Below are 70,828 nucleotides of genomic sequence, written 5' to 3'. Positions count from 1 at the left end.
GTGTCGGGCTGCAGTAGGGGCGGGGCCCGGGAGTGGCGCTGTCCCGAGTGTCGGGGTGTAGTACCGGTGGGGTCCGGGAGTGGCGCTGACCCGGGTGTCGTGCTGCAGTACTGGTGGGGGCCGGGAGTGGTGCTGTCCCAGGTGTTTGCCTGCAGTGCTGGCGGGGCCCGTGAGTGGCGCTGTACTGGGTGTGATGCTGCAGTTCCGGCGAGGGCCGGGAGTGGCGCTGTCCTGGGTGGGATGCTGCAGTGCAGGCGGTGCCCAGGAGTGGTGCTGTCCTGAGTCTCAGCCAGCAGTGCTGCATGGGCCCGGGAGTAGCACTGACCTGGGTGTTGGGCTGCAGTGCCAGTGGGGGCTGGGAATGACGCTGTCCGGGGTGTCAGGCTGCAGTGCCGGCAGGGGCTGGGAGTGGTGCTGTCCTGGGCGTCTGTCTGCAGTGCCGGCGGTGCCCGGGAGTGGCGCTGTCCTGGGTGTCTGTCTGCAGTGCAGACGGGGGCCGGGAGTGGCGCTGTCCCAGATGTCGGACTGCAGTGCCTGCGGGGGCCGGGCGTGGCGCTGTCCCGGGTGCCGGGCTGCAGTAGGGGCGGGGCCCGGGAGTGGCGCTGTCCCTGGTGTCTGGCTGCAGTGCCGGCGGGGTCTTGGAGTGACGCTTTCCCTGGTGTCCTGCTGCAGTACTGGCGGGGCCCGGGAGTGGCGCTGTCCTGAGTGTTGGACTGCGGTACTGGTGGGTCAGGTACTGGTGCAGTCCCGGATGTTGTGCTGCAGTACAGGTGAGGTCCGGCAGTATTGCTATGCTGGGTGTCGGGCTGCAGTACTGGTGGGGCCCGGGAGTGGCGCTCTCCCGGGTGTTGGGCTGCAGTGCCGGCGGGTCCCGGGAGTGGCGCTGTCCCGGGTGTCTGGCTCAGGACCGGTGGGGCCCGGGAGTGGCACTGTCCGGATGTCCTGCTGCAGTACCGACGGGGCCTGGGAGTGGCGCTGCCCTGTGTGTCTGGCTGCAGTGCCGGTCGGGGCCGGCAATGGCGCAGTCCGGGGTGTCGGGCTGCAGTGCCGGCGGGGCCCGAGAGTGAGGCTGTCCCGGGTGTTGGGCTGCAGTACTGGCGGGGACTGGGAGTGGCGCTGGCCCAGGTGTCGTGCTGCAGTGCCTGCAGGTCCCGGGAGTGGTGGTGTCCCGGATGTCGGGCTGCAGTGCCTGCAGGGGCCGGGAGTGGCGCTGTCCCGGGTGTCGGGCTGCAGTACCGGTGGGGCCAGGGAGTGGCGCTGACCCAGGTGTCGTGCTGCAGTACTGGTGGGGGCTGGGTGTGGTGCTGTCCCGGGTGTCAGGCGGCAGTACTAGCGGGGCCTGGGAGTGGCGCTGTCCTGGGTGGGATGCTGCAGTGCAGGCGGGGTCCAGGAGTGGTGCTGTCCCGGGTGTCGGGCTGCAGTACTGGCGGGGACTGGGAGTGGCGCTGTCCTGGGTGTTGGGCTGTAGTGCCAGTGGGGGCCAGGAATGACGCTGTCCGGGGTGTCAGGCTGCAGTGCCGGCAGGGGCTGGGAGTGGCGCTGTCCTGGGTGTCTGTCTGCAGTGCAGGCGGGGCCCAGGAGTGGCGCTGTCCCGGGTGTCGGGCTGCAGTACTGGCGGGGACTGGGAGTGGTGCTGTTCTGGGTATGTTGCTGCAGTGCCGGCGGGACCCGGGAGTGGCGCTGTACCGGGTGTCTGGCTGCAGTGCTGGCGGGGCCCAGGAGTGGTGCTGTCCCGGGTGTCGGGCTGCAGTACTGGCGGGGACTGGTAGTGGCGCTGTTCCGGGTATGATGAAGCAGTGCCGGCGGGACCCGGGAGTGGTGCCGTCCCGGGTGTCGGGCTGCAGTACTGGCGGGGACTGGGAGTGGCGCTGTTCTGGGTATGATGCTGCAGTGCCGGCGGGACCCGGGAGTGGCGCTGTACCGGGTGTCTGGCTGCAGTGCTGGCGGGGGCAGGGAGTGGCGCTGTCCCGGGCATCTGGCTGCCATGCCGGCAGGGGCCGGGAGCGGAGCTGGCCCAGGTATCGTGCTGCAGTGCCTGCAGGTCCCGGGAGTGGCGCTGTCCCGGGTGTCGGGCTGCAGTAGGGGCGGGGCCCAGGAGTGGCGCTGACCCGGGTGTCGTGCTGCAGTACTGGTGGGGGCCGGGTGTGGTGCTGTCCCAGGTGTTTGCCTGCAGTGCCGGCGGGGGCCGTGAGTGGCGCTGTACCGGGTGTGATGCTGCAGTGCAGGCGCGGTCCAGGAGTGGTGCTTTCCCGAGTCTCGGCCAGCAGTGCTGCCGGGGCCCGGGAGTGGCGCTGTTCTGGGTGTTGGGCTGCAGTGCCAGTGGGGGCCAGGAATGACGCTGTCCGGGGTGTCAGGCTGCAGTGCCGGCAGGGGCTGGGAGTGGTGCTGTCCTGGGTGTCTGTCTGCAGTGCCGGCGGTGCCCGGGAGTGGCGCTGTCCTGGGTGTCTGTCTGCAGTGCAGGCGGGGCCCAGGAGTGGTGCTGTCCCAGGTGTCGGGCTGCAGTACTGGCGGGGACTGGTAGTGGCGCTGTTCCGGGTATGATGAAGCAGTGCCGGCAGGACCCGGGAGTGGCGCTATACCGGGTGTCTGGCTGTAGTGCTGGCGGGGGCCGGGAGTGGCGCTGTCCTGGATATCGGGCTGCAGTACTGGTGGGGCCTGGGAGTGGTGCTGTTCCGGGTGTCTCGTTTCAGTGTCGGCACGGGCCAGGAGTGGCGCTGACCCAGGCGTCGTGCTGCAGTACTGGTGGGGGCCGGGAGTGGTGCTGTCCCGGTGTCTGGCTGCAGTGCCGGTGGGGCCAGGGAGTGATGCTGTACCGGGTGTGATGCTGAGTGCTGGCGGGGCCCGGGAGTGGCGCACTCCATGGTGTCTGGCTGCAGTACCGGCAGGGCCCGGGAGTGGCCTTGTCCCCGGTGTCTGGCTGCAGTGCCAGCGGGGACCCGGAGTAGCGCTGTCCCGGGAGTGGGGCTGCAGTACTGGCGGGGACTGGGAGTGGCGCTGTCACGGGTGTCTGGCTGCAGTGCCGGCGGGGCACGGAAGTGGCGCTGTCCCGGGTGTCGGGCTGCACTGCCGGCGGGCACCGGGAGTGGCGCTGTCCCGGGTGTCTGGCTGCAGTGCCGGCGGGGGCCGTGAATGGCGCTGATCCAGGTGTCTGGCTGCAGTGCCGGCAGGGCTCGGGAGTGTCGCTGTCCCGGGTGTTGGGCTGCAGTGCCGGCTGGCACTGGTAATGGCGCTGTCCTGGGTGTCTGGCTGCAGTGCCGGTGGGGCCTGGGAGTGGCGCTTTCCCTGGTGTCGGGCTGCAGTACTGGCGGGGCCCGGGAGTGACGCTGTCCTGAGTGTTGGACTGCAGTACCGGTGGGTCAGGTAGTGGTGCAGTCCCGGATGTTGGGCTGCAGTACAGCTGGGGCCCGGCAGTATTGCTATCCCGGGTGTCAGGCTGCAGTACCGTCGGGGCCCGGGAGTGGCGCTGTCCCTGGAGTTGGGCTGCATTTCCGGCGGGGCCCGGGAGTGGCGCTGTCCTGGTTGTCGGGCTGCAGTACCGGCAGGGGGCGTGCGTGGCACTGTCCCAGGTGCCTGGCTGCAGTGCTGGCCGGGCCCGGGAGTGGCGCTGTCCCGGGTGTCTGGCTGCAGTGCCGGCAGGGGCCGGGAGTGGCCTTGTCCCCGGTGTCTGGCTGCAGTGCCAGCGGGGACCCGGAGTAGCGCTGTCCCGGGAGTGGGGCTGCAGTACTGGCGGGGACTGGGAGTGGCGCTGTCACGGGTGTCTGGCTGCAGTGCCGGCGGGGCACGGAAGTGGCGCTGTCCTGGGTGTCGGGCTGCAGTGCCGGCGGGCACCGGGAGTGGCGCTGTCCCGGGTGTCTGGCTGCAGTGCCGGCGGGGGCCGTGAATGGCGCTGATCCAGGTGTCTGGCTGCAGTGCCAGCAGGGCTCGGGAGTGTCGCTGTCCCGGGTGTTGGGCTGCAGTGCCGGCTGGCACTGGTAATGGCGCTGTCCTGGGTGTCTGGCTGCAGTGCCGGTGGGGCCTTGGAGTGGCGCTTTCCCTGGTGTCGGGCTGCAGTACTGGCGGGGCCCGGGAGTGGCGCTGTCCTGAGTGTTGGACTGCAGTACCGGTGGGTCAGGTAGTGGTGCAGTCCCGGATGTTGGGCTGCAGTACAGCTGGGGCCCGGCAGTATTGCTATCCCGGGTGTCAGGCTGCAGTACCGTCGGGGCCCGGGAGTGGCGCTGTCCCTGGAGTTGGGCTGCATTTCCGGCGGGGCCCGGGTGTGGCGCTGTCCTGGTTGTCGGGCTGCAGTACCGGCAGGGGGCGTGCGTGGCACTGTCCCAGGTGCCTGGCTGCAGTGCTGGCCGGGCCCGGGAGTGGCGCTGTCCCGGGTGTCTGGCTGCAGTGCCGGCAGGGGCCGGGAGTGACGCTGACCCAGGTGTCGTGCTGCAGTACTGGTGGGGGCCGGGAGTGGTGCTGTCCCGGTGTCTGGCTGCAGTGCCGGTTGAGCCAGCGAGTGATGCTGTACCGGGTGTGATGCTGCTGTGCCGGCGGGGCCCTGGAGTGGTGCTGTTCCGGGTGTGATGCTGCAGTACCGGTGGGGGCCGTGAGTAGCGCTGTACCGGGTGTGATGCTGCAGTTCCGGCGGGGGCCGGGAGTGGTGATATCCCGGGTGCCTGGCTGCAGTGCCGGTGGGTCAGGTATTGGAAATATCCCGGGTGTTGGGCTGCAGTACCGGCGGGGGCCAGTCGTGGCGCTGTCCCAGGTGCCTGGCTGCAGTACTGGCGGGGCCTGGGAGTGGCGCTGTCCTGGGTCTCGGGCTGCAGTGCCAGCAGGGGCCGGGAATGGCACTGTACCGGGTGTTGGGCTGCAGTACCGGCAGGGGCTGTGAGTGGCGCTGTCCCTGGTGTCAGGCTGCAGTGCCGGCGGCGGCTGGGAGTGGCGCTGTCCTGGGTCTCGGGCTTCAGTACCGGCTGGGCCAGGGAGTGGCATTGTCCCGGGTGTCGGGCTGCAGTACTGGCTGGGCCAGGGTGTGGCGCTGTCCCGGGTGTCCTGCTGCAGTACCGGTGGGGGCTGGGATTGGCGCTCTCCTGGGTGTTGGGCTGCAGTGCCGGCGGGTCCCGGGAGTGGCACTGTCATGGGTGTCTGGCTCAGGATCGGTGTGGCCCGGGAGTGGCACTGTCCGGGTGTCCTGCTGCAGTGCCGGCGGGGCCTGGGAGTGATGCTGTACCAGGTGTCTGGCTGCAATGTCGGTGGGGCCTGAGAGTGGCGCTGTCCCAGGTGTTGGGCTGCAGTACGAGCGGGGACTGGGAATGGCGCTGTCCTGGGTGGGAAGCTGCAGTGCAGGCGGGGCCCAGGAGTGGCACTGTCCCGAGTCTCAGCCAGCAGTGCCGCTGGGGCCCGGGAGTGGTGGTGTCCCGGGTGTTGGGCTGCAGTGCCAGTGGGGGCCGGGAATGACGCTATCCGGTATGTCTGTCTGCAGTGCCAGCGGTGCCCGGGAGTGGCGCTGTCCTGGGTGTCTGGCTGCAGTGCAGGCATGGCCCAGGAGTGGCGCTGTTCCGGGTGTCGGGCTGCAGTACTAATGGGGCCTGGGAGTGGCGCTGTCCTGGGTGGGATGCTGCCGTGCAGGCGGGGCCCAGGAGTGGCGCTGTCCCGGGTGTCGGGCTGCAGTACTGGCGGGGACTGGGAGTGGCGCTGTTCTGGGTATGATGCTGCAGTGCCGGCAGGACCCGGGAGTGGCGCTGTACCGGGTGTCTGGCTGCAGTGCCAGCAGATGCCAGGAGTGGCGCTGGCCCAGGTGTCGGGCTGCAGTAGGGGCGGGGCCCGGGAGTGACACTGTCCCGGATGTCTGGCTGCAGTACCGGTGGGGCCCGGGAGTGGCGCTGTCCCGGGTGTCGGGCTGCAGTACTGGCGGGGACTGGAAGTGGCGCTGTTCCGGGTGTCGGGCTGCAGTAGGGGCGGGGCCCGGGAGTGGCACTGTCCCGGATGTCTGGCTGCCATACCGGTGGGGCCCGGGAGTGGCGCTGTCCCGGATGTTGGGCTGCAGTACTAGTGGGGCCTGGGAATGGCGCTGTTCCGGGTGTCGGGCTGCAGTACTGGTGGGGACTGGAAGTGGCGCTGTCCTGGGTGGGATGCTGCAGTGCAGGCGTGGCCCAGGAGTGGCGCTGTCCCGGGTGTCGGGCTGCAGTGCCGGCGGAACCCGGGAGTGGTGGTGTACCGGGTGTCTGGCTGCAGTGCCGGCAGGGGCCAGGAGTGGCGCTGGCCCGGGTGTCGGGCTGCAGTAGGGGCGGGGCCCGGGAGTGGCGCTGTCCCGGATGTCTGGATGCCATACCGGTGGGGCCCGGGAGTGGCGCTGTCCCGGGTGTCTGGCTTCAGTGTCGGCGCGGGCCGGGAGTGGCACTGACCCGGGTGTCGTGCTGCATACTGGTGGGGCCAGGAGTGGTGCTGTCCCAGTGTCTGGCTGTAGTGCCGGTGGGTCCTGGGTGTGATGCTGAAGTGCCGGCGGGGCCCGGGAGTGGTGCTGTCCCGGGTGTCTGCGTGCAGTGCCGGCAGGGGCCGTGAGTGGCGCTGTACCGGATGTGATGCTGCAGTGCCGGCGAAGGCCGGGCGTGGCGCTGTCCCGGGTGTCGGGCTGCAGTGCCGGTGGTCCCTGGAATGGCGCTGTCCGGGGCGTCAGGCTGCAGTGCCGGCAGGGCCCGGGAGTGGCACTGTACCGGGTGTCTGGCCGCAGTACCGGCGTGGCGCTGTCCCCGATGTCTGGCTGCAGTGCCAGCGGGGGCCGGGAGTTGCGTTGTCGCAGGTGTCTGTCTGCAGTGACAGCATGGGCCGGTAGTGGTGCTGTCGCGGGTGTCTGGCTGCAGTACCGGCAGGGACCGGGAGTGGAGCTCCTCACGGAGTGGGGCTGCAGTACCAGCGGGGGCTGGGAGTGGCAATGTCACGGGTGTCTAGCTGCAGTGCCGGCGGGGATCGGGAGTGGCGCTGTCCTGGGTCTCGGGCTGCAGTGCCGGTCGGGGCCGGCAATGGCGCAGTCCAGGGTGTCGGGCTGCAGTGCCGGCGGGGCCCGGGAGTGACGCTGTACCGGGTGTCTGGCTGCAATGTCGGCGGGCCCTGAGAGTGGCGCTGTCCTGGGTCTCGGGCTGCAGTGCCAGCAGGGGTCGGGAGTGGCACTGTCCTGGATCTCGGGCTTCAGTACCAGCTGGGCCAGGGAGTGGCAATGTCTGACTGCAGTGCCGGCGGTGCCCGGGTTCGTGGCGCTGTCCCAGGTGTCGGGCTGCAGTACTGGTGGGGACTGGGTGTGGCGCTGTTCCGGGTGTCGGGCTGCAGTACCAGCTGGGCCAGGGTGTGGCGCTATCCCGGGTGTCCTGCTGCAGTACCGGCGGGGGCCGGGAGTGGCGCTGCCCTGTGTGTCTGGCTGCAGTGCCGGTCGGGGCCGGCAATGGCGCAGTCCAGGGTGTCGGGCTGCATTGCCGGCGGGGCCCGGGAGTGACGCTGTACCGGGTGTCTGGCTGCAATGTCGGCGGGGCCTGGGATTGGCGTTATCCCGGGTGTCGGGCTGCAGTACTAGCGGGGCCTGGGAGTGGCGCTGTCCTGGATGGGATGCTGCAGTGCAGGCGGGGCCCAGGAATGGCGCTGTCCCGAGTCTCGGCCAGCAGTGCCGCCGGGGCCCAGGAGTGGCGCGGTCCCGGGTGTTGGGCTGCAGTGCCAGTGGGGGCTGGGAATGACGCTGTCTGTCCGGCAGGGCTGGGAGTGGTGCTGTGCTGGGTGTCTGTTTGCAGTGGCGACGGGGCCCGGGAGTGGCGCTGTTCCGGGTGTCGGGCTGCAGTACTGGTGGGGACTGGGAGTGGCGCTGTTCCGGGTGTCGGGCTGCAGTACTAGCGGGGCCTGGGAGTGGCGCTGTCCTGTGTGGGATGTTGCAGTGCAGGCGGGGCCCAGGAGTGGCGCTGTCCTGGGTGGGATGTTGCAGTGCAGGCGGGGCCCAGGAGTGGCGCTGTCCCGCGTGTCGGGCTGCAGTACTGGCGGAGACTGGGAGTGGCGCTGTTCCGTGTATGATGCTGCAGTGCCGGCGGGACCCGGGAGTGGCGCTGTACCGGGTGTCTGGCTGCAGTGCTGGCGGGGGCCGGGAGTGGCGCTGTCCCGGGTGTCTGTCTGCAGTACTGGCTGGTCCCGGGTGTGGCACTGTCCCGGATGTCGGGCTGCAGTGCTGGCGGGGGCCGGGAGTGGCGCTGTCCCGGGTGTCTGTCTGCAGTACTGGCTGGTCCCGGTTGTGCCGCTGTCCCGGGTGTCGTGCTGCAGTACTGGCGGGTCCCGGGTGTGGCGCTGTCCCGGATGTCGGGCTGCAGTGCCTGTGGGGGCCGGGAGTGGCGCTGTCCCCGGTGTCTGGCTGCAGTGCAGGCGGTGGCCGGGAGTGGCGCTGTCCACGGTGTCTGGCTGCAGTGCCAGCGGGGGCCGGGAGTGGCGCTGTTCCGGGTGTCTGACTGCAGTGCCGGCGTGGCCCGGGAGTGGCGCTGTCCAGGGTGTCTGGCTGCAGTGACGGCGGGGGCCGGGAGTGGCGCTGTCCCGGGTGTCCTGCTGCAGTACCGGTGGGGGCTGGGATTGGCGCTCTCCTGGGTGTTGGGCTGCAGTGCCGGCGGGTCCCGGGAGTGGCACTGTCATGGGTGTCTGGCTCACGATCGGTGTGGCCCGGGAGTGGCGCTGACCGGGTGTCCTGCTGCAGTGCCGGCGGGGCCTGGGAGTGATGCTGTACCAGGTGTCTGGCTGCAATGTCGGTGGGGCCTGAGAGTGGCGCTGTCCCAGGTGTTGGGCTGCAGTACGAGCGGGGACTGGGAATGGCGCTGCCCTGGGTGGGATGCTGCAGTGCAGGTGGGGCCCAGGAGTGGCACTGTCCCGAGTCTCAGCCAGCAGTGCCGCTGGGGCCCGAGAGTGGTGGTGTCCCGGGTGTTGTGCTGCAGTGCCAGTGGGGGCCGGGAATGACGCTATCCGGTATGTCTGTCTGCAGTGCCAGCGGTGCCCAGGAGTGGCGCTGTCCTGGGTGTCTGTCTGCAGTGCAGGCATGGCCCAGGAGTGGCGCTGTTCCGGGTGTCGGGCTGCAGTACTAATGGGGCCTGGGAGTGGCGCTGTCCTGGGTGGGATGCTGCCGTGCAGGCGGGGCCCAGGAGTGGCGCTGTCCCGGGTGTCGGGCTGCAGTACTGGCGGGGACTGGGAGTGGCGCTGTTCTGGGTATGATGCTGCAGTGCCGGCAGGACCCGGGAGTGGCGCTGTACCGGGTGTCTGGCTGCAGTGCCAGCAGATGCCAGGAGTGGCGCTGGCCCAGGTGTCGGGCTGCAGTAGGGGCGGGGCCCGGGAGTGACACTGTCCCGGATGTCTGGCTGCAGTACCGGTGGGGCCCGGGAGTGGCGCTGTTCCGGGTGTCGGGCTGCAGTACTGGCGGGGACTGGAAGTGGCGCTGTTCCGGGTGTCGGGCTGCAGTAGGGGCGGGGCCCGGGAGTGGCACTGTCCCGGATGTCTGGCTGCCATACCGGTGGGGCCCGGGAGTGGCGCTGTCCCGGATGTCGGGCTGCAGTACTGGTGGGGACTGGAAGTGGCGCTGTCCTGGGTGGGATGCTGCAGTGCAGGCGTGGCCCAGGAGTGGCGCTGTCCCGGGTGTCGGGCTGCAGTGCCGGCGGAACCCGGGAGTGGTGCTGTACCGGGTGTCTGGCTGCAGTGCCGGCAGGGGCCAGGAGTGGCGCTGGCCCGGGTGTCGGGCTGCAGTAGGGGCGGGGCCCGGGAGTGGCGCTGTCCCGGATGTCTGGCTGCCATACCGGTGGGGCCCGGGAGTGGCGCTGTCCCGGGTGTCTGGCTTCAGTGTCGGCGCGGGCCGGGAGTGGCACTGACCCGGGTGTCGTGCTGCATACTGGTGGGGCCAGGAGTGGTGCTGTCCCAGTGTCTGGCTGCAGTGCCGGTGGGTCCTGGGTGTGATGCTGAAGTGCCGGCGGGGCCCGGGAGTGGTGCTGTCCCGGGTGTCTGCCTGCAGTGCCGGCAGGGGCCGTGAGTGGCGCTGTACCGGATGTGATGCTGCAGTGCCGGCGAAGGCCGGGCGTGGCGCTGTCCCGGGTGTCGGGCTGCAGTGCCGGTGGTGCCTGGAATGGCGCTGTCCGGGGTGTCAGTCTGCAGTGCCGGCAGGGCCCGGGAGTGGCACTGTACCGGGTGTCTGGCCGCAGTACCGGCGTGGCCCAGGAGTGGCGCTGTCCCCGATGTCTGGCTGCAGTGCCAGCGGGGGCCGGGAGTTGCGTTGTCGCAGGTGTCTGTCTGCAGTGACAGCATGGGCAGGTAGTGGTGCTGTCGCGGGTGTCTGGCTGCAGTACCGGCAGGGACCGGGAGTGGAGCTCCTCACGGAGTGGGGCTGCAGTACCAGCGGGGGCTGGGAGTGGCAATGTCACGGGTGTCTAGCTGCAGTGCCGGCGGGGCACGGGAGTGGCGCTGTCCTGGGTCTCGGGCTGCAGTGCAGGTCGGGGCCGGCAATGGCGCAGTCCAGGGTGTTGGGCTGCAGTGCCGGCGGGGCCCGGGAGTGACGCTGTACCGGGTGTCTGGCTGCAATGTCGGCGGGGCCCGAGAGTGGCGCTGTCCTGGGTCTCGGGCTGCAGTGCCAGCAGGGGTCGGGAGTGGCACTGTCCTGGATCTCGGGCTTCAGTACCAGCTGGGCCAGGGAGTGGCAATGTCTGACTGCAGTGCCGGCGGTGCCCGGGTTAGTGGCGCTGTCCCAGGTGTCGGGCTGCAGTACTGGTGGGGACTGGGTGTGGCGCTGTTCCGGGTGTCGGGCTGCAGTACCAGCTGGGCCAGGGTGTGGCGCTATCCCGGGTGTCCTGCTGCAGTACCGGCGGGGGCCGGGTGTGGCGCTGCCCTGTGTGTCTGGCTGCAGTGCCGGTCGGGGCCGGCAATGGCGCAGTCCAGGGTGTCGGGCTGCAGTGCCGGCGGGGCCCGGGAGTGACGCTGTACCGGGTGTCTGGCTGCAATGTCGGCGGGGCCTGGGATTGGCGTTATCCCGGGTGTCGGGCTGCAGTACTAGCGGGGCCTGGGAGTGGCGCTGTCCTGGATGGGATGCTGCAGTGCAGGCGGGGCCCAGGAATGGCGCTGTCCCGAGTCTCGGCCAGCAGTGCCGCCGGGGCCCAGGAGTGGCGCGGTCCCGGGTGTTGGGCTGCAGTGCCAGTGGGGGCTGGGAATGACGCTGTCTGTCCGGCAGGGGCTGGGAGTGGTGCTGTGCTGGGTGTCTGTCTGCAGTGCCGGCAGTGCCCGGGAGTGGCGCGGTCCCGGGTGTTGGGCTGCAGTGCCAGTGGGGGCTGGGAATGACGCTGTCTGTCCGGCAGGGCTGGGAGTGGTGCTGTGCTGGGTGTCTGTTTGCAGTGGCGACGGGGCCCGGGAGTGGCGCTGTTCCGGGTGTCGGGCTGCAGTACTGGTGGGGACTGGGAGTGGCGCTGTTCCGGGTGTCGGGCTGCAGTACTAGCGGGGCCTGGGAGTGGCGCTGTCCTGTGTGGGATGTTGCAGTGCAGGCGGGGCCCAGGAGTGGCGCTGTCCTGGGTGGGATGTTGCAGTGCAGGCGGGGCCCAGGAGTGGCGCTGTCCCGCGTGTCGGGCTGTAGTACTGGCGGAGACTGGGAGTGGCGCTGTTCCGGGTATGATGCTGCAGTGCCGGCGGGACCCGGGAGTGGCGCTGTACCGGGTGTCTGGCTGCAGTGCTGGCGGGGGCCGGCAGTGGCGCTGTCCCGGGTGTCTGTCTGCAGTACTGGCTGGTCCCGGGTGTGGCGCTGTCCCGGATGTCGGGCTGCAGTGCTGGCGGGGGCCGGGAGTGGCGCTGTCCCGGGTGTCTGTCTGCAGTACTGGCTGGTCCCGGTTGTGCCGCTGTCCCGGGTGTCGTGCTGCAGTACTGGCGGGTCCCGGGTGTGGCGCTGTCCCGGATGTCGGGCTGCAGTGCAGGCGGGGGCCGGGAGTGGCGCTGTCCACGGTGTCTGGCTGCAGTGCCGGCGGGGGCCGGGAGTGGCGCTGTCCCGGGTGTCTGACTGCAGTGCCGGCGTGGCCCGGGAGTGGCGCTGTCCAGGGTGTCAGGCTGCAGTGACGGCGGGGGCCGGGAGTGGCGCTGTCCAGGGTGTCTGACTGCAGTGCCGGCGTGGCCCGGGAGTGGCGCTGTCCAGGGTGTCTGGCTGCAGTGACGGCGGGGGCCGGGAGTGGCGCTGTCCCGGGAGGTGCCGCCTCCTCTTTCCGGTGGGCGCCGCGCTGCTCGGCTGCTTGGTGCCGCGTGTCCCGGTGTGAGTGCGAGAAATGCCGGCCAGACTCAGCTGCCAGCTCGTGGACCCTGAGCTTAGTATGGAGGCAGAGCCCGAGTGCAGAAAGGCGCACAAAAAAAGCAAGGTGAGGGCGGTGGGGCTCCAGAGTACAGGCCGCGGCTGGACCTGGGCCTAGTGCCTGGGTGTAGCTTCCGGCTCGGGGTAGCCCTCGGGATCCTGTCGCTGTGCCTGGGCGAGGGAACAGGCTCTTAATCCGGGCGGTGAGAGGCTGTGGACTCGGGGCCTGGGGGAGAGATGCGGCGGGCCCGGGTCCCGGGGGAGAGAGGCGGCGGGCCCGGGGCCTGGGGGAGAGAGGCGGCGGGCCCGAGGGAGAGAGGCGGCCGGCGGGCCCGGGGGAGAGAGGCGGCGGCGGCGGCGGCGGGCCCGGGGGAGAGAGGCGGCGGCGGCGGGCCCGCCCGGTACTCGCTCAGTTTTGTGTTGACAGTGAGAATGTTTGGGGCCACGTTGCTACATTTCAACCATTCCTGTTTTAATTGCAGAAAAGTAAAGATAAAAAGAGGAAACATTCCGAAGGAAGCGGCACCTCTTCTAAAAAGTCAAAACACAGGCGAAATGGCGAATTGGGAGAACATCACCAATCCTCAGATGAAAGTGACCTGAAGCCTCCAAAATCCAAAAAGCACAAGACCGAGACTAACGATGGTGACGAGAAGGCTGTAAGAAAAAGTAAAAAAGAAAAAAATGGATTGTTAAAAGAGTCAAAATATGAACCCACCCTACCTTCCAGTGATGACTCCAGCCAGTACTCGGAGGGTGAAATAGAGGAGGTAAGAATGTGAAATTGGGAGTATTTCAGAGAGTGCAATCATCCCTGCATTTGGAGGTGAACGTTTTGAGCAGTGCTGTCTCCCTCCCTGTGTAACACCATCGTTTTCCTCTTGCCCATTTCCTGTCAGTAACTGTTAACCTGTGAGCAGAGAATGCTTTCTATGTTGCAGGTGGCGATTGTCCCAACTCCCGGTTTACCTCGGGGTGATGGCTGTGCCAGAATGACCTGGGTGTGTGGAGAACGGCTTTGTTCAAACAGTCATAAGAACATAAGAAATAGAAACAGGAGTAGGCCATACGGCCCCTCGAGCCTGCTCCGCCATTCAATAAGATCATGGCTGATTTCCCCGCTTGCTCCCCATAACCCCTTATTCCCTTAGCGCTCAAGAAACTGAATAAATTTAAGACAGAAATAGACAATATCCCAGCTTCCACAGCTCTCCGAGGCAGCAAATTCCACAGATTTACAACCCTCGGAAGAAATTCCTCCTCATCTGTTTTAAATGGGCGGCCCCTTATTCTAAGATTATGCCCTCTAGATCTAGTCTCCCTCATTAGTGGAAACATCCTCTCTGCATCCACCTTGTCAAGCCCCCTCATAATCTTATACGTTTTGATAAGATCACCCCTCATTCTTCTGAACTCCAATGAGTAGAGGCTCAACCTACTCAAACTTTCCTCCTGTCAACCCTATCATCTCTGGAATCAACCTAGTGAACCTTCTCTGAACTGCCTCCAAAGCAAGTATATCCTTTCGTAAATATGGAAACCAAAACTGCACACAGTATTCCAGGTGTGGCCTCACCAATACCTTATATAGCTGTAGCAAGACTTCCCTGCTTTTATTCTCCATCCCCTTTGCAATTGATGATCTTTCTATACTGTATGTGCCTGTGTTAAGATGAAGCGGCAAAGTATGTTTTAATATTTTAAACAGCAATGGTGAAATACATCTAGTGCTTCTAATGTTTTATAGGAGCTAACCCCCGAACAGAAGGAAGGAGCTTTTTCAAACTTCAGAATCTCTCAAGAGACTATTGAACTGCTGAAGGGTATGTATGTAATGCATTGGTTGTAATTCACCAAAATTCCCTGGATTCTGCGCGCTCCCAACAGATTGGAAAACCGCAAATGTAACATCCCTATTTAAAAAAGGAGGCAGACAAAAAGCAGGATACTATAGACCAATTAGCCTAACATCTGTGGTTGGGAAAATGCTGGAGTCCATTTTTAAGGAAGTAGTAGCGGGACATTTGGAAAAGCATGATTCAATCAAGCAGAGTCAGCATGGTTTTATGAAAGGGAAATGATGTTTGACAAATTTGCTGGAGGTCTTTGAGGATGTAACAAGCAGGGTGGATAAGGGGGAACCAGTGGATGCGGTGTATTTGGATTTCCAGAAGGCATTCAATAAAGTGTCACATAAGAGGTTACTGCACAAGATAAAAGCTCACGGGGTTGAGGGTAATATATTAGCATGCATAGCGGATTGGCTAACTAACAGAAAACAAAGTTGGGATAAATGGGTCATTTTACGGTTGGCAAACAGTGGCTAGTGGGGTGCCGCAGGGATCGGTGCTGGGTCCTCAACTATTTATAATCTATATTAATGACTTGGATGAAGGGACCGAGTGTAATGTAGCCAAGTTGCTGATACAAAGATGGGTGGGAGAGCAAATTGTGAGGAGGACACACAAAATCTGCAAAGGAATATAGACAGGCTAAGTGAGTAGGCAAACATTTGGCAGATGGAGTATAATATGGGAAAATGTGAGGTTATCCACTTTGGCAGAAATAATAAAAAATAAAATTATAATTTAAATAAAGAAAAATTGCAAAGTGCAGCAGTGCAGAGATCTGGGGGTCCTTGTGCATGAAACACAAAAAGTGAGTATGCAGGTACAGCAAGTAATCAGGAAGGCAAATGGAATGTTGGCCTTTATTGCAAGGGGGATAGAGTATAAAAGCAGAGAAGTCCTGCTACAGTTGTACAGGGTATTAATAAGGCCATACCTGGAGTACTGTGTACAGTTTTTAAGGAAGGATATACTTGCATTGAAGGCTATTCAGAGAAGGTTCACTAGGTTGGTTCCGGAGATGAGGTGATTAAGATGAGGATAGGTTGAGCCTATACACATTGGAGTTCAGAAGAATGAGGTGATCTTATTGAAACTTATAAGATAATGAAGGGGCTTGACAAGGTGGATGCAAAGAGGATATTTCCACTCATAGGAGAAACTAAAACTAGGGGACATAGTCTTAGAATAAGGGGCCACCCATTTAAAACTGAGCTGAGGAGAAATTTCTTCTTTAAGCGTTGTAAATCAATGGAATTCTCTGCCCCAGAGAGCTATGGAGGCTGGGTCATTGAATATATTTAAGGCAGAGATAGACAGATATTTGAGGGATAAGAGAGTAAAGGGTTATGGGGAGCGGGCAGAAAAGTGGAGCTGAAGCCATGATCTTATTGAATGGCGGAGCAGGGTCGAGGGGTTAAATGGCCTACACCTGCTTCTATTTCTTACGTTTTCTGTTTGTGTTGACTTCCCTTGGAAATTGGTAGTTTGTGATGTCACTGAATGTTTTCATTATCTTGTGGTCTCTTGTCCAAGCCTTTCAATTTCATGGCCACGAACCAGTGGCTATTTATTTGATGCTGCTTATATGCATGTGATATGTTTATTTTGTGCTTTGCCATCACCTCCAGCTCCAGCAGTTTCTGCTGTGCTGTTTGAAATCCCTGTGCTTGGTGCCAGTGCCATAGACTGATTCTGAAACCTTGATGTACATTCGAAGCTCGGCCTCTTCTCCGGGGTCGGGTCTCTCTCCAACATTCAACAGTGAGTGTACGCAACCTATTCACTGATCGGGGTATGGTAGCTGAGCTCAGCCCTGTCTTTGCCCGATATCTGCCTTTTCCATCACCGATCACTGGCTGTCGGGACCAGGAACCCTGGTGGCAGCGTGACTGGGATCAGTTAACGGCACAGGTTGGGGAATGAGCATCGGGCCTTTTGGTCAGCTGGATGTGTTTTACACCAGGCATTGCCTTTAACCAATAGGCCAGTGGATAGCTTGTTCCCGATTCCTGATAATTCAGAACCGGGAAGGAACATTATGGTTGTAGCGTATGTAGTTTTTACAAAAGAGTAATTACCAATGTAAATTGGGTATTGTGCCGCAAATCCTCAAGTCCTATTTTTCTGACGGGTGATGCTATTTTTAAAGACTTGTCACTGAGATAAACTGTAGCAGGGCAGCGATGTAGGACAGGGGTGTCTAATCTTTCACCTCTGAGGACCTCATAAGCGCGTGACCTGGAGTCTTGGCCAGTTCTTTTGCACGTCTCGAGCAATGTTCCCTCTGGGAAAGGCCCCATGCAGGCTGCTCACCAGCTATTACATTGTAAAGACTACGAATGAGCAAAACTTTAAAGGGACCACGCATTAAAAGAAACGGGCTGCACAGAATAAAGCGCAGCTCACGGAACGTTGCTCTTAAGTTGCCGACACTGACAGATCTTGGTGTTGTGATTTAGGAAACATTATAGGTAGAGTTCTAAACAAAGGCTGCAGGACTCTGGTGCCAATTGTCTATATACATCCTGTACATATTCAAGTCTTATAATGGGAGATTTTAATTTTCACATGGACTGGGAGAAGCTGAACAGCTCAAGTCAAATCATATAATGATGCAGCCCATCCTGCCTGTGTTGTCTCTTTGAAAGAGCTATGCAATTAGCCCCACTCTTTCCCCTAGCCCTGCAAATTTTTTCATTTTAAGTATTTATTCAATTCCCTTTTGAAAGTCACTATTGAATCTGCCTCCACCGCCCTTTCAGACAGTGCATTCCAGATCATCATAACTCGCTGCGCATTTCTTTTCCCTTGTCCATATCGCCTCTGGTTCTTTTGGCAATTATGTTAAATCTCTGTCCTCTGGTTACTGACCCGTCTGCCACTGGAAACAGATTCTCCTTAGTTACACGCAAAACTCTTCATAATTTTGAACACCTCTTAAATTTCCCCTTCAACTTCTCTACTCTAAGGACAACAAACCCAGCTTCTCCAGTTGAAGTACCTTGTCCCTGGTACAACTCTAGTCAATCTCTTTTGCACCCTCTCAAAGGCCTTGACATCCTTCCCAAAGTCCGGTGCCTAGAATTGGACACAGTACTCCAGCTGGGGGCTAACCAGTGTTTTGTATCGATGCGTTTATTTGTACTAACCGAAAGGCAGCAGTTTCTCTGATTGGCTCTCCATTATCACATGATTTATTGCTATTGGGAGGATAAGCCATACCATGAAGTTCCTCTGGAATGTGTAACTGGAACTGCCCAGCCCAAGTTCTGATTCTTTCCAAATTGTAATTCGATCCATTTTGACTTCAGAAGCCAGATCGATCTCCCCAAAAGCCAAGTTCCAGCAAATGCATCCCTCCTCCAGCTGAAGACCCTTACACCAGCGCAAGTGCTGCATGCCCCAGCACGTGCTGCCTCCCTCAGCCAAGTTCCAGCCAAAGTCTCTTACCCCAGCGCAAGTGCATCCATCCCCCAGCTGAAGACCCTTACCCAATCGCAAATGCATGACCTTACACCCTTGCCCCACACACAGACCATAGATGGGGTGTTATGTGTGGATTGTTAACAGGTTTATTAGGTATAAAGTGAATAGTGACAGTGTCGTAACTTTCTGCTCTCTCCCTGTCTCTCTCTTCCCGTGTCGCCCCTGCGCTTGCCACAACCCCCCCCCCCCCCCCTTTTCCAGGTGCCCCCCCCCCCCCCCCCCCAGGTACAATTCCCACCTCCAGGTGCTCTCTCCCCACCCACCACTGCCCAGGCTCCCTATCCCCATGTTCTTCCCCCCCCTCCCCTGTTTTTTTCTCTCCCTGTGTCTCTGTCTTCTCCCCCTACCACCACCAGGCTCTCTCCCCGTGTCTCAAACCCCCCCACCCCCCCCCGCGTCTGTGTGTCTCTCTCTCTCTCCCCTCGTGCTGTCCCTCTCTCCTCCCCCCCCCCCCCCCCCCCCCCCCCCCCCCCCCTCAGGTGCTCTCCACCCACCGCCCAGGTTCCCACTCCCCGTGTCTCTTCTTCTCTCCCCCCTCCCCTTTGCTGGCTGTCCCTCCCAGTGTATCTCTCTCCTTCGCCCCGCCCCCCCCCCCCCCCCCAGAGGCAACTTGGTATTGGCTGGGGATTGCATGCGCAGAAAAGGGTTAGTGGGAATTGCTCTATGGGGGGGGGAGGAGAAGAAAGAGAGAGATATACACCGGATTGGGGGGGGGGGGGGGGGGGGGCCCAGATGCATGCACAGAAGGGAGACTATATAGGATTAGCATAACTTCCTTTTGTATTCTATATCTTCAGGATTTTGAACACCTCTATGAAAACAACCCCAGTCATTCATCCCTGGTACCATTCTAGTAAATCTCCGTACCCGATCTAAGACCTTGGTGCCCAGAATTGGCCACAATACTCCAGCTGGGGCCTAACCAGTGTTTTATAAAGGTTTCGCATAATCTTGCTTTTGTGCTCCATGTCGCTATTTATAAAGCCAAGGATCCTGTATGCCTTTTTTTATAGTCTTCTCAACTTATTCTGCCACCTTCAAAGAGTTGAGTACGTACAACCCCAGGTCTTTGTTCCTGCACGCCCTTTAAATGTGTACCATTTGGATTATATTGTCTCTCCTTGTTATTACCAGCATTAATCACTTCACATTTTTCTGCATTAAATTTCATCTGCCATGTGTCTGTCCATTTCACCCGTCTGTCTATATCCTTCTGAAGTCTGTTACAATCCTACTTATTGTATATAGGGTACTACATTTCTGAGTTTTGTGTCATCTACAAACTTTGAAATTATGCCCTGTATACCCAGGTCCAGGTTAATATCTATCAAAAAGAGCAATGGTCCTAATGCCAACCCCTGGGGAACACCACTGCACACTTCCCTCCAGTCCCGTTCACCGGCACTCTGCTTTCTGTCGCTCAGCCAATTTTGTATCCATGCTGCTACTGTCCCTTTAATCCCATCGGCTTCAATTTTGCTAACAAGCCTAATGTGTGGTACTTTGTTAAACACCTTTTGTAAGTCCATATACACAACATCAAAGAACTCAATCAAGTTAGTCGAACATGATTTGCCTTCAATAAATCAATGCTGGCTTTCATTTGTTAACCCATATTGTTCCAAGTGCCAATTAATTTTTCCAGGATTAATGTTGCTAAACATTTCGCGACTGCCAATGTTGGGCTGACTAGCCCTTAGTTCCCAAGTTTATTCTTTCCCTTTTTTTGAAACAGGGCTGTAACATTTGCAATCCTCCAGTCCTCTGGCACCAACCCCATATCCAAGGAGTAAAGGCAATGAATTTACAGAATGTATTCGGAGCTTTCTGAAACACTGGGCCCAAGTTTCGAGCCGCGCCTAGAACGGCGCAGTCCCGACCTGGACACCCGTTTTTCACGCCACAAAGTGCGCCTAAAAAAACCTTCCAGATTCTTCAGCTCCCTGCAGGTCGTTAGCAGCTCGGCACAGCGCAGCAGAAGCTGTAGGGGGCGGAGCCAGGTCCCTGCGCTGAAAACAGTGCCGGGACCTCTGCACATGCGCGCTACAGTGGGCGCGCATGTGCAGTAGCTCCAGGCGCCAAAAACTGTGGGAGGGGCCGAAGCACGCAGCCCCTAGCCCTGGCCAAATGGCCTCACTGTGGCTGCGTGAATAAGGCTACTCCCACGGCCAGCTCCTGCTTCCTCCCGACCCGACTCAACTCCCGCTTCCCGCCTCCGGACCGGACCTCACACCGACCCGACTCCTGCTCCCCCCCCCCCGCCCCCAGACCCGACCCGACACCCCCGACTGGACCCGACCTGACCTCCCTCTCCCCCCGACCCGACCCGAACCGCAATCCCGACCCGACCCAACACCACCTACCTGAAAATCTGGTGCTGGGGACGGGCTATGCCCGAAGTCTGGTGGCCCCGGCCCGTTCAGCCTCTCTCCCACCCCCCCTCCCCCATCTCCTTCCCCCACCCCCATTCTCCTTCCCCCCCCCCCCCCATTCTCCTTCCCCCCCCCCCCCCCCATTCTCCTTCCCCCCCCCCCCCCCATTCTCCTTCCCCCCCCCCCCCCCATTCTCCTTCCCCCCCCCCCCATTCTCCTTCCCCCCCCCCCATCTCCTCCCCCCCCCCCCATCTCCTCCCCCCCCCCCATCTCCTCCCCCCCCCCCCCATCTCCTCCCCCCCCCCATCTCCTCCCCCCCCCATCTCCTTCCCCCCCCCATCTCCTTCCCCCCCCCCCATCTCCTTCCCCCCCCCCATCTCCTTTCCCCCCCCCCATCTCCTTTCCCCCCCCCCATCTCCTTTCCCCCCCCATCTCCTTTCCCCCCCCCCCCATCTCCTTTCCCCCCCCCCATCTCCTTTCCCCCCCCCCCATCTCCTTTCCCCCCCCCCATCTCCTTTCCCCCCCCCCATCTCCTTTCCCCCCCCCATCTCCTTTCCCCCCCCCCCCATCTCCTTTCCCCCCCCCCATCTCCTTTCCCCCCCCCATCTCCTTTCCCCCCCCCCATCTCCTTTCCCCCCCCCCCATCTCCTTTCCCCCCCCCCCATCTCCTTTCCCCCCCCCATCTCCTTCCCCCCCGCCCCATCTCCTTCCCCCCCGCCCCATCTCCTTCCCCCCCGCCCCATCTCCTTCCCCCCCGCCCCATCTCCTTCCCCCCCGCCCCATCTCCTTCCCCCCCGCCCCATCTCCTTCCCCCCCGCCCCATCTCCTTCCCCCCCGCCCCATCTCCTTCCCCCCCCCCGCCCCATCTCCTTCCCCCCCCCCCGCCCCATCTCCTTCCCCCCCCCCCGCCCCATCTCCTTCCCCCCCCCCCGCCCCATCTCCTTCCCCCCCCCCCGCCCCATCTCCTTCCCCCCCCCCCCGCCCCATCTCCTTCCCCCCCCCCCCCCCGCCCCATCTCCGTTCCCCCTCCTCCCCATCCCCTCCCCCATTGATTTATTGGTTGATTTTTTGATGTTTTTATCATTTATTATTGATGATGGCTCATTATTTGTAAACTTCCCTTTAAACCCCCCCCCCCCCATTCCCTACGCCTGATTTGTAACCTATGCCTGATTTTCTAAAGTGTAGACAAGGTTTTTTCAAGCGTACAAAAATCTTCACTTACTCCATTCTAAGTTAGTTTGGAGTAAGTTTTCACTGACAAAACTTTGAAAACAGACGTAAGTGGCCGGACACGCCCCCTTTTGAAAAAAAAATTCTGTTCCAAAGTGAAGCTGTTCTAACTGACTAGAACTGGAGCAAACTAAATGGCGAGAATTCCGATTTCTAAGATACTCCGTTCTACATCAGTTGGTGAAACTTGGGGCCACAATGTTTTGGAACCAATGAGGGAACAAGCCATACTAGATTTAGTGATGAGTAACAAACCAGAATTTGTTAACAGTCTGGTAAGGGAGTATTTTGCCATTAGTAATCATAATATGAGCTTGAGAAGGGAGAGTCACAACCCAAGATTTTAAATTTTAAGTATGGCATACTTCGAAGGAGTGAGAAATAAATTCACCATAGCAAACTGAGCTCAGCTGTTAATGGGTAAAATCTACAGTGGGACATATTCAAAGATTCCATCTGGAGCACTACTTTCAATTTTAGACACCACACCTCAGGAAGGATATACTGGCCTTGGAGGCAACGTTTTCCCTAACCTGTGCGGTCGCACGCAGGCTGCTCACCGGTTTTTCTATGGGAGAAGCAGCATACGCGTGAACATTTGAATGGGCAGTGCACCCCCAAAAATAAGAGGGAACATTGGTTGGAGGGGGTGCAATGCAAATTCACCAGAATGATAGTGTTGTGTCCTTGGATGCCTAATAATGACTCCACGAGGCAATGTGTTGTACTTGAACTGCTTTATTAGTTAACTCCAGAGTGAGGATTACACCTGATGGCCTGCCTTTTATTCTACAAGTCTCCCACTGCAGGGCCCTCTGGTGGCACACCTTGTGATAGTACTCTCTGCCTTTAGTGCAAATCGCCTCTGCATTGACTGTGCTCTGGGCTTAGCTCTATCTGGTTTACTCTTGGCAGGTCATTTCAATCTTGGGTGAGTGGTTGGTGCAGTCATCATCCTAGGCAGTCCCTCGAACCGAGGATGATTTGCTTCCATGTCAAAAAGTTTGCAGGTGTTTCAATAAAGGACCTAAAATTCCAGGTCCGAACTAAATCATGAAGGGTGGAAGATGCCTGTGCGTGGATTTTTTTTAACGTGTGGTGACCGTTGCACACCAGCCACCACACAGGCTTGACAGAGCTAGGTCTTGGTCTAGTAGCAAGAATTAACCAAGACGACTGGAGACCTGTTCTGCACAGACCTCGTGCGCACACACATCGCAGTGTGCTGCCCCTGGGCCTTCGCCTCTTCTGGGCCCGAACTCGCGCCTCTCCTGGGCCCCGATCACGTCCTTCTACAATCTCTTGCCGCTCCTTCGCTCCGACCTCACGCTCCTGCAGTACCTGCCCAAGCTCCAATCACCGACCTAGACCTTGATGACGTCACTCTTCACTGCCGTTGCTCTCCTGCTACCGCACGTGCTGCTCCCTGGAGTAGTACGCTGCCACGCTGCTCCTTCCGCTCCCCGGCCTGCTCCGATGGTGCTCGCAGGCTGGGGGCCATGCAGACTGCTGGGCTAGGCTGCCACACTGCTCCTTCCGCTCCCCAGCCTGCTCCGATGGTGCTCGCAGGCTGGAGGCCATGCAGACTGCTGGGCTAGGCTGCCACGCTGCTCCTTCCGTTCCCCAGTCTGCGCAGCCCCCGGCCTGCGAGCACTATCGGAGCAGGCCAGGGAGCAGAAGGAGCAGTGTGGCAGCCCAGCCCAGCAGTCTGAGCGACCCCCAGCCTGCGAGCACCGTCGGAGCAGGCCGGGGAACGGAACGTTGCTGCAATAGAGTGCTGGTGGTTGCTGTTTGTGGTGTCCCCGACCACTCCATTCTTCCACCACCCCCCCCACACACATAGATTATGCCGGAGGCTCATTGTGTTCATATACATTCAAGTTCAGGAAAACGAGTTTACATTACATTTGTGGTTCCGTTGTGAGACCAGTGCGTTAGACTGGTGAGATACATTATTGGTGCGGTGACCGGTGTGTAAGGATAAACTAGTTCCAGAACTGCTGGATGGTGTCCCTGCAGTCTGGTGGCGGCGCGGTGCCCAGTGCTGGCAGCGGGAACCCAGTTGGCTCAAGTTGCCTGCTCTTGGGGCTATTGCCTTGGTCCCTAGCGTCGGGCAGGTTCACAGATGCCTGGGACCTCCCTGTCCTTTGCGCCCTGGGTCGCTGCTGCTCCCTGAGGAGCTGTCGTCTAGCAGTGCACAGGGAACTGCTGACTCGCTAGTCTGGGCGTTGTTTGATTTGGGATCCTGGCTGGGGGGACTGTAGCGGGTGACCCTTCGTTTCCGGGTATGGCCTTGGTGGCGATGGGGTCTGGGGGCTGTGCCTTAGCACTGTTTGCTCTTTCAGGCTCGTGGCGGTTGGTGCCTGAGAGGTGGCGTCGGTCAGGGGCAGGGTATCGATACCGGTGCCGTTGCCCTCCTGAGGTCGCTTGTCCTTCAGCTTGTGTGTATTGGCTGCTTGTGGCCACGCTTCATGGTGCATAACTCTGGTCCCAGGGACACAGGCTACAGCATTGGGTAGCTTGCTGGACCTGTGTGCTCCCGATGGGTGTCTGCCCGCTGCATTGGCTGCGTGCAGTTGAAATCCTACATCGCATCACTTATTGTGGATACTCTCGCTCCGATCACGATCATTCGACTTTTCCTCACTAGTTGCATGTACGCAACTCTGATCGTCAGTTACACATTTTATTTCTAACTTACAGTTGTTATTACATTGCTTGAGTGTGTGGAACTGTCCCTTTAATTGTAGTGGGTTGCAGGCCTCCTTTAAGAGAGCCTTGCTTTCTTTACCCCAATCCTCCTCTTCGTTTGGTGCCACGTGTTGCTTCATTAGTGCTGCACCTCGTGGTCTGACCGCGGCCATCTTTTTCTTCAGCGCCTCACCTCGTGGTTTGGGCGCCATCTTTCCTCCATCCACAATGTCGACTGCGGTGATCCTCTTCTCCCCAGGTTCTGCCTTTGGAGCCGATTTTCTTCCTCCGGAGTCCTGCCACTGGAGCCAGGAAGGTGCGTTCGGATTGTCTCAGCTGGATCATCTCCACGCAGTCGTGCTGAGCGGTCTGTGCCTCGGTGCTGTGCTGGTCTGCTCTCTGGTGCCGGGTCCACCCTCAAGTGAGGGCTTGCTTTGCCTCCGAACACAGAGGACGTTGATCGCTGGAGGGGTGAAATCTTCCCACTTCCAATTGATCTTCTCCATCCACCTTCTGCCAAGCAGTGTTAGTCCATCACCTGCAACAAACCACAGAGGTAACTTGTGCACCGCGCCATCATGGGATACCTTTACATTCGCACTACCCACGACTGGGATAAGTTCATTGGTGGAGGTGCGCAGCTTTGCCTGAACCAGGACCAACTTGGGTCGTTCAGCCTGATTGTCCCATAGTCTCTCAAAGGCTTCTTAATTTGTTACTGACTGGCTCGCCCCCGTGTCCACTTCCATGAAGACTGAAACGCCATCTACCTCGACTTCCATCCTCAACGGGGAACACTCGGCAGGTAAACATGCTATATACCTCATCATGGGGCTGAGCTGCCTCTCTGCCTATCGTTTCATAATCCGCGCTGGATTCAGGGCCATCTGTAGACTCTTGATCGATACAGTGAGTCATATTTCTTTTACACATTCGCTGGAGGTGGCCCTTTGTGCTGCAGCCCTTGCATACATAGTCTTTAAAGCGGCACCGGTAAGCCCTGTGATTCCCTCCACAACGCCAGCATGGAGTTACTCGATTAGCCCCCCTCGACGGACTCTGAGTTAAGGGACTCGGAGGGGCCTGTTCTCTCTCCCCTGAGGGGGTTCGCGTTCTACAGTCCAACCTCTAAAAGGCACCACTTTGTGCACAGTATCTGCCGGGTTTGAGTCCTGAGGGTGAGTCATCTGCCTAGAACTGCAGGTCGAGGTCATGAATGCCTGGCTCACAGAGATGGCCTTCTGCAGTGTGACTGTGGTATCCGCCAACAGTAGCTTATGAAGAAGGCCCTCAAGGCCAATTCCAATGACAAAAATGTCCCGCAACACTTCATTGAGGTGGTTGCCAAAATCACACAGTAACGCCAACCTCCTGAGTTCTGCAGCGTATTTCGTGATTTCCTGGCCTTCGGGCTGTCAGTGGGTGTAGAACCGGTGTCTGGCTGTGAGGATGCTCTCCTGGGCTTGAGTTGCTCATGGATCAAGAGTTACGAGCTCCTCGTATGTCTTGGTCGTTGTCTTTGCTGATGCCAGCAAGTCCCTGACGAGGCCATAGACAGTGGGCCCACAACTGGTTAGCAGGATAGCTCGCCGCTTATCAGCCAATGTGGCCGGGTCGTCTCCTGCCAGGTCGTTTGCTGTGAAGAAATGGTTGAGCCTCTCCACAAAGGTGTCCCAATTATCACCATCGGCGAACTGTTGCAACGTACCAAGGGTAGCCATTTTCGCGCGAAAGTTCGTAATCTCGTCGTCAGTTGTTGTGTCCTTGGATGCCCTAATAATGACTCCACAAGGCAATGTGTTGTACTTGAACTGTAGTGACCGTAGTCCTTTATTTGTTAACTCCAGAGTGAGGATCACATCTTGCCTGCCTTTTATACGAGGCCAGGTACACCTATAAGTCTCCCACTGCTATGCCCTCTGGTGGCACACCTTGTGATAGTACCAACAGTAGCCATGTAGGATACATGACAGGGCTTAGGGGGTTAAATTATGAGGACGAATTGCATAAGCCTGGCTTATATTCCCTTGAGTTTAGAAAGTTGAGGGGTGATCTAATTGAGGTATTTAAAATGATAAAGGAATTTGATAGAAAACAAAATGCAGTAAATATTCGGCGTCTGGAGCGAGAAACAGAGTTAATGTTTCAGGTTGATGACCTTTAGTCAGAACTGGGCGAAGTTAGAGATGTAACAGGTTTAAAGCAAGTACAGAGGCAGGGAAAGAACACAAAGATAGGTCTGTGATCGGATGGAAGGTAGAGTGAATGGGGCTGAAATTGCGGTTGGAGGCTTCCCACGGGCAATTGCTTCCGACCTGAAACATTTCTACGAAAGTACCTGGTGGTCCGGGGGGAGCGTGTGATTCCGTTGGGGAGGCCTTCTCTTCCGCGTTCCCGTCCTCGAGGTTCCCACGCAGAAGGTGCAGTCACGTGACTGCTCAACCAATCAGGTATTGTATTCAACAGCTTTCTCATTAATAGCAATGAGAACTCCGTATCTACGCGTCCTCATTTCTATTGAGAAAAAAACCAAACACTAAACACATATAATAAAAAATAAAAAACACACCTCACATGAAAGTTAATAAATATCTTAGAGAAAAAAAAATTTTCCAAGGTTTTTAAAAAGTTTTTAAAATTATGGTTAAAACTAAATGTAACGAAGTGGGCAGGGTTGTTTAAAAAGAATGTTTTTAAAAATTTAATTAAATATTTTTGTATGTATTTAAACTCTTGCGCCTGTAAAAGTAGGCTATACGTCTGCTTTTATCAGGCACAAGTATTTTGAGGACATTTGCTGGGCAAGATATGGGTAAATCTCGCAATCTTGCCCTTGCAAATGTCCTCGCTCCTGATATGCGTGAGATCTGTCAAGCTCCAGCTGGACCAATCGGAAAAGCCAGTTTTCAGCGCATGCGCATTGTGCGCTGAAAACCGGCTTTTGTGATGCCTTCCCAGGTCCGTAGACCCGGAGAGGCCGGGATGTCCATACCATTAAATGACAAAAGGGATGATGGGGCAAGGCAAAAGGAGATGCATAAAGAAATAAAAGATGGGTCTAGAGGAGGTGTAAATGGCAACAGCAGAACCATTACCAGGACCTGGTATTTTATAGGTTTGATATGAGAAATTACATAGAATTACGCAGAATATGCAGGATAGAAACAGGCCATTCGGCCCAACCAGTCTATGCTGGCCTTTATGCTTCACTTAAGCCTCCTGCCATCTTTCCTCATCTAACCCTATCGGCATAACCCTCTTCGAGAGAAAAGAGATCTAGCCTGTTCATCCTTTCCTGATGGGTATAACCTCGCATTATAACCTCCGCGTACTCTGACCTTATTCACTAGTCTATTATGTGGTGCTTTATCGAAGGCCTTTTGGAAATCTAAAAAAATTGCATCCACTGCATTATCTTTATCTACTCTGTTATCTCTTCAAAGAATTCAATGAGGTTGGCCAAGCAAGACTTTCACTTTTGAAATCCACGTTAACTATTCATTATTATATTTTTGGTTCCTAGATGTATTTCTATGTTCTCCTTTAGAAGGGATTCCATTATTTTTTCCCCACCACTGATCTTAAGCTGACTGGTCTATAATTCCCTGGAAATACTGTATCTCCCTTAAATATTATGTTAGCTGTCTGCCAGTCCTCTGGCCGACACCTTGTTCTAATTATTAAATATGTGTAACAATGTCTTTGCTATCTCTTCCCAAGATTTGTTTAAAATGTGCGGATGTAATCCGTCTAGACTAGGAGTTTTGTCCTATTGAGTTTGATTAGTTTAATATTTCTCCTCATTTTAAATGCTGTTGTATCATTTCGAGATCTCCCGATGTCCTGTCCACCTGATCTGTCCCTGGTCAATACTAAAGCAAAGTAATTAATATTTCTACCATTTCGCTATCACTGTCTGTGATTTTATCCTGTCTATCCCTAAGTGGCCCTATTCCCATCTCAATATTTCTTTATAAAGAATATTTTACTTTTTTTTTAATGTTTCTGATGATTTAATTTCATAGTTCCTCTTTGCCTTCCTAATATTATTTTTGACTTTCCAAGTCTCTTCGTATTCTCCCTTTCTCCCCTGTTGTCCATGTACTTACCCTCAGTTGTTCCCTTATGGCTTTATTCATCCATAGTCTCAGTAGTGTTTAGTTTCTTGTTTTTAGCAGAATATATTTTTCCTGGATTCTGTTGAACACCTTTTCAAATGTTTCCCATTTCTACATCATTGTTTGTCAGTATTGTTGTCAATTTTATTTTTCCAAGTTCTATTCTCAGCCCCTCAATCAGCTTGTCTCCAATTAATTACCATGGTCTTTGTCATGCTTATGTCCTTCTCGATTATTTCCTTAAACTGTATTATATTATGGTCACTATTACCTAGATGTTCCCCTACTTTTACTTCTCTTATCTGCTCTGGTTCAATTCCCCATCACTAGATCCAATAGCGAATCCTCCCTTGTTGGGTTTCTTCCAATATTGGGTTAGAAAGGAGTCCTGCACTCATTGTAAGAATTCCATTCCCTTATCCCCTTTATCTACTTGTTCTGGCTAATTAATTTCAGGGTAGTTAAAATCCCCTATGATTATTCTATGTTTTTTACTCCTTTCCTTCATTTGTTTGCACATTTCTTCCTCCACCTTCCTTCCACTATTAGGCGGTCTATAGATCATTCATTTTCTCTCCTATCCACAAGGATTCTATTACTGTCTCTTTTTTCGACTGCCTTTGTTATCTCTAATAAGTGCAGCTACTCCGCCTCTCCTATTTCCCCCTCTATCTTTTCTAAATATGTTATACCCTGCAATGTTTAATTCCCAGTCCAGATTTTTCTGTAGCCATGTCTCAGTAATCCCTACTATATCTGGTTCCTCACAACGTATTATTGCCTCCAGTTCCCCTGTTACGGACTTTATGTTCATTGCTGTTTAACTCATTTTTAACAGCAGTCCTCTCTTTATTTTTAACCAGCTTTATACATTCCTAACTCTTAATTATTTCCAGGCCATTTATGTCCTCCCTTGGTTTAGTTTGTCCTATGCTATTTTCCTCTAGCATTATTAGAAACTATTTCCTCTGGTGGGGGAGTCCAGAACAAGGGGGCACAATCTTAAAATTAGAGTAAGGCTGTTTGGGTGATGTCAGGAAACACTTCTTCGTACAAAGGGAAGTCTCTTCCCCCAAATAGCTGTTGAGGCTGGGGGCCAATAGAAAATTTCAAAAACTGAGAGCGACCAATTTCTGTTAGGTAAGAGTAGTAAGGGACATGGAACAAAGGTGGGTAAATGGAGTTAAGATGCAGATCAGTCGTGATCTAATTGAATGGCCTTCGCCTGTTCCTAATGTGTCTATCCACCAATGAGGCAACAGCGTAAAAACAATCAGCCTTTGCAAACTGTCTTTATTCCATTGGGAAAAAGCAAGGAGTAAGAAGTGAACGGGGGTGAGACTGGGCCGCAGAGTGAGCGACAAGAGACTGTGCCGAGCCCCCGCCGCTCAGACTGTTGCCTGAATAATGTTTTTAATCTGTTGCATTCCTCTGGTTACTGTCCTGTAGGCCGAGGGGTGGCCTACTTGTTTCCAATACAAGCACAGACGTTCAACTACATTTATGACGGGAGTGACTGTGTGGCACAGGCCAGGACCGGCACCGGCAAGACCTTCTCCTTCGCCATCCCGCTGGTGGAAAAGCTGCAGTCGGACGCTGCTGATCGGAGGAGGAACCGGCCTCCCAAGGTAAGCTTCCAGCTGGACTGCTGCAGCACCTTTTGAGGAAGAAAGGAGCTATGTCTGCCTTTCAATGTCATGCCCAGAGAAAGGGCTCTCTTGCTTATAACATGGTGAGCACCAGGATGGCAACTCATTGGGTTCAGATGGTGATGAGTTCAGAGAAGAATGCTCATGCTCCCACCCTTCAGTACCTCACCCAAATGGCCATTTCTCACAAGTATGCCTGGGCGATGAGCTTCCCCGTGCTATTCCATCAAAGAGGTCAGTACAGTCTGATTTCTCGCCGGCGTTATTTATGTTCATACAATATGTTTTTTTTAATTCCTCTCGTGAAGGCAAGTGAGACACTTTAAAGGGCCTCGAGTCCCCGCAGATAGCGTAGCCTTAAAGCTGGGGATGAATGCTGGAACAGGGAAAAGGTCTAATATTCTTCTAGCCGCCCCCTACCTACGAATTCAGTCAGAGAAGGCATGCCTGGGGAGAGCTGTGGTGCAGTGTGAAACTGAAACTGGCTATCCAGGAAAGAGATCCTGAACACTAGTCGATTTGTATTTTGGGGGAAGCAGACAGTAATTTAAAGGATGCAAGCAATTGAATGGTTTACCATCACTGGGCTGATTGGTGAAGACGAGCCACCTGGGGAGAGTACAAGAGGCTCACAGGTGCCTGTGAAACTGGTACCTGGCTGATTCACCATTACACTCCACTTACAGTGGCACCTTCCAGACTACAGGCCGAGTCTCAGTGGATTTAGTTCATTCTGAGGATGTGGGCAAGGCTGGCATTGCTCATCCTCCATAGTTTCCCTGAACTGAGTGGCTGGCCAGGCTACTTCAGAGGGCAGTTCAAAGTTAACCACGTTGGTGTGTGACTGGAATCACATGGCCAGACCGGGTAGGAACAGCAGGCTTGCTTCCCTAAAGGACATTATTGAAGCAGTTGGGTTTTTACGACAATCCGACAGCTTCACGATCACTTTTACTGATCCCAGCTTTTCATTCAGGATATTTTTAAACTGAAATCATATTCTCAAACTGCCCTGGTGGGATTCGATTGTCCAGATTATTAATCCAAGCCTCGATTATTCGTCCAGTAGCACACCCCTGTACAGATCTTGCATTACCGTTTCATACATTTAGCCCTTTCTCTTCCCTACCAGGTCCTCGTACTTACTCCGACAAGGGAATTGGCGATTCAAGTGGCACGAGATATCAAGGATGTCACCAAAAAACTCGCCGTCTCTTGTTTTTATGGAGGGACAGCATACAATGGACAGAGTGAGTGCTCACTATTCAAAGTATTCAAGGTCTAACGATTGGTGTGCTGTATGTTTCTCTCTGAGCTGTGCTGGGGTTGGAGGTACAAAATGACATCTCTTCTGCAAGGCCAGCCAATGAAGGAACAGTAACTCAACTCTTGGATCAGCAGGCCAGATCCGTGCGCCATGTTTAGCATGTTGAACGCGGATAATTAACCACTTTTAAGTTGGGAAGTGTTCTGCCAATTTCTGGAGGATGAATAAGTCTAATTATGATTTTATTAGTTGGCTGGGGGATTTTTCCTGGCATGTGGGGGGCTGCATTCCACAATTCATTCCACTTCTAATTGCAACCAATTGTTTGTGATGAACAGAGGCCAAATGATGATTATCCCATGGACATTTGTATGGGGAACCTGTGTCACTACCTGAAAACTGCAGATAACTGGCCTTTCATCCAGCCCCATCTCCCAACCTAGTTTGTGCTTTTTGGAATAATTTGACTGAGTACCTCATTTCCACTTGCTTCATTTCTGTACCCGGGCAGGTACAGTGCCGGTTAGATACAGAGTAAAGCTCTCTCTACACTATCCCATCAAACACTCCTAGGACAGGGACAGCACGGGTTCAGTACAGAATAAAGCTCCCTCTACACTGTCCAAGCAATGTGTCACAACCTAAGCTCACGCAAGGTCCCCCCCCCCCCACCCCATTCCAGCGATAATGCTGTTTCTTTACAACCAGCATGCATAGAATTCCACGTCATCAGCCAGGGCTGGAATTCAAGCCACTCCCAGCAGTGAACGGCCATTTTCCAGTGTGCTGACTAGTTCCTCTTTGTAGACCTTTTAATGTAATTAATTGTAGACCACTGAACTGACTGGTGCCTGGTGAAGTGCCGGGTATTGTTTTGTTACTAACCCGAGCATGTGAGGAATGTTTCTGGTTGAGTCTGGATCGGGTGTACAGAGAGTTAGTTACAGTTGAATTGTCTTTTAGTGGACAGCATTCGCATGGGCATTGACATTCTGGTGGGGACCCCTGGCCGGATCAGGGACCATCTGCAGAACATGAAGATCGACCTGTCTAAACTGAAGCATGTGGTCCTGGATGAAGTGGACCAGATGCTGGACATGGGCTTTGCCGAGCAGGTGGAGGATATTCTGAGAGTTGCCTACAAAAAAGGTGCGTCACTACACTTCCCCACGGGCCTCTTTGTTTTTGCTTCTTGCTCTGTTTTTAAAGTCTGATCTTTGCCTGTTACTGTTTTGTTCTGAATAGATGCGTTGTATTTAAAACCGCCTGAGCCTGTACCTCAGCACATTGTTGGGGCAGGGAGGGCTTTATGCTGCCAACCTGCTCTGGGGCATTTATATACCGCCTTTAATAGTATTAAATCGTCCCAAGGCACTTCACAGGAGTGATTATCAGACAGAATTTGACACTGAACCACATAGAGATTTGGGGCAGATAACCAAAAGCTTTGTCAAGAGGTAACGAGGAGCGACTTAAAGAATGGAAGAGAGGCGGAAAACTTTCAGGAGGGAATTCTGGAGCTTAGGGCCTTGGCAGCTGAAGGCACGGCTGCCAATGGTGGAACAATTAAAATCGGGGATGTGAAAGAGTCCAGAATTGGACGAGCGCAGATATCTGAGGGTTGTCGGGCTGGAAGTGGTTGCAGAGATAGGAAGGGGCGAGGCAAGGATTTAAACACAGGGATGAGAATTTTTCAATTGTGTTGCTGGACCGGGAGCCAATGTCGGGGTGATGGACGAACAGGACTTGGTGTGAGTTAGGATACGGGCAGCAGAGTTTTGGATGAGCTTACGTTTATGGAGGGTGGAAGATGGGAGGCCGGCCAGGAGAGCACTGGAATAGTCAAGTCTAGAGGTAACAGGCATGGATGAGGGTTTCAGCAGCAGACGGGCTGAGGCAGGGACAGCGACGGGCAATGTTACGGGGTGGAAGTAGACGGTTTTGATGATGAAGCCAATATAGAGTTGGAAGCTCAGTTCAGGGTTAAATAGGACGATGGAGTCTGGCTAGGGAACAGAGTATGTGGCGGGGACTGAAGTCAATGGCTTTGGTCTTCCCAATATTTAATTGGAGGAAATTTAGAAGTCACGCCTGGAGGTAACAATAGCACAAATGATGCAGCGCCCCATTATGCTGTTCCTGTGGTCCCACGGGTTCTGTGCATGTTGCTGCGGTGGGAGGTGGCGACATGCTGCTGGTTAGGGACATTTGTCGTTTAGTGCGCACATGTCATACTGTTTGTCCTCTTCCACGAGACCTTGTGTTAACTTAAGGGGGTCAAGTTTCGGCCTGAGTTGCTCCAATTTTTTTGGAGCAACTGGTTTAGAATGGAGTATCTTAGAAATTGCAATACTCGGCATTTAGTTTGCTCCAGTTCTAGTCAGTTAGAACAGTTTCATTTTGGAACAGATTTTTTTTTTCAAAAGGGGGCATGTCCGGCCACTTACGCCTGTTTTGAAAGTTTAGGCAGTGAAAACTTGCTCCAAACTAACTTAGAATGGAGTAGGTCTAGATTTTTGTACGCTCAGAAAAACCTTGTCTACACTTTACAAATCAGGCGTAGGGGATGAAGTGGGGTGGGGGGAAGTAATTACATTTTACAAGCATTCAACAGTCTTACTTATACAAATAAAGAACCATCCTGAATAAAAAAATTATAAACAAAGCAAATACAAAATATTGAATATTCCTACCTGTGTGAAGCAGCAGCAGCCTTCGTGCTGCAGTGCTTCAGGCAGGCCTTCCATGTAGGAGACAGGTGCGGTGCCAGTGACTCGACGGCAGCACAACAACAACGGCAGCAAGCAGCCTTCGAACTGCGATGCTTCAGGCAGGCCTTCCTTCCATGTAAGAGACGGACGGCGTCAGTGGCTCAACGCCAGCCAAAGACACAGCAAGCAGCCTTCGAGCCTCGAGGGTAACTGAGGCCATTCGGCCAGGGGATAGGGGCGGCAGTGGCTGACGGCGGCCGAAGACACAGCAAGCAGCCTTCGAGCTGCGAGGGAAGCGGAGACCATTCGGCCAGGGGATAGGGGCGGCAGTGGCTGACGGCGGCCGAAGACACAGCAAGCAGCCTTCGAGCTGCGAGGGAAGCGGAGACCATTCGGCCAGGGGATAGGGGCGGCAGTGGCTGACGGCGGCCGAAGACACAGCAAGCAGCCTTCGAGCTGCGAGGGTAACTGAGGCCATTCGGCCACGGGATAGGGGCGGCAGTGGCTGACGCCGAAGACACAGCAAGCAGCCTTCGAGCCTCGAGGGTAACTCCGGCCATTCGGCCACGGGATAGGGGCGGCAGTGGCTGACGGCAGCCGAAGACACAGCAAGCAGCCTTCGAGCCTCGAGGATAACTCAGGCCATTCGACCACAGGATAGGGGCGGCAGCAGTGGCTGACGGCGGCCGAAGACACAGCAAGCAGCCTTCGAGCCTCGAGGATAACTCCGGCCATTCGACCACGGGATAGGGGCGGCAGCAGTGGCTGACGGCGGCCGAAGACACAGCAAGCAGCCTTCGAGCCTTGAGGATAACTGAGGCCATTCGACCACGGGATAGGGGCGGCAGTGGCTGACGGCGGCCGAAGACACAGGAAGCAGCCTTCGAGCCTCGAGGGAGGCTGAGGCCATTCGGCCAGGGGACAGGGAGAGGCAGCCAGATAGCCAGTTTGAAACTTAAATTTATAATTGCAGAATGGGTGCTGCATTGTCAACACCATAGATTATGCAATAGTTCGCCAACAATTCACTGCATAGGAGAGAATTGATTAGAGCTCACCGCACCAGGAACGTCATAACCCGTAGGCTGATGGGCAGGAGACCTTACCCACGTCGGCAATATCGAGCCAGGCGCTCGTACCTGGACATGAGCGAGGCAGATTGTGTCAAAGGCTGCGTTTCCGCAGAGAAGTTGTCGTTGAGATCTGTGATATGCTGAGAGCAGATTTGCAGCCCAGAAGCAGAGCGCCAACTGCCTTGTCTGTTGGTGAAGGTAACAGCTGCACTTGCCTTCTATGCCTCGGGATCGTTTCAGACTACAACTGGAGATGTGTGCGCCATCTCTCAACGTGCAATACATGCTTGCTTTTACCAGGCCACGGCTACACTGTATGCATGGAGGAATGACTTCATCAATTTCCCAATGACCGCACAAGCGATCCATGAGGGGGCTGTGGGCTTCTTCGGGATTGCTAGCTTCCCAAAGGTACAGGGCTGCATTGATTGTACCCACATAGCCTTGCGAGCACCCGTGGAGGATTCCGAGCAGTACAGGAATAGAAAAGGTTTCCACTCCATCAGTGTGTGCAGCTTGTGTGTGACGACAAGCAGCGCATCATGTCAGTCGATGCGAGATACCCTGGCAGCACCCATGATGCGTTCATCCTACGCTACAGAGTTATATCTGACATGTTTGAGCAGCAGCTAGAAGGGCAGAGCTGGCTACCGGGAGACAGAGGGTACGGCCTGACCACCTGGATCATGGCGCCCCTACGCATGACACGGACAGAAGCTGACCGTCAGTACAACATGGCGCACATTGCGACGCGCAACATCATTGAGAGGACCAATTGGCACATTGAAACAGCGTTTCCGATGCCTGGACCATTCCGGAGGCCACTTGCAATATTATCCTCAGATTGTCGGTCACTTCACTGTTGTGTGCTGCTTGCTCCATAACTTAGCCATCATGAGGCAGCAGAAGCTGGTAGTGGAATCAGAAGACTCATGTGAGGGTCCAATGCCTGATAGTATTTTGGAAGAGCAGGATGAGGATGATGACGACGATCAGGAAAGCATGCAAGTGCCTGATGACGAGGTCGGAGGAGGGCCGTCCATCGTGCTCCTTTAACGATTGCTCGAGCCCTGCGCCAGCAGCTCATCTGTGAACGCTTCAACTACTGATGCCTGAGGGCTCTGCGACCACTTTGGAGTTGTTCCTACGTTGTGTTGTGTTAATGGAAGATGATTCAGTTTTAATGAAAAAATATTTTATTGAAAACTTAACGTCACTGTAATAAAATATTTGTTGTATCAAACTTTACTTGTTAATATGACTCTCGAAGATCACTTTAAAATTTTAAAAATCATTATAAACTTGTAAAGTTACAGAACACTTTCAACGTGAAAAATCTTACACTCTTAAGATCACTTAAACTTCAAGATCACTAAGGTGCAAAATTAAATAAGTTACAAAAAGTGAGAGCATTTACACTATAAGATCACTTAAAAACTCTAGGATCACTAATAAATTGTAAAGTTACAAAACTTACAAAACAATTTCAATGTGAAAGTTCGTACACTCAAGATCACTTAGACTTCAGGATCACTTTTTAGGTGCAAAATTTACTAAGATACAAAATGTGAGAGCATTTACACTATAAACATCACTTAACAACCCTAAGATCACTTATAAATTGTAAAGTTACAAAACTTACAAAACAATTTCAATTTGAAAAACGCTACTACAGCTACATCAAGAACGAGAACAAAAGCAGCAAAGAAAGGCTGCAACCATCTCTCATCCACATCTCAGTGAATGTTCACTTCTTCATGGGGGTGTCATTTGATTGGCCAGGCTGTGTGCCCTTATTGCAGCAGCTACCTCCCTGACGCCCGTGCCGCCACTTGCATGCCCTCCCTGACAGCCAGTGCCGTCGATTGCACTCCCTCGGACATTCCCCCCTAAGTTCCCGTGTCATTACTGCTATTTCTCCCATCAGGACCGTCACCTCTTCACCCACTGCACTGACACTACTGATGAGTGATCGGTAAGCTCATTGGTCTCCATACCCAATGCCATAACCTGAGCTGCATCTGTTGCATGCTGCATCTCAGGAGAGCGTGTCTCCAATATCCTTCTCCTCTGCCTGGGTCTGCTTCGCGACACCACTACACTGGAAGGCGTGGGCAAGGACAGTGGGACGCTCGGTGTTCCAAACTGCACCACTACACAAGGAGACGCGGGCTGCGACGGTGGGGCGCTCGGTGTTCTAAATGGCAGTACGAGAGAGAGAGGCGCGGGCTGGGACGGTGGGGCGCTCAGTGTAGACGACAGCACTCGAGCAACGACAGCACTCGAGTGCGAGCCATGGGCTAGGATGGTGGGTGACCGTGTGTAAACTGCTCCATTATATCACCAGCACCACTGGGATCCGCAATGTCGGAATCAAAACAATGGAAGGTGGAACCAGAACCTATGCGAGTGGGAGGCGCAGGCTCGGACGATGGTGCACTGGCTGTAAACTGCTGCATTACACCAGCAGCACCACTGGGACCTGCAACATTGGAATCAAAACCATGGAAGGTGGAACCAGAACCTATCCAAGAGGTTAAAACTCTGATGCCCCTTAATGGGGGCTCATAAACATTAATTTGAAAGCTTTCCCCTGTAGACATTTCAGTCATCGCCGCCATCATCCAGTCTGGATCGTCCGCATCTGGTTGTACTGGTTCTTGTTCTGTATCTTCAGGATGCTCAGGGTTGGCAGCAGCAGCATCATCATCATCATGTCCTGCAAAATACATCAGAACAGTCAAATGTTTAACAGCAAGGGAGGGGGCAGGATGGGTAGCATGAGTGCTCTCACACATAGCAGGCTAGGCAGCAGGTTGATTTGAAGGGCCACGATGCATTTTCAGGTTTACCCTCTTCCTCGCGTGCGGGCCCAGCTTGTGCTGTACTGATTGCTTTTCTCCATGTACGACTCATCAAAGCAGTTACCCTCTGTTCCAAGGGTGTCAGTGGATGCAGATTGGGCGTGCCTCCTCCTGTTCGAGTTGCTTCCCTTTTGTTGTGGACCTATTTCTTCTGCAAAGAGTAAAATATAACTTTTTACTGAGTGCGTCTTTCTGCAGGGTGGGACATACAGATAGTCACGTTACAATTACAATTACATTAAAAAATGAAAATATTACTTACACTAACTACTTGACCAAGGTCGTGCCATTTCTTTTTACACTGGCTTCCAGATCTCCTGGTATGCACCACTGCGCAGTAATCTTCTGCAACTTGGTTCCAGCGTTTCTTCATTTCTTTAGGTGGCACTTTTATGCGACCTCTGTTGCTGGTATCTAGCTCCTGCCATTTTATGCTCAGTGACGTTGACTAATATCGCCACTTCCTCATGCAAGAAATTCTTTGTTCTTGGTGGACGTTGTTCCATTGCTGTATTGAATTGACACACTTATTTTTCAAAACACACAGTCCTTAATTTGCATACACCTATGCAGCACCTGTTCTGGAAGTTTAGCAGTGAAAAGCAGCACTCACTGATTTCAGCAGGTGATTTATTCAACAGTGCTGCTAAAAGCACTCCTTCAGACACCAAAAAATCACCAAAATTCAATCCCAAGCCTTTCCAGAGGTCCACGAGACAAATCAGCACTTTTCTTTTAAGTTGCTTCAAAAATGGCCGACTGCCAATGTTTCTGGGCTACTGTGCATGCACGCGCGCTCCAACACGCACGGCTGCCGGCATGACGTTCCCTCATTTGACAGCCCCGCCCCCCCTTGCAGAATCGGCACGCCTCTGTGGCTCCACCTCCCGCTGCTGTCTGCGCGCCGCGCCGAGCTCCCAGGGACCAGCAAGGAGCCCGAGAATTACGAGGTAGATTTTTGTCGCGCTTTTAGGTGCGAAAAACGGGCGTCCACGTCGGAGCTGCGCCGTTCTAGGTGCGGCCCGAAACTTGACCCCATAGTGTGGTTGGAAAGTAAGCTGTGAGGAGGACACAGAGTTTGTAAAGGGATATAGACAGGTTAAGTGAGTGGGAAATAGGGTGGCAGATGGAGTATAATGTGGGGAAATGTGAGATTATTTACTTTGGTAGCAAGAACAGAAAAACGGAATATTTTTTTTTAAATGGTGAGAAGCTGTTAAATATTGGTGTTCAGAGAGATTTAGGTGTCTTCATACAAGAAACACTGTTAGCATGTAGGGTACAGCAAGCAATTATGAAGGCAAATGACATGTTGGCCTTTATTGCAAGGGGGTTGGAGTATGAGAGTAAGAAAGTCTTGCGGCAATTGTACAGGGCCTTGGTGAGACCACACCTGGAGTACTGTGCACAGTTTTTGTCTCCTTATCTGAAAAAGGGCGTACTTGCCTTGGAGGCAGTGCAACAAAGGTTCACTTGATTGATTCCTGAGAGTTGTCCTATGAGAAGAGATTGGACCTATACTCACTGGAGTTTAAAAGAATGAGAGGATTTCATTAAAACATACAAGATTGAGAGGGATTGACAGAGTAGCTGCTGAAAGGTTGTTTCCCCTGGCTGGCGAGTCCAGAGCTAGGGGGTGTATTCTCAGGATAAGGGGTCGGCCATTTAAGACTGAGATGAGGAGGAACTTTTTCACTCGGGGTTGTGAATCTTTGGAATTCTCTACCCCATAGGGCTGTGGATGCTGAGTCATTGAATATATTCAAGGCTGAGATAGACGTTTTTTAATGTTGGTGTCGCTGACAAAGCCATCATTTATTGAGGGGAATCGAGGGATATGGGGATTGGACAGGAAAGTGAAATTGAAGATCAGCCACGATCTTATTGAATAGCGGAGCAGGCCCAAGGGGCCTACTCCTAATTCTTGTGGTCTTAATGAACATCAGTTCATCCGTTAAGATTGTAAAATCCCTGTGCCACCATTTCTTGCTGGTGATCCCTCCTGATGATCCTACTTCTACCCAGACATGTGACAGTCATTGCTGGCAGGGCAGCGGGTGTGAGCACTGTTGCTTGTGATCGTTTTATAACTTCATGATGCTTATCACCCACGTTTTATATTGACTTTGATACCGAATGCTTCTTGGTGATGAAATGTCATTTATTTTTTCTCCCCCCAATAAGATTCCGACGACAATCCTCAAACCCTCCTCTTCTCTGCGACCTGCCCTCCCTGGGTTTACCAAGTTGCAAAGAAGTACATGAAAGTACAACATGAGCAGATTGACCTCGTTGGAAAACGGACTCAGAGAGCGGCTACAACTGTTGAAGTAAGTTTGAGCACTGGAGAAATGAGTGTTAAACCCAGGCTCGGCTTACAGGTGTAGGAAGATTTGGAGTAGTGCTGTTAGGTAGCATTCATAGAAACATAGAAATTTACAGCGCAGAAAGGAGGTCATTTCGGCCCATCGTATTCGCGCCGGCCGACAAAGAGCCGCACGGCCCTCGGTCAGCAGCCCTGAAGGTTACATATAAACCTATGAACAATGGCAGAAAGGTAAAGAGCATCCAGCCCAACCAATCCGCCCTACACAAATGCGACACCCCTTACACTGAAACATTCTACACTCCACCCCAACCGGAGCCTTGTGATCTCCTGGGAGAGGCAAAAACTAGATAAAAACCCAGGCCAATTTAGGGTCAAATCTATATCTGTGGCCCTCGGATACAAAGGTGGTATCGGTGGCCCTCATACAAAGGTGGCAAAATTAAACCTAAACGGGCAACTTTATAAGAAATTATCCTTTAAGACAATTATTTTGCTAGGTATATTGTGGGAGAATGGGGATGGGTGTAATAAGGTAACAGCCCAGGATAACTCGGGTCACTATTAGAAATGCTAAAACATCTGTAGGAACAAGGATTGTAGTCATATCTAGTGATGGGAGAGCTTTTTTTAGTTGTGTCAGGAGCCAGAAAAGACTTCATGGCCTTTTGAGGGATTTAGCAGGTTAGGGTTGAGCACCAAGATATAGCTGAAATGCTCAATGGCAACTTTGCAACTGTTCTCACGATTGAGGTGCTGCTGACTGAGTCAGTGGTTGTTGCTACAGAAATGATGGTTGCCAGATTTGAGGCACTCAAAAGCTGCTGGACTGGATACCTCATAATGCTGAAGGGCATAGGAGATGTATAATATAAGCTACTGGCTCATATTTAGCAGCTCTTTTGAGGTCTGAGCTAGTTCCAGTGGACTGGAGGGAAGATTGTTAGATCCAATATTTAAGAAGGGGATGAAATCGCACCCTGGGAACTAGCGACAGTCATTCCTGGCTCCGATACCTGCTGCAAGGTAGCTGGGATTCGGACCAACCATTTGCTAATCCATTTTAATGCATTCCCATCTATCCGATGTGCCTGGACCTTATGTAGCAGCCTATTGGGCCCAAGTTTCCACATGATTTGCGCCTGATTTTTAGGAGCAACTGGTGGAGAACGGACTATGTTAGAAACCGCAATTCTTCACATTTTTGTTTCTGCAGTTCTAGTCTGGTAGAACAGATCCACTTTGGAACAGAATTTTTTCTTCAAAAGGGGGCGTGTCCGGCCACTGACGCCTGATTTCAAAGTTTCCACAGTGAAAACGTACTCCAAACTAACTTAGAATGAAGCAAGTGAAGATTTTTGTAGAAATGAAAAAACCTGTTCTACACATTAAAAAATCAGGCGCAGGTTACAAATTAGGCGTCCAGAACGAGGTGGGGGGGGGAGGTAGGGGGGAAGGGAAGTCATTAAATTCTACAATAAATCCTTATTTATAGTTATACAAATAAATCCAACCTGAATAAAAATTTATAAGCAAAGAAAAGATTAAATAAACCATCTTCCTACCTGTGTGAAAGTGCTTCAGCCAGGAAGAATGCTGCAGCAAGCCTCACAAAACGAGGCAGCCGTTCCCGAAGGCGGGAGGGAGGGGACCGACCGACCGAACGCGCGGGGGGGGGGGGGGGGGGGGGAGGAAGCTGTTCCAGGCGGCGGGGGGGAGGGAGGGAGACAGAAGGCTGCAGGAAGCCTCAGAAATTGAGGAGCCATTTCCCGACGGCCAAAGGGGGAGGTCGTCGGGAAACGGCTGCCTCAACTTTCTGAGGCTTCCTGCAGCCTTCTCTGCTGATGGCAATTGCTTTTATTAAAAAATGTTCAAAAACTAAACAGCTACAAAGAACTACAAAAATGGCTGAGTGCCAATGTTTCCTTCACACTGCGCGTGCGCGAACGCTCCAACACGCATGCGCAACGTTGCCGGCAGGAAAAAAAATAATTTAAATAGTACCCGCCCCCTCCCACTTACAAAATCAGCGCGAGTGTCGGCTCCGCCCCCTGGGCACCACGCCAAACAGACAAGGAGCTGCAGGGCTCTCCAGAATCGCGAGTTTTTTTTCCAGCGCCGTTTTAGGCGTGAAAAACGGGCGCCCAGCTCGGAGGGGCGCCCGTTTTTTATCGTGTGGAAACTTGGGCCCATTATGTGGGACAGTGCCAAATTATGTCAGACACTGTCAAATTTCGTCCTGAAATCCAGGCAGATGATATCCATTTACTCACCTACTTAATAAATTCAATAACTTAATCAAGCATGACTTCCCACTGCTAAAACCATACTGAATGTCTTGGGTTACTTTATGTCCCTCACGATGCACCCTGAAATGATCTCTTTCAAATGCCATTCCAAAAGAAAGGTCAGCAGTTTGATGGTTCATCCCTCAGCCATTTTTGAAGATGGCAGTCACATTTGCTATTTTCCAATCTGGGAGTTTGCCCGAGTCCAGTGAACGCTGAAAAATATCCACGAATGGACTTGCAAGCATTAACCCTGGGATGAAACTTGTCAACAGGAACCTCATCTACCTTGAGAATCAAAAACTGACCTTGTGATTTGAGCATTTTCCATCGACATTCACCTTTAAACTGTGCCCCCAATTCTGGCATTTTTCTGTTATTTCTTTTGGGAACTTTGTTTTAAAAAAAAATAACAGTTAAGTACTTCAGCAGTTTCTCGAATTTATACACAACTTTGGACCCTTTGTTTACTCCTGGCATCAAGAATGCTGGATAGACACTACTTTGGACCTTAAAGGTCCTAGGTTTGTGTGACAAGTTTGAGTAGTCCCAATGTAGTTCCTCATTATGGTTTACTGAAATTCCACTCACCGTACTGCATGATATTTGTTACTTTACACACTGGTTTCAATATCTGCCTACATTCTTGGATTGAGATCTGCATCGCGGAATGCAAACTGTAGCCAAGCTCCTTAAACTAGTTTTACTTTCTTTCCAATCTGGCAGCACTTGGCCATAACATGCCATTGGTCACAACGAGCAGCAGTCATCGGCGATGTCATTCAGGTATACAGTGGCAGTCACGGGCGAACTATCATCTTCTGTGAAACCAAGAGGGAAGTAAACGAGCTGGCGATGGATAACTCTATAAAACAGGTACTGTATACTCCTACCTGAGGTCAACTCTTCTCCCTCCCTCTGTTATACAACGGCAGACCTGTACCCCAGTGTTATACAGCGGCAGACCTGTACCCCAGTGTTACACAGCGGCAGACCTGTACCCCAGTGTTATACAGCGGCGGACCTGTACCCCGGTGTTATACAGCGGCGGACCTGTACCCCAGTGTTATACAGCGGCAGACCTGTACCCCAGTGTTATACAGCGGCAGACCTGTACCCCGGTGTTATACAGCGGCAGACCTGTACCCCGGTGTTATACAGCGATAGACCAATACCCCGGCGTTATACAGTGACCGACAAGCACCAACCAATACTGTTCCCTCATGTTATACAGCGACAGACCTGTACCCATGTGTATACAAAGAAACATAGAAAATAGGTACAGGAGTAAGCCATTCGGCCCTTCGAGCCTGCACCATCATTCAATATGATCATGGCTGATCATGCAACTTCAGTACCCCACTCCCGCCTTCTCTCCATACCCCCCCTGATCCCCTTAGCCGTAAGGGCTACATTTTACTCCCTCTTGAATATATCCAACGAACTGGACTCAACAACTTTTTGTGGTAGAGAATTCCACGGGTTCACAACTGTCTGGGTGAAAAGGTTTCTTCTCGTCTCGGTCCTTAGACTATGAGTCCTGGTTCTGGACTTTCCCAATATCAGGAACATTCTTCCTGCATCTAACCTGTCCCGTCCCGTTGTCATATATGTTTCTATGAAATCCGCTTTCATTCTTCTAAATTCCAGTGAGTATAAGCCTAGTCGATCCAGTCTTTCTTCATATGTCAGTCCTGCCATCCCAGGAATTAGTCTGGTGAACTTTTGCTGCACTCCCTCAATAGCAAGAACGTCCTTCCTCAGATTAGGAGACCAAAACTGCACACAATACTCAAGATGTGGTCTCACCAAGGCCCTGTACAACTGCAGTAATACCTCCCTGCTCCTATACTCAAATCCTCTCGCTATGAAGGCCAGCATACCATTTGCTTTCTTTACTGCCTGCTGTACCTGCATGCCTACCTTCAGTGACTGATGTACCATGACACCCAGGTGTCATTGCACCTCCCTTTTTATTAATCTGTCACCATTCAGATAATCTGCCTTCCTGTTTTTGCCCCCAAAGTGGATAACCTCACATTTATCCACATTATACTGCATCTGCCATGCATTTGCCCATTCACCTAACCTGTTCAAGTCACCCTGCAGTCTCTTAGCATCCTCCTCACAGCTCTCACTGCAAACTTGGAGATATTACATTCAATTCCTTGGTCTAAATCATTAATGTATATTGTAATTAGCTGGGGTCCCAGCACTGAACCTTGCGGCACCCCACTAGTCACTGTCTGCCATACTGAAAAGGACCCGTTTATTCCTACTTTTTGCTTCCTGTCTACCAAACAGTTCTCTATCCACATCAATACATTACCCCCAATACTAAGTGCCTTAATTTTGTACACTAATCTCTTGTGTGGGACCTTGTCAAAAGCCTTTTGAGAGTCCAAATACACTACATCCACTGGTTCTTCCTTATCCATTCTACTAGTTACATCCTCAAAAAAATTCTGCAAGATTTGTCAAGCATGATTTCCCTTTCATAAATCCATGTTGACTTGGACCGATCCTGTCACTGCTTTCCAAATGCGTTGCTATTACATCTTTAATAATTGATTCCAGCATTTTCCCCACTACTGATGTCAGGCTAACCGTCCTATAATTCCCTGTTTTCTCTCCCTCCTTTTTTAAAAAGTGGGGTTACATTAGCTACCCTCCAATCCAACTGATCGAGAGTCCATGGAATGTTGGAAAATGACCACCAATGCATCTACTATTTCCAGGGCCACTTCCTTAAGTACTCTGCGATGCAGACTATCAGGCCCTGAGGATTTATCGACCTTCAGTCTCATCAGTTTTCCTAACACCATTTCCTGACTAATAAGGATTTCCTTCAGTTCTTCCTTCTCGCTAGACCCTCGGTCCCCTAGTAGTTTCGGGAGATTATTCGTATCTTCCTTATTGAAGACAGAACCAAAGTATTTGTTCAATTGGTCTGCCATTTCCTTGTTCCCCATTGTGAATTCACCTGATTCTGACTGCAAGGGACCTACATTAGTCTTCACTAATCTTTTTCTTTTCACATATCTATAGAAGCTTTTGCAGTCAGTTTTTATGTTCCCTGCAAGCTTACTCTCATACTCTATTTTCCCCCTCCTAATTAAACCTTTAGTCCTCCTCTGCTGAATTCTAAATTCTCCCAGTCCTCAGATTTGCTGCTTTTCTATATATACCTCTTCCTTGGATTTAACACCTTCCCTAATTTCTCTTGTTAGCCACAGTTGAGCCCCCTTTCCTGTTTTATTTTTACGCCAGACAGGGAAGTACAATAGTTGTAATTCATCCATGTGATCTTTAAATATCTGCCATTGCCTATCCACCGTCAACCCTTTAAGTATCATTCGGCAGTCTATCCTAGCCAAATCACGTTTCATACCATTGAAGTTTCCTTTCTTTAAGTTCAGGACCCTAGTCTCTGAATTAACTATGTCACTCTCCATCTTAATGAAGAAGTCTACCATATTATGATCACTCTTCCCCAAGGAGCCTTGCACAACAAGATTGCTAATTAATCTTCTCTCATTACACAACACCCAGTCTAGGATGGCCAGCTCGACCAGATTTAATCGGCTCTCATTACACAAGACTAGTTTTGGATGGCCTGCTGTCTAATTGGTTCCTCTACATATTGGTCTAGAAAACCATCTCTTATACACTCCATGAAATCCTCCTCCACACTACTGCTACCAGTTTGGTTAGCCCAATCAATATGTAGGTTAAAGTTGATACCCCGGTGCGGTGCCGCGGCGGACTGGCGCCCCGGTGCGGTGCCGCGGCCCGTACTCACCAGGACTGTTCCCGAGTGTTATACAGCGACAGACCTGTACCCCTGTGTGATACTGCGACGGACCAATGCCCACCAGTACTGTGCCCCGGTGTTGCACAGTGACAGACCTGTGCCCCGGTGTTGCACAGAGACAGACTTGTGCCTCTATGTTGCTCAGAGACATGGATCATGTGTAGCAGACACCTCTAGTCGCTGGAGAAATATCACCAATGATGTCACCGCAAGTTCCTACAAATCCCCTGGGAGAACAGGCGCACCAACATCAGCTTCCTCGTCCAAGCCAACATCCCAAGCATTGAAGCACTGACCACACTCGGCTCCGCTGGGCAGGCCACATAGTTCGCATGCCAGACACAAGACTCCCAAAGCAGGTGCTCTGCTCGGAGCTCCTTCATGTCAAGCGAGCTAAAGGTGGGCAGCTGAAATGCTACAAGGACGTGCTCAAAGCCTCCCTGATAAAGTGCGACGTCCCCACTGACACCTGGGAGTCCCTGGCCCACCCTAAGTGGAGGAAGTGCATCCGAGAGGCTGCTCAGCACTTCGAGTCCCAACGCTGAGAGCATGCAGAAATCAAGCACAGGCAGCGGAAAGAGCATGCGGCAAACCAGTCCCACCCACCCCTTCCTTCAATGACAATCTGTCCCACTTGTGACAGAGTCTGTGACTCTCATATTGGACTGTTCAGTCACCAAAGAACTCACTTCAGGAGTGGAAGCAAGTCTTCCTCGATTCCGAGGGACTGCCTTTGATGATGAGTGTTGTACCGTCACAGACCCGCGCCCCGGCGTGGCACAGTGACGGGGCCCGCGCCCCGGCGCGGCACAGTGACGGGGCCCGTGGCACAGTGACGGGGCCCGCGCCCCGGCGTGGCACAGTGACGGGGCCCGCGCCCCGGCGTGGCACAGTGACGGGGCCCGCGCCCCGGCGTGGCACAGTGACGGGGCCCGCGCCCCGGCGTGGCACAGTGACGGGGCCCGCGCCCCGGCGTGGCACAGTGACGGGGCCCGCGCCCCGGCGTGGCACAGTGACGGGGCCCGCGCCCCGGCGTGGCACAGTGACGGGGCCCGCGCCCCGGCGTGGCACAGTGACGGGGCCCGCGCCCCGGCGTGGCACAGTGACGGGGCCCGCGCCCCGGCGTGGCACAGTGACGGGGCCCGCGCCCCGGCGTGGCACAGTGACGGGGCCCGCGCCCCGGCGTGGCACAGTGACGGGGCCCGCGCCCCGGCGTGGCACAGTGACGGGGCCCGCGCCCCGGCGTGGCACAGTGACGGGGCCCGCGCCCCGGCGTGGCACAGTGACGGACATAGAACCATAGAAATTTACAGTGCAGGAGGAGGCCATTTCGGCCCATTGTGTCCGTGCCGGCCGACAAAGAGCCACACGGCCCTCGGACAGCTGCCCTGAAGGTTGCATATAAACCTATGAACAATGGCAGAGCACCCAGTCTGCCCCACACAACTGCGACACCCCTTACACTGAAAAATTCTACACTCCACCCCAGCCAGAGCCATGTGATCTCCTGGGAGAGACAAAAACCAGATTAAACACACAGGTCAATTGGGCGGAAAATTCTGGGAAATTCCTCCTCATCCCATCCAGATCACCACCCTGGCCGTCGATTCCCTGCAGTATTTACCATCGTATCTGTGCCTGCCAACAAGAGGTCATCCAGTCTAATCCCATTTATCAGCTCTCGGTCCCTAACCCTGCAGGTTACAGCACTTTAAGTGCCCTTCCAGGCACCTTTTAAATGCGGTGAGGTTTTCTGCATCCACCACCCTTCCAGGCACTGAGTTCCAGACCCTCTGCATATGAATAAGCCCCCCCTCAAATCCTCAGAACCATCCACCAACCACCTTAAAACTATGCCCCCTTGTAATTGACCCCTCCACCGATGGAAATAGGCCCTTGCTATCCACTATATCCAGGCCCCTCAAAATTTTGTACACCTCAATGAGGTCTCCTCTCAACCTCCTCTGTTCCAATGAGAACAAACCCGGCCTATCCAATCTGTCCTCATAGCCAAGATTCTCCATTCCATCCGAGTAAATCTCCTCTGCACCCTCTCGAATGCAATCACGTCCTTCCTATAATACAGCGACCAGTACTCCAGCTGTGGCCCAACCAGAGTATTACACAATTTAAGCGTAACCTCCGTGCTCTTGTACTCTATGCCTCGGCCAATAAAGGCAAGCATTCCGTATGCCTTATCTACCTGGCCTGCTACTTTCAGAGATCTGTGGACAAGCACTCCAAGGTCCCTTTGTTAATCTACACAATTAAGTGGCCTACCACTTTCCTTATTAGCCCTCCCAAAGTGCATTACCTCACACTTCTCTGAATTAAATTCCATTTGCCACTCCTCTGCCCACCTGACCAGTGAATGAATATCCTACTGCAGTCCATGACTTTCCTCTTCATTATCAACCACACAGCCAATTTTAGTGTCATCTATAGACTTCTTAATCATACTCCCCATATTCAAATCTAAATCATTGATATATACCACAAAAACCAAGGAACCCAGTACTGAGCCCTGCAGAACCCCACTGGAAACATCCTTCCAGGCACAAAAACATCCATCAACCATGTTTGCTTCCTACCTCTCAGCTAATTTTGGATCCAAATAGCCATTTTGCCCTGGATCCCATGGGCTTTAACCTTCGTGAGCAGTCTACCATGTGGGACCTTATCAAAAGCTTTGCTAAAGCCTACACTACATCGTACACACTACCCTCATCGACCCTCTTGGTTACCTCCTCAAAAAATTCAATCAGGTTAGTCAAACACTATCTTCCCTTAACAAATCCGTGCTGACTGTCCCTAATTAATCCTTGCCTTTCCAAATGTAGATTCATCCTGTCTTTCAGGATTTTTTCCAATAGTTTTCCCACCGCTGAGGTTAGTCCGACAGGCCTGTAATTACTTGGCCTATCCCTTTCTCCCTTCTCCCTTCTGGCGTAAAAATAAAACGGGGAAGGTGGCTCCACCATGGCTAACAAGGGAAATTAGGGATAGTGTTAAAACCAAGGAAGAGGTATATAAATTGGCCAGAAAAAACAGTAAACCTGAGGACTAGGAGAGATTTAGAATTCAGTAGAAGAGGACAATGGGTTTAATTAGGAGGGGGAAAATAGAGTATGAGAGTAAGCTTGCAGGGAACGTAAAAACTGACTGCAAAAGCTTCTATAGATATGTGAAGAGAAAACGATTAGTGAAGACAAATGTGGGTCCCTTGCAGTCAGAATCAGGTGAATTTATAATGGGGAGCAAAGAAATGGCGGACCAATTGAACAAATACTTTGGTTCTGTCTTCACCAACGAAGACACAAATAACCTTCCGGAAATACTAGGGGACCGAGGGTCGAGCGAGAAGGGGGAACTGAAGGAAATCCTTACTAGTCAGGAAATTTTGTTGGGGAAATTGATGGGATTGAAGGCCGATAAATTTCCAGGGCCTGATAATCTGCATCCCAGAGTACTTAAGGAAGTGGCCCTAGAAATAGTGGATTCATTGGTGGTCATTTTCCAACATTCTATAGACTCTGGATCAGTTCCTATGGATTGGAGAATAGCTAATGTAACCCCACTTTTTAAAAAAGGGGGGGAAAGAGAAAACGGAATTATAGACCGGTTAGCCTGACATCGGTAGTGGGGAAAATGTTGGAATCACTTATTAAAGATACAATAGCAGTGCATTTGGAAAGCAGTGACAGGATCGGTCTAAGTCAGCATGGATTTATGAAAGGGAAATCATGCTTGACAAATCTTCTAGAATTTTTTGAGGATGGAACTAGTAGAGTGAACAAGGGAGAACCGGTGTATGTGGTGTATTTGGACTTTCAAAAGGCTTTTGACAAGGTCCCACACAAGAAATTAGTGTGCAAAATTAAAGCCCATGGTATTAGGGGTAATGTATTGATGTGGATAGAGAACTGGTTGGCAGACAGGAAACAAAGAGTAGGAATAAACAGGTCCTTTTCAGAATGTCAGGCAGTGACTAATGGGGTACCGCAAGGTTCGGTGCTGGGACCCCAGCTATTTACAATATGTATTAATGATTTAGACGAAGGAATTGTATGTAATATCTCCAAATTTGCAGATGACACTAAGCTGGGTGGTAGTGTGAGCTGTGAGGAGCATGCTAAAAGGCTGCAGGGTGTTTTGAACAGATTAGGTGAGTGGGCAAATGCATACAGATGCAGTATAATGTCGATAAATGTGAGGTTATCCACTTCGGTGGCAAAAACAGGAAGTCAGAATATTATCTGAATGGTGACAGATTAGGAAAAGGGAAGGTGCAACGAGACCTGGGTGTCATGGTATATCAGTCATTGAAAGTTGGCATGCAGGTACAGCAGGAGGTGAAGAAGGCAAATGGCATGTTGCCTTTCTAGCTAGAGGATTTGAGTATAGGAGTAGGGAGGTCTTGCTGCAGTTGTACAGGGGCTTGGTGATGCCACACCTTGAATATTGTGTACAGTTTTGGTCTCCTAATCTGAGAAAGGACACTCTTGCTATTGAGGGAGTGCAGCGAAGGTTCACCAGACTGATTCCTGGGACGGCAGGACTTGCATATGAAGAAAGCCTGGATCGACTAGGCTTATATTCACTGGAATTTAGAAGAATGAGAGGGGATCTCAAAGAAACATATAAAATTCTGACGGGATTGGACAGTTTAGATGCAGGAAGAATGTTCCCGATGTTGGGAAAGTCCAGAACCAGGGGTCACAGTCTAAGGATAAGGGGTAAGCCATTTAGGACCGAGATGAGGAGAAACATCTTCACTCAGAGAATTGTGAACCTGTGGAATTCTCTACCACAGAAAGTTGTTGAGGCCAGTTTGTTAGATATATTCAAAAGGGAGTTAGATGTGGCCCTTACAGCTAAAGGGATCAAGGGGTATGGAGAGAAAGCAGGAATGGGGTACTAAAGTTGCATGATCAGTCATGATATTGAATGGTGGTGCAGGTTCGAAGGGCAGAATGGCTTGCTCCTGCACCTATTTTCTATGTTTCTCAACAAGGGTACCACATTAGCAGTCCTCTGGGGCCATGCCCAAATCCAGAGAGGACTGGAAAATGATGGTCAAGGCCTCTGCTATTTCCTCTTTTACTTCGCTCAGTAGCCTGGGATGCATTTCATCCGGGCCTGGGCACTTAACCACTTTCAAAGCTGTTAAACCTCCCTTATAATACCTCCTCTCTCACTGTTTATTTCATCCAGAATTTCACACTCCTCCTCGATAGCAGTATCTGCATTGCCCCTTTCCTTTGTGAAAACAGATGCAAAGTATTCAAGAACCATACCAGCATCTTCCGCCTCCACACATGGTCACTAATAGGCCCTATCCTTTCCTTAGTTACCCTCTTGCTCTTATTATAGTTATAGAACATCTTTGTGCACTCCAAGGGACTGAGCTCCCCTGCCATCCCTCTAATTAGACTTATCTAATTAAAATATAATTAAAAAGAAAGAGAAAAAGAGAGCTATTTACCAATCAAACAGCCAACCACTTACCTGCCTGGATGAAGGGCTGTGAGATCCATCTCAGAAGTGAATTCATTGCCAACCTCCGGTCCTCCTGCTCCTGGCCTCCCAAACTCGCTACCTCCCGAACTGGCGGGCTCTCCGGAACTGTCGAATTCTCCCGCTCACCCGAACTAACCGCGTTATACAGTGACTGACTTGTACCCCAGTGTTATACAGCGACACACCTGTACCCCAGTGTTATACAGCGACACACCTGTACACCTGTGTTATACAGCAACACACCTGTACCCCAGTGTTATGTAGTGTGACACACCTGTATCCCAGTGTTATGTAGTGTGACACACCTGTACCCGTGTTATGCAGCGACACACCTGTACCCCAGTGTTATGCAGCAACACACCTGTACCCCAGTGTTATGCAGCGACACACCTGTACCCCAGTGTTATGCAGCAACACACCTGTACCCCAGCGTTATGCAGCGACACACCTGTACCCCAGCGTTATGCAGCAACACACCTGTACCCCAGCGTTATGCAGTGACACACCTGTACCCCAGCGTTATGCAGCAACACACCTGTACCCCAGTGTTATGCAGCGACACACCTGTACCCCAGTGTTATGCAGCGACACACGTACCCCAGTGTTATGCAGCGACGGGCCCGTAAACCGCGTTATATAGCAGCCGACCTATACCCCGGAGTTATACCGTGACAGACCAGTACTGTTCCCTAGTGTTATACAGCGACAGATCTGTAGCCCAGTGTTATACAGCGACAAACCTATACCTCGGTGTTATACAGCGACAGACCTATACCTCGGTGTTATACAGCAACAGACCTGTACTCACCACTACTGTTCCCTAGTGTTTTACAGTGACAGACCAGTACCCCAGAGTTATTCCGTGACGGGCTTGTAGCCTGTGTTATACAGTGACAGGCCTGTTGCTCACAATGTTGCTCATTTGAACTGTGTAAGGAATGTTACTCCCCAGAGGACAATAGTTACTGGAATGCTTGTGCTAGCAACATTTGTTGGGTTGCTCTACACCATCGTTTCCCCAACCAAGTTTGTTTTTTCTTCAGGACACTCAATGTCTACATGGGGACATTCCACAGAAGCAGAGAGAGATCACATTGAAAGGTTTCCGGGATGGTTCCTTCGAGGTCCTGGTCGCCACCAATGTGGCCGCCCGCGGCTTGGACATCCCAGAAGTAGACCTGGTAATACAGAGTTGCCCGCCAAAGGTAAGCAACACTGCCAGTCAGGGAAAACGCCCGAGTTCCGCTCGCGTCCACTAGTTCTATGTTGGGCTGTAGGTTCTCTTACTGATTTCTACAGGCACTATTTAAATGGCATTGGGTTATCTAATCAATTGGACCTCAACTGGGGGGCTTAATGCTGGGGGTGTTTTGCGACAAGTTGCAAGCCTTGTAGTAGGCAGACTGATGAGGGGGTTGCTCAGGTGTTGAGCCTTGTTCCTCGGTGCCCCGAGTAAAGTGTTGAGTATGTCCTTGGTCCAAACGTTGAGTTGGTTAATGTATTCTGTAACTTGGGGTTTCAGGTAATTTACTGTCCTTTATATCATGTTTTTGGAAGGAGTTTTCTTTGTTCTAATTCTGTCAATCACTCATTTAGGACGTGGATTCCTACATTCATCGTTCTGGTCGTACAGGCAGAGCTGGGCGCACGGGGGTCTGCATCTGTTTCTATCAACGCAAGGAGGAGGACCAGCTGAGATTTGTGGAGCACAAGGCTGTAAGTGTAGTTTGATGTCAAGCATGTGATATATATTGCTTCAGAAAAGTGATAGTGATGAAAGCTTTGTCCTGGTGAAGGTCCATCTGTCCTTAACCAGCAGAGAACAGAAGCAATTAGATTGATTTCAAAATCTGGGTAAAGAACTGCTCAGCTCCAGAAGAGGTATCCTCATCCCCTGCTGATCTACTTCTGATAAAGGGGAACCAGTGAATGTAGTATATTTGGATTTCCAAAAGGCATTCGATAAGGTGCCACAAAAGGTTTGCTACGCAAGAGCTCATGGGGTTGGGGGTAATGTGTTAGCATTGATAGAGAATTGGTTAATGAACAGAAAACAGAGTAGGGATAAACAGGTCATTTTCAGGGTGGCAGGCTGTAACGAGAGAAGTGCCGCAAGGATCAGTTCTTGTGCCTCCGCTATTTACAGTTTATATTAATGACTTAGATGAAGGGGCCGAGTGCAATGTATCCAAGTTTGCTGATAAAGCTAGATAGGAAAGTAATCTGGGGAGGATATAAAGAGTGTGCAAAGGGATATAGACAGGTTAAATGAGTGGGCAATGAGGTGGCAGTTGGAGCATAATGAGGTTATTTACTTGGGAAGAATGGAAAAACAGAATATTTTTTAAATGGTGAGAAACTATTAAATCTTGATGTTCAGAGAGATTTATGTGTCTTTGTACAAGAAACACATGCAGGGTACAGCAAGCAATAAGGAAGGCAAATGGCATGTTAACCTTCATTGGAAGGGGGTTGGAGTATAAGACTAAAAGTCTTGCTACAGTTGTACAGGGCTTTGATGAGACTACACCTGGAGTACTGTGCATAGTTTTGGTCTCCTTTTCATAGAAAGGACATGCATGTCTTAGAGGCGGTACAACGAAGGTTCACTAAATTGATTCCTGGGATGAGAAGGCTGTCCCATGAGGAAAGATTGAGTAGATTGGACATGTACTCTGGAATTTAGAAGAATGAGAGGTGATATTGAAACATACAAGAATCTGAAGGGGATTGATAGGGTAGATGGTGAGAGGTTGTTTCCCATGGCTGGATAGTCTAGAACTAGGGAGCATAGTCTCATGATAAGGAGTCGGCCATTTAAGAGTGAGATGAGAAGGAATTTATTTCTTCACTCAGAGGGTTGTGAATCTTTGGAATTCACTGCCCCAAAGGGCTGTGTATGTTGAATCATTGAATGTATTCAAGGCTGAGATTGATAGATTTTTGGACTCGAGCGGAATCGAGGGATATGGGGATTGGGCGGAAAAGTTGAGGTTGAAGATCAGCCATAATCTTATTGAATGCTGGAGTAGGCCCGAGGGGCCGTTTGGCCGATGACTCCTAATTATGTTCTGCTTAATTCTGTGCATGTTCCAGCCTTTTCTGTTCTTGTTTAAATCTTAAGTCTAGTACCACATTGAGTCCTGCTGCACCCCATCAGGTTTAGTAAAGTGAACATAGCTCTCCCCTGGTGTTTACAGCCTGTATGCTGGTTCATGACCTCATCCAAATGCCCAGTATTCATCGACAGCAAGCTGTTGAACTGTAAACAGCCATCACCAGCCATCCTGGTCCCATTCTCAGCTGGTGCCCAAATCACACTTTCCAGCAAGGCTGCCTGTTGGTTTTGGCCTCTCTAACCCAGGGGCATTGGGTAAATGTGGCACCTCTGCTCTGACTGCAACCAGCTGACTGCACAGACTGAGTATCAAACCTGGCATCTTCCTGATTATACAGCTCGGCTAGAAACATAGAAAATAGGTGCAGGAGTAGGCCATTCGGCTCTTCAAGCCTGCACCACCATTCAATATGATCATGACTGATCATGCAACTTCAGTACCCCATTCCTGCTTTCTCTCCATATCCCTGGATCCCTTTAGCTGTAACGGCCACATCTAACTCCCTTTTGAATATATCTAACGAACTGGCCTCAACAACTTTCTGTAGTAGAGAATTCCACAGGTTCACAATTCTCTGAGTGAAGAAGTTTCTCCTCATCTTGGATATGGCTTCCCCCTTATCCTTGGACTGTGACCCCTGGTTCTGGACTTCCCCAACATCGGGAACATTCTTCCTGCATCCAAACTGTACAATCCCATCAGAATTTTATATGTTTCTATGAAATCCCCTCTCATTCTTCTAAATTCCAGTGAATATAAGCCTAGTCGATCCAGTCTTTCTTCATATGTCAGTCCTGTCATCCCGGGAATCAGTCTGGTGAACCTTCGCTGCATTTCCTCAATAGCAAGAATGTCCTTCCTCAGATTAGGAGATCAAAACTTACACAATATTCAAGGTGTGGCATCACCAAGGCCCTGTACAACTGCAGTAAGACCTCCCTGCTCCTATACTCCCATCCTCTCGCTATGAAGGCCAACATGCCATTTGCTTCTTCACCGCCTGCTGTGCCTGCATGCCAACTTTCAGTCACTGATGTACCATGACACCCAGGCCTTGTTGCGCCTTCCCTTTTCCTAATCTGTCACCATTCAGATAATCTGCCTTCCTGTTTTTGCCACCAAAGTGGATAATCTCACATTTATCTACATTATACTGCATCTGCCATGCATTTGCCCACTCACCGAACCTGTCCAAGTCACCCTGCAGCCTTTTAGCATCCTCCTCACAGCTCACACGGCCACCCAGCTTAGTGTCATCTGCAAATTTGGAGATATTACATTCAATTCCTTCGTCTAAATCATTAATGTATATTGTAAATAGCTGGGGTCCCAGCACTGAACCTTGCGGTACCCCATTAGTCACTCCCTGACATTCTGAAAAGGACCCATTTATTCCTACTCTTTGCTTCCTGTCTGCCAACCAGTTCTCTATCCACATCAATACATTACCCCTAATACCATGGGCTTTAATTTTGCACACTAATTTCTTGTGTGGGACCTTGTCAAAAGCCTTTTGAAAGTCCAAATACACCACATCCACTGGTTCTCCCTTGTCCACTCTACTAGTTCCATCCTCAAAAAAATTCTAGAAGATTTGTCAAGCATGATTTCCCTTTCATAAATCCATGCTGACTTAGACCTATCCGGTCACTGCTTTCCAAATGCGCTGCTATTACATCTTTAATAATTGATTCCAACATTTTCCCCACTACCGATGTCCGGCTAACCGGTCTATAATTCCTTGATTTCTCTCCCTCCTTTTTTAAAAAGTGGGGTTACATTAGCTACCCTCCAATCCATCGGAACTGATCCAGAGTCTATAGAATGTTGGAAAATGACCACCAATGCATCCACTATTTCTAGGGCCACTTCCTCAAGTACACTGGGGTGCAGACTATCAGGCCTTGGGGATTTATCGCCCTTCAATCCCATCAATTTCCCTAACACAATTTCCTGACTAATAAGGATTTCCTTCAGTTCCTCCTTCTCGCTAGACTCTCTGTCCTCTAGTATTTCCGGAAGGTTATTTGAGTCTTCCTTCGTGAAGACAGAACCAAAGTATTTGTTCAATTGGTCTGCCATTTCTCTGTTCCCCATTATAAATTCACCTGATTCTGACTGCAAGGGACCTACATTTGTCTTCACTAATCTTTTTATCTTCACATATCTATAGAAGCTTTTGCAGTCAGTTTTTATGCTCCCTGCAAGCTTACTCTATTATCCCCCTCCTAATTAAACCCTTTGTGCTCCTCTACTGAATTCTAAATTTCTCCCAGTCCTCAGGTTTGCTGCTTTTTCTGGCTAATTTATATGCCTCTTCCTTGTATTTAACACTATCCCTAATTTTCCTTGTTAGCCACGGTTGAGCCACCTTCCCTGTTTTATTTTTACTCCAGACAGTAATATACAATTGTTGAAGTTCATCCATGTGATCTTTAAATGTTTGCCATTGCCTAGCCACTGTCAACCCTTTTAATATAATTTGCCAGTCTATTCGAGCCAATTCACATCTCATACCATTGAAGTTAACTTTCTTTAAGTTCAGGACCCTAGTCTCTGAATTAACTCTGTCACTCCATCTTAATGAAGAATTCTACCATACCATGGTCACTCTTCCCCAAGGGGTCTCGCACAACAAGATTGCTAATTAATCTTCTCTCATTACACAACACCCAGTCTAGGATGGCCAGCTCGCTAGTTGGTTCCTCAACATATTGGTCTAGAAAACCATCCCTTATACACTCCAGGAAACATAGAAACATAGAAAAGAGGTGCAGGAGTAGGCCATTCGACCCTTCGAGCCTGCACCGCCATTCAATGAGTTCACGGCTGAACATGCAACTTCAGTACCCCATTCCTGCTTTCTCGCCATACCCCTTGATCCCCCTAGTAGTGAGGACTACATCTAACTCCTTTTTGAATATATTTAGTGAATTGGCCTCGATAACTTTCTGTGGTAGAGAATTCCACAGGTTCACCACTCTCTGGGTGAAGAAGTTTCTCCTCATCTCGGTCCTAAATGGCTTACTCCTTATCCTTAGACTGTGACCCCTGGTTCTGGACTTCCCCAACATTGGGAACATTCTTCCTGCATCTAACCTGTCTAAACCCGTCAGGACGTTAAACGTTTCTATGAGATCCCCTCTCATTCTTCTGAACTCCAGTGAATACAAGCCCAGTTGATCCAGTCTTTCTTGATTTGTCAGTCCCGCCATCCCGGGAATCAGTCTGGTGAACCTTCGCTGTACTCCCTCAATAGCAAGAATGTCCTTCCTCAAGTTAGGAGACCAAAACTGGACACAATACTCCAGGTGTGGCCTCACCAAGGCCCTGTACAACTGTAATAACACCTTCCTGCCCCTGTACTCAAATCCCCTCGCTATGAAGGATAACATGCCATTTGCTTTCTTAACCGCCTGCTGTACCTGCATGCCAACCTTCAATGACTGATGTACCATGACACCCAGGTCTCGTTGCACCTCCCCTCTTCCTAATCTGTCACCATTCAGATAATAGTCTGTCTCTCTGTTTTTACCACCAAAGTGGATAACCTCACATTTATCCACATTATACTTCATCTGCCATGCATTTGCCCACTCACCTAACCTATCCAAGTCACTCTGCAGCCTCATAGCATCCTCCTCGCAGCTCACACTGCCACCCAACTTAGTGTCATCCGCAAATTTGGAAATACTACATTTAATCCCCTCGTCTAAATCATTAATATACAATGTAAACAGCTGGGGCCCCAGCACAGAACCTTGCGGTACCCCCACTAGTCACTGCCTGCCATTCATAAAAGTACCCATTTACTCGAACTCTTTGCTTCCTGTCTGCCATCCAGTTCTCAATCCACATCAGCATACTACCCCCAATCCCATATGCTTTAACTTTGCACATTAATCTCTTGTGTGGGACCTTGTCGAAAGCCTTCTGAAAGTCCAAATACACCACATCAACTGGTTCTCCCTTGTCCACTCTACTGGAAACATCCTCAAAAAATTCCAGATTTGTCAAGCATGATTTCCCTTTCACAAATCCATGCTGACTTGGACCTATCATGTCACCTCTTTCCAAATGTGCTGCTATGACATCCTTAATAATTGATTCCATCATTTTACCCACTACCGATGTCAGGCTGACAGGTGTATAATGCCCTGTTTTCTCTCTCCCTCCTTTTTTAAAAAGTGGGGTTACATTGGCTACCCTCCACTCCATAGGAACTGATCCAGAGTGTATGGAATGTTGGAAAATGACTGTCAATGCATCCGCTATTTCCAAGGCCACCTCCTTAAGTACTCTGGGATGAGGTCCATCAGGCCCTGGGGATTTATCGGCCTTCAATCCCATCAATTTCCCTAACACAATTTCCCGACTAACCTAAGGATTTCCCTCAGTTCCTTCTTCTTACTAGACCCCCTGACCCCTTTTATATCCAGAAGGTTGTTTGTGTCCTCCTTCGTGAATACCGAACCAAAGTACTTGTTCAATTGGTCTGCCATTTGTTTGTTCGCTGTTATGACTTCCCCTGATTCTGACTGCATGGGACCTACGTTTGTCTTTACTAACCTTTTTCTCTTTACATATCTATAGAAGCTTTTGCAGTCCATTTTAATGTTCCCTGCAAGCTTCCTCTCGTACTTTATTTTCCCTGCCCTAATCAAACCCTTTGTCCTCCTCTGCTGAGTTCTAAATTTCTCCCAGTCCCCGGGTTCGCTGCTATTTCTTGCCAATTCGTATGCCACTTCCTTGGCTTTAATACCATCCCTGATTTCCCTTGATAGCCACCTTCCCTTTTTGGTTATTACGCAGACAGGGATGTACAATCCTCCACCGTATTGCTACCAGTTTGGTTAGCACAATCTATATGTAGATTAAAGTCACCCATGATAACTGCTGTACCTTTATTGCATGCATCTCTAATTTCCTGTTTGATGCCATTCCCAACCTCACTGCTACTGTTTGGTGGTCTGTACACAACTCCCACTAGCATTTTCTGCCCTTTGGTGTTCCGCAGCTCTACCCATACAGATTCCACATCATCCAAGCTAATATCCTTCCTTACTATTGCGTTAACCTCCTCTTTAACTAGCAACGCCACCCCACCTCCTTTTCCTTTTTGTCTATCCTTCCTGAATATTGAATACCCCTGGATGTTGAGTTCTCAGCCTTGGTCACCCTGGAGCCATGTCTCCGTAATCCCAATTACATCATATCCGTTAACAGCTACTGACAAATTCACTGAGCCATCCAGAGACCTTTTCTTTTTAACGTGGCAAAGAAATGCATTAATATTACAAGCTGTTGTTTTTGTGCTTGTTACCTGTTCTACATATGTTGAGTTTTTCACTGGTGAGGTGGGTCTTCAAGCTACATGTTGCCTTTTCATTGAGCAATTGTGCACTGTCGGGTCAGACCCACTCAAGCTTGGATACAGAAGCTGTCTTCCTGCAGTCTGCCTCTTCCGGCCTACCTGGTTTCCATCACCAGCCGCCCTGTTTGCCTCCCTGAATGAGAGGCAGCTTTGGTGTGAATCGGGGGTAGTTCTATGCCACAGATGACCCACTCGTGATCAGAGGGCTGTGGATGCTCAATATATTCAAGGCCGCAATCGATAGATTTTTGGGCTCTCGGGGAATCAAGGGATATGGAGATCGGGTGAGAAAGTGGAGTTGAGGTAGAAGTTTAGCCATGATCTTACTGAATGGCGGAGCAGGCTCAATGGGCCAAATGGCCGCCTTCTGTTAACAAATTCGCAGCGGACGGAGCTGACCTGGAGTTGAGCCTGGGTGTCAGGGCTGAGAGTAGTGTCTAACCCACTGTTTCTCCACCTTCCCCTTTCCCACCATCTGATTTCTGTTGATATTTTCTAATATTCACAGCAAACGAAATCGGTTTCATTTCCCTTCTCTGATGTAAACAAAGTGAATAGAAACTTCTGGCAAAAACAAATCTATTCAGAAAGGAAACTGCAGCCCCTGAGATTTGTTGCTGTTTTACAAAATTCCGATTTGTGTGTTTTTAAAGGGTTTGACATTCAAACGTGTTGGAGTTCCGACGGCCACTGACATCATCAAAGCTTCCAGCAAGGACGCCATACGGTAACTGCCAATTTCTGATTAATGTCTACATGACTCCCGAATCCTGGCCGCCAGTACCAAAGGTTAGAGCGGGAGGCCTGTCGGCTGGGGAGGAGTGTAACCAGCATGTGCATTAAAGTTTGAGCAGTGGTTAACGTGAGGTAAGCGTGGAGCTAGGCAGTGTTGCAGGTGCGACAATAGATTTTCATGGTCCTCCCTCCTTGACAGAATCGGGGTTGGCAGCGATGTTCCCTTCTATTTTGGGGGGGTCCATGACACCTTTGAGGCGCTGTGTAGCCCATTCAAAATACAGTTGTGTCAGAAATCTGGAGTTCCGAAATTCGGAATGTTCCAGAATCCGGACACTGGGCCGATCCATGGCGGGGTCATCCGGAAACCAGAATATGTTCCAAAATCCGGACTCCCCCATTTTGGCGGCCTGGTCCTCAGCAACCCGTACACACACAGACACACACACCCCCGCCTTACCTCGGCCGCCTGACCTCTCGGTGGCCCAAGTTCACCCCATCCTCGGCCACCTGACCTGGCCCTCAGCAACCTGACATTCTCCCCCCACCCACCCACCCCCCCTTAACTCGCCGCTCGACCCCACTTTAACTTGGCCCAGGCAAAGACGTTCCGGAATCCGGAACAGCCTCGACTTCGAAGTTTCCGGATTTCAGTCATCACACCTGTACTGCGCATGCTCTGTTTTCCGCATTGTGAAGCCGGCGAGCAGCCTGTGCAGGGCCTGCAGATCGCTGCATAGCCACGCAGCTTAACAAGAACATTGTTTGGCAGTGAATGTATTTCTCAATCGAATAGCCCGCGGGTGCTGATTGTTCAGGCTCAGCTTCCAAAATCACTTATCTACCAAATGGTGAAGCACCGTGATTGAGAAATGGGGATGTAAGGGGAGGAGGGGTAGGAAGAAAGATTGGGTTCGTATGAGAAATGTTGACGAGTAAATAAGTGCTAAATCTGGTGGGAGAAGCAGTTCATTCTGCCTGCTCAACATTTTTACAATTTGTGTTTGAAAGGTTCTTGGATTCCGTTCCGGCGTCAGCGATCAAACATTTCCGCACAGCTGCTGAAAACCTGATTGAGGAGCGGGGAGCACTGGATGCCTTGGCTGCAGCATTGGCACATATCTCAGGGGCAAAGAGCATTGAACAGCGCTCACTCCTTAACTCAGATGCGGTAAGCATGACTGCACCTGTGTGAAGTTCACGTCTCACTGTGGCATAGCGCTCCCTGTGAGGGTGTGGTGAACAGTTCCATTAGAGGAACAGTATTACATTGTACATACCAGTCTGCACTGTATTGGATAATCTCATCTGAGACAGGGATTGGGGTGCGACAAATTGACTCACTCTGCCTTCCTGCACCTCCCGGGCTAGGAAGGGGGAATATCAGCCAGATTCCAGCTCCTGCCCCTCACCCGAATGTATACCGCACGGCTGATGGACGAGAATAGGATCAGCCTGAGCTTTAATCTGTCCACAGGCATAAAGACTACTGGCCCTCGCTGCCCAGTGGTCAGTTTCGCATGGTATTGGAGAGCTGCCGGTGCTGACAAACCGTACCCTGGTGATAATCGGGGCATAATGGCAAAGAAAATATGGGAGCCAGATCTGTCCTGTTCTTGTGCACCAGTTCGCAAGGTATTACAGACTGCCACCTGTTGCCAACTAGCACCCTAAAGCAGGCACAGCCAGTGACCCAGCTAGACAAGTGTGGACGTGGTCTGTCACCACCTCCTGCAAAGCCACATTATGGGGGAGAAGTTACCATTGAAGTTTACAGCACATAATGGGACCATTCAGCCCATCATAGCTGCGCCGGCTGTTTGCTAGAGCAATCCCAATCTAATCCCCCTGCCCCGCTCCCTCCCCATAGCCCTGTATCAATATCAAGCTAATCCCCCTGCCCCACTCTCTCCCCATAGCCCTGTATCAATACCAAGCTAATCCCCCTGCCCCACTCCCTCCCCATAGCCCTGTATCAATACCAAGCTAATCCCCCTGCCCCACTCCCTCCCCATAGCCCTGTATCAATACCAAGCTAATCCCCCTGCCCTGCCCTGCTCTCTCCCCATAGCCCTGTATCAATCTCAAACTAATCCCACTGCCCCGCTCTCTCCCCATAGCCCTGTATCAATCTCAAACTAATCCCACTGCCCTGCTCTCTCTCCATAGCCCTGTATCAATCTCAAACTAATCCCACTGCCCTGCTCTCTCTCCATAGCCCTGTATCAATCTCAAACTAATCCCACTGCCCTGCTCTCCCCCCATAGCCCTGTATCAATCCCAAACTAATCCCACTGCCCTGCTCTCTCCCCATAGCCCTGTATCTATCTTAAACTAATCTCACTTCCCCACTCTCTCCCGATAGCCCTGCACCTGAGCCAACTGCTCTCTTTACATTGCGTTTTCAGCAGCAGTGTCTGGATAGTGCTGAGGAGGATAACCTGTAGCCCAGGCCGTCGAGGCTATTTGCAGTACTTGCTCAGTGATTTTGAAACAGAAACGAGGATGGGGTTGAAGAACCTGCTCAAGTGGCATGGTGTCTGTCTTTAATAACATTACAGGTTATGTGACAATTTGGTAGAGTAACCTTGTATGATATTGGATAGAATTAGATAGAATTTTACAGCATAGAAAGAGTTAATTTGGCCCAACGGGTCTATGTTGGTGTTTATGCTCCACATGAGCCTCCTCCCACCTTACTTCATCTCACCTTATCAGCATATTCTTCTATTCCTTTCTCCCTCATGTAATTATCTCACCTACTCTTAAATGCATCTATACTATTCACCTCACAATTACTCCCTGTGGTAGCGAGTTGCGTATTCTGGATTTATTAGTGACTACAGGTATTATAAATTTATGGCCTAGTTTTGGGCTCCCCCACAAGTGGAAACATTGTCTCTATATCACTACTTTACCCCCAGATCCCCGAGCTCCTCTACCCCATTTAAACTCTTATTTTCCAAGGAGTATGGCCTCCTTATTCTTCCTACCAAACTATATAAATACAAGTTGTTGTACTAACTGCACCTCCAAATTGATGTCCTCTACAAATTTTGAAGTTGTACATGGTACTTCCGATTCTAGGCCCTTATGTAAATTTATGTAAACGGTGACCAACAGTGGTCCCAGCACTGATCCTTGTGGAACACCACTTCTCAGCCTCCACCAGTCTGAGTATCTACCTCGAACCCCTACTTTCTGGTTTCTGTTTTTTAGCCAGCTTTCTATCCATTTTGCTATCTGTCCCTGACTCCATGTGCTCTGACATTCATGAGTCTACTATATGGTACCTTACCGATGGCCTTTTGAAAGTCCAAAATGAGGAACTGCCTTGAATAAAATTTCCTGTGCAGTGCATGAGCATACTAAAGCTATTTCTTTCATGGCTAACATGTTATAACCAAAAATGATTGCACGCTCTTATTAAACGGTGTGTGTTTGTCTGTGTGCCTTCTTTAACTTTGAGATTAACACAAGGATTCTTGTCTCAGGGGTATACATCAATGGTGTTGGCTTGTTCAACAGAGATGCACAATATCGGCTATGCATGGCGAGGTCTGAAGGAACAGCTGGGAGAGACTGTGGACAGCAAAGTGAAGGGGATGAGATTCCTGAAGGGTAAAATGGTATGTTGGCAGTGCGCAGTTAATGTGGCATTTAAAGCCTACAAATCAAACCAGCCATACCCAAACTACAAGCTACAGCTGTATTAAATCCCCTAGGGTCCTGGAATCATGGCCAGGCAGCTCCGTTCCATTCACAGTTTTATTTCCTTGCCAGTGTGTCCTGACTGAATTTCAGCGACCTTGAGGTTTGGAAAGAACTGTTTCTAGTGCTGTTGCAGCATTGGGGGATAAACCCAAAATCAGAAAACCCAGCTCTACTGGTGGGGAACATTAAGAGGAACAGGGGTTGACAATTTTCTGTGTGGTTCTATGGTGCTCAGTCGTGCAGCCTGCAAAGACCAGATGCTCTGACTCCCCTACTGTGGGCAACGTACAGGATAGTCACACAACACTGTTTCTGTGAAGTGTCCAACAGTCTCCTATTTCACACATTTCCTGGGAAAGAAGCAAGTGCAGTCTGACCATCCCAGAAGTTGGTATTGCAGCTGGCGAATGAGATCCAAATTTCCGATGGCGGGCTCTTGGCCTGTTGTGGTGGGGTGATCTCGGAGGCATGGGCCAGTGCACTGGCCAGGTGGCTGCTTGTGAATGATGGAGAAAGAAGATTGAGCAGGCTCCCCGGCCCAGGCGCAAACGTGACTTTTCTAGGTCCTGATGCTGGGTGGCAGCTGCACACACTGGGGTTTGTGTCCTATTGCCTGTCACCGTATCTCAAGGGCTTGACTATCAGATCTCACGGTTGGTGTTTGCCTTTCTGCCCCTGTATCACCAGTTCTGTGATTTGGATGGTTTTCCTTTCCTGTGAATATTTGTGATGTATATTCATTAAACCTCTACGATTTTTTTTTAAGTACATTTGTGTAATAATAAACTTCAGGTGCAAGTTTAATTGAAAGACTTATTGGGACCTGAGATTTTTTGGAATGGGACATTCCCACCAGAAGAAGCCAAATGTAATTTGTGTATAAATATCCTGGGGTACATCCTCGGTGCAGTGTAATGGACTAACTCTCCGTATCTACTTGTTTAGGGTGTGTGTTTCGATGTTCCCCAAGATTGTCTGGAAGCCTTGCAGGTACATTCACCTTTTTGCATGGAGATATGTCGATTTTTGACAACACGTCAGCTTTCTGCGGATACGATTATCATCATACGCTAATTCTCCCATTGAAGCCCATTCCTCTCGTACCCGAACTCTCCCATCGAATCCATCCCTCAGTACCCTAACTCTCCCATTGAAGCCCATCCCTCAGTAACCTAACTTTCCCATTGAAGCCCATACCTCCAGTACCCTAGCTTCTCCTATTGAAGCCCATCTCTCAGTACCCTAACGTTCCCATTGAAGCCCATCCCTCAGTACCCTAACTCTCCCATTGAAGCCCATCCCTCCGTACCCTAACTCTCCCATTGAAGCCCATCCCTCAGTACCCTAGCTCTCCTATTGAAGCCCATACCTCCAGTACCCTAGCTCTCCTATTGAAGCCCATCCCTCAGTACCCGAACTCTCCCATCGAGTCCATCCCTCAGTACCCTAACTCTCTCATTGAAGCCCATCCCTCAGTACGCTAATTCTCCCATTCAAGCCCAGCACCCTAGCTCTCCCATTGAAGCACATCCCCCTAGTACCCTAACTCCCATTGAAGCCCATACATCCAGCACCCTAACTCTCCCATTGCAGTTAATCCCAGTATCCGCTGAGAGTTGGGTAATCCCAGTATCCATTGTAAATTGGAATTTCCCAGTATCAAATGTGAGTTGGATATTCCTTGTATCCAGTGTAAGTTGGGCATTCCAAGTTTCTGCTGTGAGTTGGGTATTCCAGGTGAGCGTGTCATATATTGACGGGATTGCGATGTCTCTCACAGGGAAACTGGCAGGACAACCGGCGCTGGAGTCTCACCGTAGCGACGGAGTTACCAGAGCTGGAGGACGACAGGCGGGATGGGGGGTCTGACTTCAGGAAACGTTCCTTCAACAGGGGAGGAGGATTCAACAGGAGTCAGAATGGGAGAGGCATGAAGAGGAATTTCCACAGATCATTCGACCAGTAATGAGGAGAGATCAGGCGCCTGCCAAACCTCGAACCAGGATGCTTCTACATAACTCAATGCAACATCACCTTGGAGACCAACAATATCCTAGTTACTGATCTACAGGCCCCACCGGACCGCGCCGAGCCATGCTGATAGACTTGTGCATTTATCCCACATCTGTTTTAAATTCACAGGACACTGGCTGGAATTTGTTGGGTAACAACTGGGTGTTGGAATCGAGCGATTAGCTGGATGGATGGGTCCAAAGCCATTAAAAAGTATTCCTTTAATTCTCTGGAGGCTGTGTGTATTTATTAATCCAGCAATTACACTGCCCTTCCACCTTCTCCCTCCTAATGTCTGCCCTGGAGACGCTGACTCTTGCTGGGGTGCGATTTCCCCGGGCTTCCTGCGTGATCCCAGGTAGTGAGTGAGAGCAGGGCGTGCTATCAAGGGGCACCACAGCTGAGCTTAGTCCTCAACTCGCCAGATGCCTACATGCCCACCTTCCCAGCAGCAATGGTTGGATGGTGATTAGGAGCAGGAGCCCCTGGATGGTTCTCTCCTCACTCCAGCTAAGGCCACTCCCTGGTTCAGATCAGATAACTCAGCAGAATCTGGGAATCGGACCTGGAGTGTTGGTGAGGAATCCAACTCCCTTCCGCACTCGGCAGTGTTATCAGCTCGCTGGTGGGGACAGCCTTGTCTCTTTGTACAATCGGCAACAGTTGGGCACCATGAAAGCCTCGAGCGCTGGCAGTCAATCCTCTGCCAAGTAGTCGTCCAGTTCAATCATTTTCCTCATGCGTTGTGACCATCGGAATTGAGTTTGGATAAATTGGAGAAAGCTGTTGTTTGCTAAACTTTAGAAGCACTTCATCTTTTATGTTGACATGCTTTTGTTATTGGAAGTTCCCGAATCGAAACACATTCTCTAATTCACATCACACGATGTTTGGGGAAAGAATTAGGTCCATCCTTTATCCTCCTACAGTTTCCCAACCCCCCAATGCTTTTAAAAGATGCCTCCACAACTCTCATCTAGAAATCCATTCCATGTATTGACCTTTTGATATCAGGCTTGTTAGAACTTTTGTGTGCACTTGTCTTACACTCACTGTTTAGTCATATTCCTGAATTACTTGTTCCATTCCCCTATCGTATATCCCTCTATAAGTTCACCCCACAGACCCCAGGTTTCTCCAGTCCATCCTCATAACCCCAACTCTGAGGATTAGCCTTGTGGCTCTTCCTGCACGGCCTTTAGATTCTATACTTGTTCTGTGAGCAGAACTGGCCTCCGAGCTCAAGGTGGGTCTGCCAGACCTGGACACAGTGCTCAAGGTGCGTCTGACCAGAACTGGCCTCCCGAGCTCAAGGTGGGTCTGACCAGAACTGGCCTCCGAGCTCAAGGCGGGTCTGACCAGATCTGGACATAGTGCTCAAGGTGGGTCTGACCAGAACTGGCCTCCGAGCTCAAGGTGGGTCTGACCAGATCTGGACACAGGGCTCAAGGTGGGTCTGACCAGATCTGGACACAGTGCTCAAGATGGGTCTGACCAGAACTGGCCTCCGAGCTCAAGGTGGGTCTGACCAGATCTGGACACAGTGCTCAAGGTGGGTCTGACCAGAACTGGCCTCCCGAGCTCAAGGTGGGTCTGACCAGAACTGGCCTCCGAGCTCAAGGTGGGTCTGACCAGATCTGGACACAGTGCTCAAGGTGGGTCTGACCAGGCCTGGCCTCTGAGCTCAAGGTGGATCTGACCAGAACTGGCCTCCGAGCTTAAGGTGGGTCTGACCAGAACTGGCCTCTGAGTTTAAGTTGGGTTTGACCAGACCTGGCCTACGAGCTCAAGGTGGGTCTGACCAGACCTGGACACAGTGCTCTCAAGGTAGGACTGATCAGAACTGGCCTCTGAGCTCAAGATGTATCTGACCACAACTGGCCTCAGAGCTCACGGTGGGGCTGACCAGAACTGGACAGGACCTCAGTTTTATATCTCACCTGAAAGATATTGCAGCACTCCCTCACTAGAGCTAGTTGGCAATATTAAACCTGGTACATGACAGTAGACTTGCTGTGAAGGGATAAGACAGATTTGATACTTCGGACAGCAGCTGCAGATAGGGGATGAGAACACTAATGATATCAAGACTCAGTACCCCCCATGACTGGGCTGCAGAGAGGCAAGTAGCTATTTCTGGGGCTCTGCACCAACAACTGGGAGGCACTATTCAATTGGAAAGTGACAAAGCCATTGAATTGATCACAAGGGTCACACCAATAACAACTTGTATTGATGCAGCACCTTTAATGTAAAATGTCGCAAGGCGCTTCACAGGAGCGTTATTAAACAAAATTTAACACTGAGCCACAAAAGGAGATATTAGGACAGGTGATCAAAAGCTTGGTTAAAGGTAGGTTTTAAGGAGAAAACTCCAGTTTAGCGCCTAAGCAGCTGAAGGCACGGCCACCAATGGAGCGATTAAAATCAGGGATAAGAATTAGCAGGAGTAGGCCATTTGGCCCCTCGAGCCTGCTCCGGCATTCAATAAGATAATGGCGGATCTACCTCAATTCCACTTTCTTGCACTTTTCTTGTATCCCTTTTCTCTTGCACCCTTTCCTCCTTACTGGAATATATTTTTCTTGAGAGTTGTGAAATTTCTCTTTAAATGTACACCACTGTTAGTCAATGGTTAGCCAACCTTTCTCAAGGCTACCCTAACCAATTTGATTTGTCTAATAAATATGGAGGTTAAAATCACCAATGATTATTGCTGTTCCCTTTTTACAAGCCCTCACTATTTTCTGGTTTATGCTCCAACCAACAGAGTTGCTCTGTTAGGGGACCTATCTACTACATCCACCATTCCCCTTACTATTCCTTATCTCCACCCAAACTGTTTCAACATCCTGATCCTTTGAGCATATATCGTTTCTCACTATTGCAGTGATTCCATCCTTTATCAATAAAGCTACCCCATCTCCTTTTCCTTTCTGTCCTTTCGGATTGTCAAGTACCTCTGAATATTTAATTGCCAGTTCTGGTCACCTTGCAACCACGTCTCTGTAATGGCTGTCAGATCATACCCATTTATCTCAATTTGTGCCAGACCTTACTGGTTTTCTTGTTAAATAAAAGTCTTACTGTAAAACTAATAACCATTGCAAAAAGTGACTCGTTTTAGTATGTTATTGCGAGGTAAGAGAGCATATTTCTGTAGAAAGCACTAATAGACTGAAGCCCTTATTACTTTCCATTCACTGACCCCTTTTAAACTGCCAAATTCAAAATGATAAAAGGGATTCAGTATCTATTTTGTTACAAATGCTACATGCATTTAGACAAAGTGCCTTTATATTTGTTATTTTACACTTTTCCTGCTTGTTTCCTCCTTCAAACTCACTTTCTTTATTTTTGCTTTCTAATTTCCGCTTTTCTCCCTTCCCTATTGAATCTCTGGTTCCCATCCCCCTGCCAAGCTAGTTTAAACCCTCCCCAACAGTACTAGCAAACCCCCCCACTCCCCGTGAGGATATTGGTCCCAGTTCTGTTGAGGTGCAACCTGTCCGGCTTGTACAGATCCCACCTCCCCCAGAAGCGGTCCTAATGTCTCAGGAATCTAAAGCCCTCCCGCCTGCACCATCTCTCCAGCCACGTATTCATCTGCTCTACTTATTTCTGTACTCATTAGCTCGTGGAGTGATTTGGAGATTACTACCTTTGTGGTCCTGCTTTTTAATCTCTCCTAGCTCCCTAAACTCTGCCTGCAGGACCTCATCCTTCAGCCTACCTATGACATTGGTACTGATGTGGACCACGACCTCTGGCTGTAAGTCCTCTCCACCACCGCCCCCCCCCCCCCCCCACAGAATGCCCTGCAGCCGCTCAGTGACCTTGACCCTGGCACCAGGGAGGCAACATACCATCCTGGAGTCACGTCTGCGGCCGCAAAAGCGCCTGTCTGCTCCCCTGACTGGAATCCCCTACCACTATAGCTCTTCCATTCTTTTTCCTCGCTCCCCCCCCCCAATGCCCTGTGCAGCTGAGCCACCCATGGTGCCGTGGACTTGGCTCTGGCTGCACTCCCCAGAGTAAACATTGACCCCACTGGCACTCAGAACAGAGTACCGGTTGGAGAGTGAGATGGTCTCGGGGGACTCCTGCACTACCTGCCTAGTCCTTCTCTTCTGTCCAGGGGTCACCCTCTGAAGCTGTGGGGTGACCGCCTCGAGAAACGTGCTATCCACGTTGCTCTCGGTCGCGCGAGTCCAGCCGTCGCTCCAGCTCCAAAACACGGAGCTCGAGTTGGTGCAGCCGGAGAAACCCCCTACACACGTGGTCGTCCCGACTGCGCGAAGCATCCAGAATTTCTCAGCTGCCACAGG

At 51.8% G+C, this 70,828-nt stretch overlaps 1 protein-coding gene across 1 annotated transcript; it reads left to right on the top strand.

The window, feature by feature from the left end:
* Nucleotides 1-12,185: 12,185 nt before the first annotated feature.
* ddx21 (DEAD (Asp-Glu-Ala-Asp) box helicase 21) lies at nt 12,186-66,725 on the top strand. The gene is made up of 15 exons (XM_070876310.1): nt 12,186-12,350; nt 12,766-13,053; nt 14,031-14,106; nt 29,483-29,661; nt 30,815-30,932; nt 31,913-32,098; nt 39,782-39,927; nt 42,938-43,087; nt 52,589-52,750; nt 53,142-53,261; nt 60,692-60,765; nt 61,785-61,944; nt 64,268-64,402; nt 65,433-65,477; nt 66,268-66,725. The coding sequence occupies exons 1-15, from the start codon at nt 12,261-12,263 to the stop codon at nt 66,451-66,453; spliced, it is 2,115 nt and encodes a 704-aa protein (XP_070732411.1). The 5' UTR covers nt 12,186-12,260; the 3' UTR covers nt 66,454-66,725.
* The last annotated feature ends 4,103 nt before the right edge of the window (nt 66,726-70,828 follow it).

The sequence above is a fragment of the Pristiophorus japonicus genome, chromosome 3 (assembly GCF_044704955.1).
Source record: "Pristiophorus japonicus isolate sPriJap1 chromosome 3, sPriJap1.hap1, whole genome shotgun sequence".
Classification (NCBI taxonomy): domain Eukaryota; kingdom Metazoa; phylum Chordata; class Chondrichthyes; family Pristiophoridae; genus Pristiophorus; species Pristiophorus japonicus.
This window is presented reverse-complemented; position numbering and strand designations above follow the sequence as displayed.

Excerpts from the sequence above, each read along its gene's own strand:
- ddx21 (XM_070876310.1), top strand. The coding sequence starts at position 12,261 with ATGCCGGCCAGACTCAGCTGCCAGCTCGTGGACCCTGAGCTTAGTATG. Across the intron at positions 12,351-12,765 it reads AGGCGCACAAAAAAAGCAAG|AAAAGTAAAGATAAAAAGAG; the intron begins GTGAGGGCGGTG and ends TTTTAATTGCAG. Across the intron at positions 32,099-39,781 it reads GAGAGTTGCCTACAAAAAAG|ATTCCGACGACAATCCTCAA; the intron begins GTGCGTCACTAC and ends CCCCCCAATAAG.